The following is a 72,089-nucleotide window of genomic DNA, read 5'->3' on the forward strand; positions in this document are numbered from 1 at the left end:
AAGTAAGCAAAATAAGAGAGAAAGCACCACGACTGGAGCAGATTTCACAGCAAATACATTTTAATGTAAAATTAAGCACTTTCACACCCTAAAGGACACTTCTTCAGACTTCAATACATTCAAAAAAGAGACCCAACACTATAAATATGTTTATGCTTTCGCTCTTATTTGCTTACTTGATGCAAAGGATACCATCATCTGCACATGGTAAGCCAATCATTTTTATGTCAATACTGATGAGCAAGTCAAAGAAATATTTTACTGTGTGATGTTGATATCAAGACTGTTGTGTATATTACTGTACTGTCTAATATTGGCAGCACTGTTATTTTGTTAGTATATATTGGAGTATAGCAGTTTAGGTATTAATTTTTTTTGTGTTTGTTGCTTGTCATCACAGATGATCCTGACAGTGGAAGAGTGAGACTTCTACCACCTGATGTCAGAGTATCAACAGACTCTGATGATGATGGTGGCCAAACAGAAGCACAGTCAGGGGATGCAGAGGTTGAATCTGTCACTGAGGTTGACATACAGCCACTCCCTGAAATTCCATTGGGCACAGCCTATAGGCCTATGCTACCCATTCCAGTAAGTCCACAGATATTGAACAGGTGGAGGGCAAGACAATTGATCAGAAAATTGTGGTTACTGCGGCTTCAGTGCCTGCTGACTCTGGCCATAGCCAAAATGTGGGCAAGGTGCTTTGCAGGAGGGATGTTAGGGGTGCTTGAAGGAGGCCTGCTGTCCATCCTCCACCTGATCAAGGTGTCTCTTCCCATGCCACTCAACGTATGTTTAGGGCCACCACTGAGGGAAAGGCACATTCCCATAGGTGCTCCAGAGAAATGTTTAGTGTTGTAGATCTGGCACAGGTTGACATGCATGAATGCCTCCATCATGCAGCTGATTCCATGGATTGGATTAATGACACACTGGAATGCGCAGTATTTATGATGGAACATCTGCTGGGGGGGTGGCATACTTGTGGAAGTATGTCATCCACATCTGCTGTTAGCCAACATGGCCACTCCCAATCAAGCTCCCATAGTGGCAGTAATTCCACTGCTCCTTCAGTGGGTGAGTTGTCCACACCCAGACATGGTAGGCCATGGGGGTCTTGGTACTAGGCATATGCATAAGAGCAGCTCATCCAGCAGACATCAGTTGCATTCAGGTAGCAGCAGTGCATCTGACCCTGGGTATGGATGCGCCCGTGCAACTCCTGGCAGAGCCAGTTCTTGTGGTTGGGTAAGACAGTGATGAACTACAATGTAGAGCTAGCACAGAGTTTAGCTGTGTTCATGCAGATACTCACACAATAATTTTACCTGGAGGACCCCTACAGACACACACACACAACAGTTACATTGTTCAACCTTCCAGCTTAAAACTCATTTTGTCTCACTGGCCATTTGTTAGTTTATTCAAATGTCTGCCTGTTTCTCCTTTTTACTCACACACACTCACCGACGTTTTGTTTTAACCTAAGCTTCCTGCCCACTCCCCAACACCCTATGCAAGTGATGATAACTGTGCCATATCCCTGTTTTTTTATGTTTTGGATTCAGGGATACATAAGCTTTGTGTATGATGCTCAGGGTGCATAGCTGACTTAGTGCTTAATATATCTGCATTTGTGATGTTGAACTGGTAATTGTACCTTTAACTTATATTGGTCTTAGAAAGTTAGACAGTTGATAGCATCAACATTTTCCGGCGTTATTGTGAATGATCTAGTGAGGGTTGTAAAGTCTGAAACTCCGATCTTTCTAACTTCTCTCTTTAATGATTTTCCAGTACTTGCATATGGTGCTAAACTGAGGGCATGCAGTGACCATCACTACTTTTGAAAGGTATGATTGTGTGAATCTTTTATGTCTGAGGCCTACTACTTAATAATGGACCCATATAATTCAAATAAGTCTCTGCTGTCACATGTTAAGGTCATTTCTGTACAAATCTCCCAACTTTTACTTGCTTACACTACCAAGTAACAAAATGCAAGACTATGCCAATCATTGCAACAGTTTTAGTGCATGGGCTGACTCTGATACAAGCAGTACATAGCCAAAATATGGGAAGGTTAACATTGTAAGAGCTGCCTGTCATCAACGTTACTAAATGTATGTGTGAAAGAGGAAGGTTTTAGGCCGTTGGTGGCAAGTGAGTGTGCTATACATTGTCCCTTAGCCAATGCAATGGCATATTGAGCATGCCTACATGTGCCTACACCCACAGCAGCTGCTGTTTCCCCCTGACTCCTTTCCTGCATGTGGCTGTGGTGACCTTGACACTGGTGGTGGGATGTGTGCTCCTTCCCCTTGTTGATCCTGATGAAGCTGTTTTCTCAGGATGATGTTGTGTAGCATGGCACATGCTGTGAGTATTTCAGTGCATGTCCATGGGTTGTACTGCAAGGGTCCCCAGATGTATCTAGGAACTTGAACTCAGACTTCAGCAGCCCAGACACATGCTCTATGATATTTCTGGTTTGAGCATGTGCCTCATTATGGCATTCTTCAGCGGGTGTGTGCGCATTTCTGATGGGTGTCATCAGCCACAGTTTCAGTGCATAACCTGCATCCCACAGTAAATGACCCTGTGGGATATCCCCCCTAGTCAACATCTGATACAGTTGGGAGGTGTGCCAGATATATGAGTCATGGTAAATGTCAGGGTTGCCAAAACACATGTTCAAGATGATTCCCTTGGCATTACAAATGCCTTGGCAGTGACTACCTTGAAAGCCCTTTCTGTTAATGTAGAGCCTTCCCTATTCCCTGGGTGGTGCCTTAATTTCTACATGTGTGCAATCTATGGCACCCAGTACTTCAGGGTAGTGTGCTACAGGGTAGAACTCCTGCATATTTCTGGCCCTATCCTCAGGAGTATGGGGAAAATATATGTGGTCATGGTCATGTTGGAGCATAGCATTCAAGAATTGATGGAGGATCCTGGATGCTGATGCCTGTGACACCCACAGCATGTCCCCTGTTGGTCTCTGAAAGGTACCTGTAGCTAAGATTCTAAGTGCACATACCTTTGTCTCCACTGAGATGGGTTCTTGGTTTGCCCTGGCTCTGAGTTGAGGATGACAGAAGTTACAGAGTTCCTGTAGTGTGTCTCTATCCACCCAGTAGCGGTCTATAATTTCCACATCATGTATATTGTGATAAGTTAAATGGGGTCTGAAAACTCTTCTCTTTTTTGGCCTTGGTTTATTAACAGTAGCAGCAGCATAGACTTCAGCCTGTTACACATACACATGAATTAAAACAACAGCAGCTCCTAACATTTTTTATGTGTAGACTCCTTTCCATGGCTATATTCCAATAGGTTTTGGAATTACAGGAAAAACCAGCACTGAGTCTACATGGTTACTTTATAGCTTGTTGAATAGCTCCTCCATCTTGGATTGGTTGATTAGCATACAATTCAGCTGCTTATGCTGTAAGTTGCATGCCGTGGTGTTTATCTTGTTTGTGTGGCTGTGTGCATCTCTACACACCATGTAGAGCCACTTATTGAATTCAAAACGGTACGCTACCATGTGCGAGTAGCAGCATTGTGTAAATGGACTGTGTAGGCTTTATTGAATCTGGCTGTATAACTCTAATGCTAATTCTAGCACAAAAGATCATGACCTAGATTCATAAAAATGTCAGGCAAGCAGGGGCATAGCTGGTATTTTTGGAACTGCACACACGCACGCACGCACACACAAACACACAGACACACACACACACACACACACACACACACACACACACACACACACACACACACACACACACATGTCCAGAATGTAGCTCCCTCCCTCCTCCAAGTGTAGTTCACCCCCACCTTAGACAGTGCATGTTTCTGAACAGTATAGTTTTTCAGTACTGACAAAATCCTATTGAAATGAAAGGCTTGAGCAAGAACTCATTTAGCCAACCTGGCTATCTGAAAGAAAAAAAGAAAAGCTGTTAAAAAATCTATAATTGAATAAAACAAAAGAATGATAAATATGCCAGAGCTTTTTTTAATTTAAACTAATGCATCAAAAAGTGTAAATCATGTGTACACAGAACTCATCAACAGAGAGGTAACTATACAAACTCTCTGATGAGCTATGCCTTTCAGGATGATGACAACAAGGGTAGCGCGAAGATTAGTTATAGAGTGGAACATCTTGCTGTGCTGTTTGTGTGAATTCGGCCAGCAGCATGGGTAAGGCAAGAAGTCGTTTCCAGAAAAACTTCTGTGGACAGGAATTACAATGCTGTAGACACTGTGACATGACTTCTGCCACTAATCTCGGTGCAATGCACTATACAAATTAGACAATACTTATTTTTGCAACAGCTGGCAGTTAAAGATGAGGACTAAAGCTTTGAGTTTTTAATGAGCTGTTTTCTGTGCCCAGGGTACAGAATTTAATTCCTTACATCTTCATTTGACAACTGTGTCTGGCGGTTAATACAAAGGGTTAAATTTGTGTGCTATAGTATCTGTGGTACAGGGTTTGATTCCCTCAGGCCTACTTTGTGACCTTGAACAAGTTATTTAGTCAAGCAGCACTTGTGGGCAACTGGGAACTTGGGCTAGGTTCTTCTATGGTCCCCTGGAATGCAAGCCTAGGAACTACCCTTGTGTAACTCTAAGCAAGTAATTTAACCAGTTGTTGTCCCTGAAAAAGGATAATTTGTCCAATGGGCTTACTTATTCAACAAATACTTAAGTTATAATACTGTTGGATTATCCTAGCCCTTCAGATAATTCTGTACTGAATAGCATCCCTACACTACTCAGGAGATATAATGAGGTATTAAAAATTAGTACAAATTGCTTATTTGGGCAAGTTTATGTTTTTGCTGATATGCTTGATACATCATAGAGCAAAGCATTAGGAGTAAATTCATGTATTTGTTTGCAGCCAATTCCTACTTTGGGGTTAGCCAGTGTTTTGATGAAGATGGGATTACTGGTTGAGGGTGTATGTTTTCTTGGAACAGAGTTATTTGGGCTATAGAATATTTTAGTGTGCTGGGAGTCCATTTGCCTGATGAAAGGCCATATTCTATACCAGGAGCAGCTGGTGACTTCAAAGTAAGGGGGTTACATGTAGTAACTAATTATGTGGGGATAAACTTCAGTGTGGTGAGGCTGTATCAGGGGAGGGTCAGCAATGAGCATAGCTATAATTTTATGCAAATAATTTTTCATACAGCCCTGCACATACTCGGTAGCTATTCTGTAGCAGTAGCCTTCATTCTGCATGCCCGAGGATTATGCACTCTGTCTATGATTTCTACCAGGGAGCTAGAGATTCTAAAGAATACATGCAGAAATGTTTAAGATGTACATCAGGAAGCCATAAACTCAGCAAAACCAGTACCTCATGCACACAGCTTATTACACAGACCTCCTACTGGAAAAAGTAAATCATCCAACAAAAATCACATTTATCATTTATCATGCCTTCCACTACACTAAACCTTCTGTACTGCTCACTAACAGCAGTATGTATGTACTTTCCCTGAATTTCATTATGCAAACGCATGCAAGGACCCAGTAAATTAAACAGAATAAGCAACCATGCAAATTCCAAGGTATAGTTCATTTCATTGTTGCAGATCTGGTAGGATAGATAGTGGTGTCTCGATCTTTCTAAAAGAACACAGAAAAGCTAAAAGCCAAGTAATCAACTGAGCATTAGAGATCACTCATACAACGAATAATATCAGTGGTACTGAATATAATATTATAGAAATATACTGTATACCATCTATGCTCCCTACAGAGTTGGGAATTGCTTCACTATACTACAGGATGTAAAAATGAATGAAAACACAGATTTTTAGGGAATTTGAACTGCCAAAACATTGACTGCATCAAGTACTTAACATCAAGCTGCTTATTTAAGAAATTCTGTTTAATGCCAATAAAAATGTGCATGACCTAATTTCCTGTTGTAAAATAAATGCATGTATTGGGCAATCACCTGTAAAGCCTTTCTTTTCAGAACAGTAGGAATCTAGTTGTAAATATATGGAAATGTACCTAGATTGTTTTGTAGTACAGACATCTTCTGATTAAAGGATATCCTGCTCAATGGATCCACATACAAGAATTTTAGGTGGTAGGATCCATACAGAAAGAGGATGTCAAGATGGAATAAGCATTGTATGTCCTAAGGGTTGAAAAGCTCTAGAGGTTGGCATACCCCACTATGAAGAAGTGTACTAGGGACTGAACAGTGTGTGGGAGGGAATGAGCAGTCTCATGATTTTAGTGCGTGTGTGTGTGTGTGTGTGTGTGTGTGTGTGTGTGTGTGTGTGTGTGTGTGTGTGTGTGTGTGTCTGTGTGTGTGTGTGTGTGTAAACAGCACAGTGTGGAAGTCTGGCAAATTGACCTTTGTGCTTGGGCCATGGTGTATGGGTGAGGGAAGTTGATTGCTACATTAATGTTTGAGGAAATGGACAGAATAGAGGTGCAGACTATCAGTCTGCATATGCTGAGAATAAGTGTGCAAACTCTTTCTTTTTTCTCTTCTGGTTTGAATGCCAGCATATCTCTTCAGCCACAGCTGATTCTAGTTTTAATTTCAGCACCCCTGTAATTAATTGACTTACATATTCACTGCATTTGTGTTTTATTTGAATCTTTCTGCCTGCCCTTGTATTTTTTCACCTGATTTTTTTTCTTTATCCTCTTCCCCTGCACTATACTTTTGCATTTATTCTTCTCCCTCTGACTCCTTCCTCATATTTCCCCTCTTCTGTTCCACCTGTTGAGTTTGTTGTCATTTGGTTCTATCATCAGAATTTTTTTTCTCGTAGCTTTCACTATTCATTGCTTCCTGTTTTTCTTCCACTACCATTTATTCCCCACTCTTGATAAGTCCTCCAGAGTTCCCCTTCCAATTTCCTCAGTTTCATACTACCCCATGTACAACTGCCATCTCTAACACATTTCTGTAACCCCATCCCAACTAATTCCTAAGCTAGAGTTCAGACCCATGCCCTGTATATCTCAGCCATTTGTTCTTCCTCCCCATTTCTCCATGCCCTTATTCCTCTCTTGAAATTGTACTCTCCAACTATTTTAATTTTATTTTAAAATTTTATCAGGCAAAGTTTTGCATCAGGTTCAGGGAGGTGAGGATTGGAATGATTTGCAGTATCCAAAATCAAGGACAACCACCCATGGCAGCTGAAGGTCTGAACCACAGGGGGGCCAAAAAAGTGAAAAAGAAGATTTTTTTTTGGATAATACAATTGGACATACTGATTAAGGTACCAATAACCAAATATTCACTTCAGTTGCTGCTCCAGTACCATACTATACGAGGAAGAGTTGTATAGATCAACTGCTTAGAGCATCTGTTGTGGTGCACACTATCCTGCTGTGGCAGGACTAGAAACTCGATTGTCTAATATATGACTCTGGGTAATTCACTGATGTTGACTAATGTCATCAAATGGGCATGGGTATTTGCTGGTGATGGGGATTGAGGACCTAGCCTACTCAGACCTATGCCAGGGACCCATGCTAATGGTGAGAGGGGTGTATGTGCCCCTATTATCTATCCAGTGTATGTCTGCCATAAAGCCCAGCAGCCCTGGGACAATAAGCTACTGGCTGGCTAGTGTCCACTTGCCCAGCCTGGGTTACTTGGGATATCTCTGCTGAGCAAAAGCTGGACATAAAAACAATCAACCTGCCAAACATGAACTAAGAATTGCTACACTCAGTGTAGATTCACTGACAAGGACGGATCTTGGAAGTGGTTGACACAATGGTAAGGAGGAGGCTGGACATCCTATGTATCCAGGAGACAAAATGGAAAGGCAGTGCAACAAAGTCACTTGGCTTGGGATCCAGAGTCTATTACTCAGGAGGAGGACAAGCTAGAAATGGTTTGGGAATTATAGTGAGAGAGCTGCTTCAGAAGGCAGTGAGGGATGTCATCAGAATTAGTGACAGACTCATGGCAGCCAGACTCAGTCTAATGATAGGACAGTATTCATAATCTTAGCCTATGCCCCACAGCAGGATTGTGATAGTGAAGAGAAGAGTACATTCAGACAGCAGTTGCAGGACCTACTAGAAAAAGCAGGACAACAGGAATTGGTGTTGATAATGGGTGACCTGAATGCACATATCAAGACAGACAGAACAGGATATGAGGACTGCCTGGATCCACATGGGTGGAGCAACAGGAATAAAGAAGGAGAGACCATTCTAGACTTCTGTCTGGTAAATGGCTTCATAGTAGCCAACACATAGTTCAGAAAGACAGACAGTCACAAGATCACATACAAGAGTGGTCAACATGCAACTCAGGTAGAATTCCTCCTAGTAAGGAAAGGGTAGAATCACTGATTGCAAGGCCATCCCCAGTGAAACAGTCAGTCCACAACATAAACCACTGGTTGCCAAAATCAACTGCAAGCAGTGGTCAGAGAAGGCTCTAAGGTCAACAATGACCGAGCTGAAGACTCTGGAAGTTGACCGGAAAGAAAGTACAATAGTTCAAGGAATTACTTAGGGCACTAGCACCTCATGAATAAGAGAAAGTAAGTGGAGTTGAAGAAGAATGGCAGTGCCTCAAAACAGCATATGTGAAGACTAGGTATTTTCTCCTGTCTACCTGATGAATCTGGGCATCTTGGGGCAATGCAGCAATTGCCTCATGTACACAGACAACCCTCTCCTCCTACCACCCAACACTACAACCTGTGAGAGATGCACTTATATAGCCAAACTGGAAGCAAAGCTTTCTTCACCCAAGACAGGACTAGACAGTCAAGAGAAGAAGGTAAACACTTGCACCACACCACACTCATTGCATAGTCCCTCAAAACCTACACCACCAAAACACACACATAGAAACACAAAACATGCACCTATGCTCACAATAAAAATCTGCCCAAACAACAGAGACCTCCAAAGCAGAAACGCAAGCAACCTCCACCCCCCAACACAACCCAAATGACACATAGCCACAAACTCAGTGTGCCACTCAACCACAGCCCATAAGGCATAACAACATACCCAACACTCTAGTCATAGGTGACTCTATAGTCAGGCACACTGATGTTCCACTCACCAGGCTAAACAAATAAAAAGTTGCTGTCAGCTGCCTGTCGGGTGCCAGGATCCGCCACATAACACATGCACTCAGGTCACTCCACAACAAAGTACAAATATGACTCTGTCATTGTCCATGTTGGTGTGAATGACCTGAGATGTACCTCCCTGGACTACATGAAAAGAGACACAGAGAAGCTCTCTGATCTTGTAGCCCAGGCAGGTATGACCCTAGCTCTGAGTAACATCCTGCCATCACCCAGAATAATACCACAGTACAAGGACAAAATGACTGACTTCGACAATTGGCTAAGCTTCTGGTCTCATTCTAAGGGGAATCCAGTATCTGTCTGCCTGGGATGACATGATCAACAGACCATGATGCTTTGCCAGAGATGGCCTACACCTGTCACCCTTGGGATTCCGGATACTAGCTAAGGCTCTTGCTACCCCTATAGTGTCTTTTTTAGGCAAGGTTCAAATGACAAATTCACCACCATAACACGTACAAGCAAGCAAAATCTGAGGGTAATGCTACTCAATGCTAGGAGTCTAAACCTCAAAATGCACTCACTCAAGGCACTCCTTAAAATGGAGAACATCAACATCTGTGCAGTGACAGAGACGTGGTTCAAGGCTCCAGAGGGCACCCCTGCATTACCAGGCTATAATTCATACCACACCTTTTGGCCCACATAACTGGACTGAAACTCTAAAGGCGGAGGCGTGTCCATATTCATTAAGGATATCCACACCTCCAGGCTAGTTGCTCAGCATAATGCATCTGAGATTATCCAAGTGCAACTAACTCTGGGCAAGACCGCAATCCAAATTGTAGCTTGCTACAGATCCCCCACCATGCCCCAGGATTCCCACTTCTCATTTCTTCATACAGTGTAAAATATTAGGGTACAACCCAACACCCTAATAATGGGCGATTTCAACTACGCCACCATTAACTGGGAAAACTACTCATGTACCAACTCTTGTGCTCAACGTTTTCTGGGCTCCATAAATTCCAACGCCTTGGATCAATGTATCCACATCCCCACCAGGGGCAGCAATATCCTAGACCTGGTCATTATCAACATGGGCGACCGGTGTTCCACACCAGATGTCAGTTCCTTGTTGGTCAGATCTGACCACAGGCTAATCACCCTAGACCTCCACATCCCATCCCCACCCCACCCCCCATTAGGGAAACCACAGTAAGGAATTTCTCCTAAGTCAACTTCACACTTCTTAAGACAGAAGTGGCAAACTTCACAACACCCATTCAGACAGACATTAAAGGTAGACTGCTTAATCCTACACAACTGCACTTTATAAGCACCCTTACACAAGTGCATGGATCATGCGATCCCTAACAGAACCAAGATGCTGTCCTCCAAAAAAAGGAAGCCAATGTGGTGGTCCCCTGCCATAAATAAACTCTACAACAGAAGAAAGAAACTGTTGCAAAAAAGAGTAAAATCCAATGATTGGAGGAACTCCCTGGTCAGCCTCAGTAAGAAGCTGAGATCCCTCATAAAATCCTCCAAAGATAGTTATGAAAACAAAATCACCACTGATTCTTAAGACAACCACAAAGCATTCTATACCTATGTTAAGAATCTCAATGGCAACACTCAGATCTGCTCTGAGTTACAGCACAATGGCACTAAATAAACAGACCCAACTGATATTGCCAACATCCTGGCAGATAGGTTCAGTGCTAAATTTGCCCCCTCCCCTCACCCCCTAAAGGGCCTATCTTTATACTGGAAGAATGCAGAGTTCCTGTAATCACGGCTGCACAGGTAAAAACCACACTCTCTAAAACCAAGAACGCAGCATCCATGGGACCTGACAACATCCCAGGCTGCGTTCTACACAAACTACAGAACGAACTATCACCCCACCTAAGTACCATGTTCAATCATAGCCTCACCTCAAGCTTTGTGCCCACTGAATGGTGTACAGCGACGGTTATGCCACTCCACAAAGGGGGAGCCACCATGGACCCTGGGAACTACCGCCACATTAGCCTGACAAGCCTGGTCTGTAAGGCCATGGAACTTATCATCATGGAACTTATAAACAAAGACATTGGTAATCTCCAAACTCTGGACCCCACCCAGTTTGGGTTTGTAAAAGGCAGATCATGTCTCCTAAACCTGATATACTTCTTTGAAGCAGTCACCAAAGCCGTAGACGAGGGTAAGGTGGTTTACACAGCCTATCTAGATCTTGCCAAGGCTTTCAACACCATCACCAACTCTGGAATTATAGATAAACTCACTAAACTAGGTATAAATTCCTATGTCACAAGATGGGTTGCCAACTGACTCACTGACAGAACCCACACTGTGAAAGTAGCAGACTCCAAATCCGACTTCAGACGAGTGACAAGTGGAGTACCACAGGGTTCAGTCATGGGTCCTCTCCTGTTTGGTATCTACTTCTCTGAAGTACAGGCTAACACAGAAGGTCTTTGGCTAATGAAGTTCGCAGATGACTGCAAACTAGGAGCCATAATCGAAACTCCTAACAATGTGGACATCCTACAAAAAGGCCTCACTGAGACAGATGCCTGGTGTCAAAGCCATGACCTCAAGCTCAATGCCAAAAAGTGCATTGTCATCCCCTTTGATAAAAATTTTGTACCCATGAACTACCATATAGGTGGTAGTCTACTTAACACCAAAAGTGTGATGAGACCTTGGGACATAGGTGGACTGTAGTCTCTCCTTTGATAATCACATCGTCACAGTAGTCAGGAAATTCTCCTATGTGGCACACCTCATCACAAAAGGTTTCTCATCCAGGAAAAAATAGGTCATTGTTCCCCTTACTCGTCACTCATTAGACCCATTATAGAGTACAACGCCCCTTTTGGTATATACCTCACAAGACATCTACAACAACTGGAAAGGCCGCAGAGATACCTCACAAAGAGGATTACCAGCCTCAAACAGATGCCCTATGCAGACCGTCTCAAAAAACTCCAGCTTTACTTCGTCGCATATCACCTACTCAGAGGCGATCTCTGCCTAACATATAAAGCTATGCCAAACCCAGAGCTGTTGGACATGCTCCACTTAAATAAATCTTAATCCCTCCAAGCTACACACTCTATGGACCTAGACCTCATTACCACAATAAACAGAACATGCTGGAGGGATAGATTTCTGTCCCAGAGACTTCCCATACTCTGGAACAAACTACCTATCTATATCAAACAAAGCTCCTCATTAGCACTCTTCAAGAAAAATCTTGATGATTGGATGGGAAATAGGAAATTCACCCCGGGATCACTTCTGTGGCTCTGCTTGACAGGGGCACAGGAAAATTATTTTCTTGGGTGGCAAAAGCCAGGGTACCTTTTTGGCTAGGCTTATATAGGTCCTAGGGCCAATAGCTAGTACCTACCTATGAACCTATAAGAGCAGATATGTGGCCAAGCCAGGTATGGAAGTAAGGTACATAAGGAAATCTGATGGTGGAATGCAGATATTCAGGAAGTCATTAAAAGAAAGGTGTGCAGGAAAAAATGGGAGCTAGGCTAGAAAGGAATACTGATTGGCTAACAAAGAGACTAAGAAAAGAGTTGCAATAGCAAAGAACAGGGCATTGGAGGCACTCTACCAGCTTCTGGAAAGTGATTCAATAGGTCACACAAAGAAACTATATCAGGTTGCAAGGCAAAGACAGAAAGCTAAAGAAGATAGTCAGACACCCATCATAGGGAATGCCAACAACAACTTGCTCACCATTTCACATCTGTACACTATCAAAGGCAGATGAAAGTAGTACTTCCAGCAGCTTTGAAATGAGGAAAACCCCACAGAAGCTGTACTGCCACAACACAGCCTATGATGAGAGAAGAGGAGCCCACCATAGAAGAAATAAGAACAGCACTAAGGAAAATTAAGTCAGGCAAAGCAGCAGGCTCAGAAGAGGTCACAGCAGATATGATAAAGATACTGGGTGAATGGGGGGAGAACTGTCTCCTGTGGGTACTCATAGCAGTGTGGAGAGAAAGATGTATCCCAGATGTCTGGAAAATAAGCATACTAGTGCCAGTGTACAAGAACAAAGGAGACATCCATAACCATGGGCAGTACAGAGGTATCAAACTCCTGTCACACTGCATGAAAGTTCTGGAGAGACTGACTGATAAACAGATATGTAGAGCAGTAAAAAGTAAGATGGGAGATGAGCAGTTTAGATTTGGTAGCACAACTGACCCAATATTTGCAGTGAGACAGATATTTGAGAAGAAGCTAGAGATGAGGAAAGAGCCCAATTGGGCATTCCTAGACTTGAAGAAAGCATATGAAAAGGTCCCAAAAAAGCTGATTTCAGCAGTCCTGCAGTGGTTAGACGTCCCAGAAGCATTAGTAGAATTAGTGCAGGCTATATACAAGGACCCAATGACTCTAGTACGAACAGTGTTTGGTCTCACAGAGGGGCTCCCAGTGGGAGTGGGTGCACATCAAGGTTCAGCTCTGAGCCCACTGCTGTTCATACTGTTGATGGATTATATTAGCAAACAGGCTGGAGGGGACAGATCAACAAAGTTGCTGTATGCAGATGATGTGGTCCTAAAGGCAGACTCTGAGCAAGAACTTCAGCAAAGAATAGGGAACTGAATTCAAAAGTGAAGCCACATGGGGATAAAAGGGAGCACAGATAAGACTGTGGTGATGACAGCTTGTTGTTGTTGTGTTTTTTGGATTTTCCCGGTTAGGGGTGATGACAGCAAATTGTGAAAATCAGAAGAAGCTAAGAATTGAGATGGAAGAGAAGAGAAGACAGTGGAACAGGTTAATTACTTCAAGTATCTGGGAGGAGTGGTTGAGGAGAAGGGAAGTCTGAATGACGAGGTCAAATATAGATCAGAGGGTCTGCAGCCAACTGGCATAGAGTGTCAGGTGCATACCTATCAAACTGTTAACATCAAAAATCTGGACAAAAGCCCATGAAAAATAGGTACAAATCTGTACACTGATTAACATATAATTTGCATGCATAATTATGTAACCACACCCACTCCAATGGAATTGTGGGATTCCATATTTCAAATGCAAACTAAAGAACAGACAACGAAAATATGGCGTTAAACAAACCACTATAACACAGTAACCACAAAAAGCTGAAGGAGCTACAACAAATAGGTAACAATTTTGTAACCATTTAAACTTTAAATTAACTTTCGACTCCTTTGTGAGATTAAGAGATCTCAAACTATTTACAAAAGCACTTATTAACTTTAAGCTGGTCGAGACCTTGAAATTCTTCCTCAGACTCAAGTTAAATTTTTAGGATATAACCAATACCTCAAAAAATAGCATAGTTAAATTTCCTAATTTACAAACTAATAATTAATATTTACTACAAAAGGTCTACAAACCAAATATACACCAAATTATAAAAAAGGCTACTGGGCTTTAAGGAAGAAAGTCCATTTATTTAAATTTGTTAATATTACTGTTAAAACCAAGCTTTATGTGCAAGGTGTGGAACCTGTAAATTAACTTAGTTTCAAAAACTTTACAAAGAATAAAATATCTCTGTAGTCTAAAATTTAACAATAAAGCTTTACTAAAAACAATGTATGACTTTAAAAAAATAACCATCATAAACTAAATAACCTTTAAATTCCTAAACAAAATAAAAGTTAAAGTGACAAACAAACGTTAACCTTAAAGTTAAGAAATAAAAATAAAAATAAATAAAATAAAATTAAAAATAAAATGAAAATTGTTTTAATTCAAAAATTAAAATATGAATACAAACCGTAACCACTAGAATATTACAATTGAAAATAACCTTAAATTGTTTCAACTATTATAAGAATATTCTTCAAAAAAAACTAAAAAACATAAAAATAAAATTAACATATTAATATAAAATTAAATATTGATTTAAATATTAGGCTATTTCTTAACAAACAACCGTTATTATTTATAAAAAATTAAATATTGTTGAAAAATTATAGTATTTCATTTTAAAAACTCTGTAACTTAATATTAAAAAAAACAAATTCATAAATATTTTTAGTAATTAGACAATAATTATTAAGGGTACATACAACTAGATTCTATGCTTAGCCGTATCCACTATATTAAAATAAAAATTCAAAACAAAAAAATCAATTGTGTTTTAAGTTTAACAATTTTAATAAATGCTTTTAAAACAAAAAAAAAAATTCTTAAACATGATTTAACAAATTTCATAGAACTAACAAACTCACTGGCCATATGTGAAAAATTATGGATAACTCTAAGGTAAATGTTTAAAATTGTTAGTTAAAGCTAAAATTCTACATCTTTTATTAATAATATTGCCATGGGCTTATATAATATGGAATGGTTCCTAATTTGCACATATATAAGCTTTATCTATTCTCAATTGCATTGCCCATAATAATTTTCATATAACTTGAGGGCACTGCATACAGTTTACAAATAACAATATAAATCTAATAAGCCTCTATGGCATAGAACCTCACGTTTTTCCTATATAAAAAGCAGGGCACTGCTCCATGTTTCTATCACACACATCTCTTATTATTTAGCTAGCAGTTTTATCTGGCCTATATAAAAGATTGTCTGTTCATACCAACATCTATGTACTGCTGTCCTAACACTGATAGTCTAACGGGTTTCTAACCTATATATTGGCCTTAGTAAACAATTGCACTTGATTATTTTCAATAAATTAAACCCAATTGCATCCTTTTTTCTGGCCTATCCTATATGAAGCTAGTAACATCAATGGAATGTTGTCTTTAGAATTATGTTAAATCCTTTCATGAAGGCCCTCTGGCAGAACCCTGAAGCCAACAACTTATAAAATGTCAACCCACTTTTTGTAAATGCAACATACTCTACAGATAATCATGAACAAACGACTCACCTCAGAGACGATATAAATCACTCCCTTGCATTAAGTAAGGCCCTCCTCTGTGAATTTAACATGGTTGCACCAACCACATCACTCAAAATAAAAATCCTCATCTGTATATTATGTCTTGTTCTAAAATAATCATCTTTTTATTTCACTACAGTTATCATCTTTCAATCATCCATTAAAGGCCAAACATGGTAGAGATGGGTAACCATCTAGCCTAATTGTCTTTTATTCTTTGTAAAAGAGGCAATTTCTCTAATTATCTGCCCAAACCTAACTGTTCTTTTGTTGGTTTTAAATTACATTTCAAAATTAAAAAATTCTTCTCCATTAAAATATGTTTCTGTAATAACTATCTGCATGCCCTATCATGATTTTTCCCTTGGTTATCATGTCAGTTAAGTCTGGGTGTCATTGTAGAAACAGGCTGGTAAATAGTAAAATAATGTCAGCCTCTAAGGGTCTTTGTCCTGCCATATATTAATGTACAGCAGGCTAATGTTCATAATCTCAACACAGCTATATCTTAAAATCTATCCCATAGGTTTTTAGTTGATAAATTAAAAAATTATAATGTACCATCATTTTTGCCAAAATTAATGTAAAACATCATTTTCCTGGTATCTTGTGAGCCATGCTACATTAAATAACCTTTTCTATATCTAGTTGTCAAAACTAAAAATTATATTTTAACACCATTTCTACCCACACATGTAAACAAAACTCAGATCAGAGATTCACCTCCTATACTGTTTATAAACTAAAAAAATTATATTTTAACACCATTTCTATTGGGTCTCCTTAGTAAAGTATCATTTTGTTTATGTGACTCATTCTCTCAGAAAACCCAAGAAAATCCTCTTTGTTCTGGGATGGGAAATTGTGAGTTCTAGACCACCTCCGTCCACTTTGGGTCTGATGGTTTTAAAACAAGACCTGGCAACTTTGGGTAGAGAAAAGAAGGAATCCTTATGGATCTTGTTTGTGGTCTGAAATATGGAAAGGGGGTGTCTCCATGTGATTTGTGGAGAGAAACCATCCAGTGGTGTCCCTCCACTGTACCAGCTGGGGTGTGGGCTTGTATTTATGGATCCTGGTTCTCAAAAGTCCTCATGTAGCTCCCTCTGTAATGTATTGATACATTATCCTCCTATTGTTTCTGACTCATCTAATTCTACAAACTTGTAATATTCAAATAATGTTGTTGTTATAATCTTAGTTCATATTTAAAATAAGTTATTTATATTGTCTGATAGCGGACTATTGTTCCGTTGTTCACACATAAATAATAGAGTTTATTTCAATTAAGTTGGTTTGTGAAAATGTTTTACTATCCACTTACAATAAATAAAAATCACAAGTCTTTTATAGGAAATGACAATGTTTTAAATTTGTTTACAGCCAGAATTAGGATTTAAAAAAGGAGAGTCCAATTTTAAGGAGAATTTTACCAAACAAAAGTCCCCCTATCAGGAGCGGAGGAAAAAATAGCAAAGAAGAAGAGCAATTAGAGCAAGAAGGTGGTGTAAAGTGTGTAGTTGAAATTTCTAAAGGACAGTTAAATACTATAATAAAAGATGTTAAGGTCAAAATCTTAGTTCTTGTTCTGAATGTGTTGCCAGAGAAAGTGCAGCCACAACAGGGCTCCATCTGACTAGATTCCCTCCCTCAGGATTCTGGTTCTTGTTAATACCCCCTCAGCCACCTCCCCTGTGGTTTACTCACCTCTCAATACTGCCCTTCTTCTCCTCAAACCTATTATGTTCGTCATTAGATATATATTTTGCTCCCTTATGGTTTCCTCTCTGGTTTTCCCCTTTTTATTGTCACTAGAGATATACGTTGATGTATCCTTCTTCTTCCCAAGCTTTATCCCCTTCATTTAGATACATAGTTTTTATATTGAATTCTTCCTATTAATCATGTTTTCCCCCACTCATTACTATATTATTTAAATTATGAATTTTAGTTTTAACATTACATTTGACTTTTTGTATTAATTATTGTCCTATCTTATTTTCTTTCTTTTTTTTCTTTATTGTCAGCATATTTTTTTGTCTCTTTAATGCTTTTCTACCATCAGCATATTGTTTAGTTTGCAAATAAATCATAGTTTTTTAATGATAGAATAATCTAAACCAGCCAAATCGGTCTTGAATACCTCCACTATGTTCTAAATCTAATCAAATTTGCATTGTATTTGTAAAATAATGTTCATCAAAAAAATCCCCAAAATGTGTCCATGAAAGTCACATCCTTCTCAATCCACAACAACTGTCCCACGAAATAATGCCTAAGCTGTCCTGCTTAAGCCTTCTAGTCCAGGGCTTGCTGGGGGATACTACCTAAGCCTTTTTGTCAAGGCAAATTCTTGTCAAAAGATTGGCAAGCTTGTTTTCTCAAGCTTATTGTTGTTAACTAAACATATCCAATCTGTTGCAATATAACTAATGTATGTATTGTTAATATTAACTTCATCCATTGCATTTAAAAACTACTAATGTGTTCGTGGGATTTTTTTCTTATTTTAAATTTAAATAAAATAACACCGTTAGAGCTACTGAGTTTATCCTTAATAAGTGAACTGCGTGGCCCGGCAAGCTACAATCAGAGTTGGATGATTGTTTATTTCTAGTTACCATACGGTAACTGATTTAGTGATGAATAACCCCGTGAATAACAGGGTTAACATCAATTCCCTGAGTTGCTGTTCTTCGTGCTAGTTCTTAATAACTGAAGTTGTCCAACAATAATAGTAAAATTGTAATAAAGTCCATCACATTCCCATAATAAAGTGTATATAAAAATTTATATTAATATAAGCCCCCCTCCACTCTTCCCTTCTTTTCCTTCTCTTTCCTTCTCTCTTACCCCCAGAAGGACCCCGAGCCTCCCCCTTCCGTGGTCCCGTCTTGGACCCGACACTACCAAAACTGCAAATCAACAAAACAAACTGGAAACACAAAAAATTGAGGAGAACAGAGCTGCTGGGCATAATAAGGTAAATCAAAGTGTTAATCCCCAAGTTAGATTTCAAGTGTTTAAAGCGTGAAGAAAAGACTAAGAAATGAAAAACTAAGATCCGTTTTATTTTTTATTTTTAGCACAAGCACTTTCAGAGAGAGAGAGGGTCTCTTTCACTCAGACAGAAGTTAAACAATTAGATATAACAATGTACTCCTTTAAATAGGATACCATCATCAACTAATTTACAGTCAAATTGGCAATTTAACAATTAACAGCTTGTGACTTTGAATGCGTATTACACCAACAGTTAAAAACGAAAATATGGCCTCAGAGTCCCCCTGCAGCCATTCCAATGTCCTATTACTTGCCTGTTTCACCCCATTTACCATAAACACTGTAATGTGCATACTGCTTTACTTCTACAATGATTATTTGGATTTCATTTAAAACTTGTTTTACATTTTGTAGCACAAAAAATAACAGACATCTGCTAAACAAAGCAATACAGTCTCACAATGAAAATAGACTTAGTATTAAAACTATGCTTGAAACTCGCATTCATTGAAACCCACATTCAAAGAAATTGCATCTGGCCAGTGGTGGATAAAGATTACCTTTGGGCTATTTTCAAATCACCGGCCCCTTGCACATGAAAAATGCATGTGTTCTTTGATACACCGTCTCGACTATTAAATTATATTCCTTGTATAATACAACACACTTGTTACAGCATTTTAAATTTATTGTTTTGAACATTTTTCCAGTAAGCAATGAAACAAAATGCATGAACCAATAATGGCAAAACTGCCCAATTCAGAACATTTCCATCATAAAAGTTTACTCAGGCTTCTACAATCCACCAGTATCAGTAAATATATGCACAATCTCTGCAGAAGTAAAAGCCATTTAAATAATTCCAAATAAAGAGATCTGCAGCTAATGAAGAGGCTGCTGCTAGCAACCAACTTTACAGGTCCTTACGTTTCATTTGCATAATGTGAGGAAGCCAGAGCACCCAGAGAAACACAGGGAGGAGATGAAGACTCCACACAGAAAGCACTTCAGCTGAGAATCGAACCAGAGAACCTCTCACTGTGAGGCAACAACACTACCACTGCACCATCCAAATTTTAAGAACAGACCAAAAGTATGAACCAAGCATTCCAAACATACACACACACACACACACACACACACACACACACACACACACACACACACACACACACATATAAATGAAGTGGCAGAAATGGAAATTGGTTCTGTAATTCAAATGCAACGTAACTTACGTAAGGACCTGTTCTTGGTAATCCACTTCATCAATAAATGATGTAAAACGTAACTGGTAACTTCACACACTTCAAATATGCACAGCATGGTCCTGCGAACTGAATGGGACTGCAGCAACAAAAATAAAGCAGTAATGGATGCCTGTTCAACAAAAGTAAACTAGTTTGCAACATACCCCCCCCCCATGAATAAATGAAGTGGCAGAAATGGAAATGGCTCTGTAATTCAAAATGCAACATACAGACCTGTTCTTGGTAATTTATTACCCTAACCCCTCTAATTCATTAATACATGTGCAGCATTCATCAATAAATGTGCGACAGATGGAAAATGTAACTGGTAAATTCACACACTTTACCTGTAAATGGAAGGGGACTGCAGCAAAAGTAAAGCAGTAATGGACATCAATAAAAGTTTTATATAGTATCTGTGCTCCGTTCTCATCACATGGGAAACATAACTGGTAAATTCACACTATGCACAGCATGATGTCTGGGCTCCAGTAGCAAAAGTAGAGCAGTAATGGTTGGATGCCTGCTCAGCAGCAGCAAAAGTAAAGGAGTAATGGACATCAGTAAAAGTTTTCTTACCTATATATAGTATCTGTGTGCTCCGTTTTCATGCACAAAGTGGATGTTTTCTTTACCTAGACATGGTGCACACACACACACACACACACACACACACACACACACACACACACACACACACACACACACACACACACACACACAGTATCCACATCCCGTCTGTGTTCTGCCTGAACAGCAGAAAGTAAATCCACACACCTACCTTAGCCTAAGTCCGACGAAATCCACACACCCTAGTCCCTACCTTATGCTACTGGCTTTGCAAGGCAAAATTGTTCTGCCCAAATGGCAGAAAGTAAAGAATGGCTTCAAGTTCTGCATCGCAAAATTGTTCTGCCCAAATGGCAGAAAGTAAAGTACATCCTGTCCGTGTTCTGCCTGAACGGCAGAAAGTAAAGTACTTCCACAAGCTTCTGCATGGCAATTCTGCCCAAACTACAAAAAGTAAAGTAAATCCCAAATGGCTTCTTCTGCATGGCAAAATTGTTCTGCTTGTATGGCTTCTGCATGGCAAAATTGTTCTGCTTGTTCTTCTGCCCAAACGGCAGAAAGTAAAGTACATCCTGTCTGTGTTGCTTGTACGGCTTCTGCATGGCAAAATTGTTCTGCTTGTTCTGCCCAAATGGCAGAAAGTAAAGTATATCCTGTCTGTGTTCTGTCCGAATGACAGAAAGTAAAGTCCATCCCTGTCTGTGTTCTGCCTGATCAGCAGAAAGTAAAGTAAATCCTGTGAAAGTAAAGTAAGTGTGGTAACTTAGTAAATAACGGCAGTCCTATTCAAAGATGTGCAGCATGCTGACGGAGCTGACGTTATCGCACACGTGATGCTGTCACCTCCGAAAGCATGAAAATTAAAAAAATAGATCGGAAAAATCGGAAATAATGGGGTGCCACTCGGGAATCATGGCACCCCATTATTGGGACCCCAAAACTCGGTAAAAACTGAGTTATTCGGGATGGTTGAGAGGTCTGGTCAGGTGTAGTGTATGACAGAAGAATGCCAAAGAAGCTGAAAAGTAAAGTGTGCAAAACAGTGGTGCAACCAGTGCTACTGTATGGTACAGAAACCTGGGCAGTAAAGGCAGAGCAGATGAGGAAGCTAGAGGTGATGGAAATGGAATGCTTGAGATGGGTGTTAGAATGCACATTGTGAGACAGATGAAGAAATAAGGACATAAGAGCAGAAACCAAAGTAACTTAAATTGCAGGGAAAAAAAATCAAAAAGAACAGATTACTGTAGTTCGGGGAAATGTGCAGAAAAGCAGAATACAATCTGGTGAAGAAGATTTGGGACAGACATGAAGAAGACAAGAGGAAATTAGGGCATCCAGCAAAGAGGTGGATGTATTGTGTGAGAGATGATATGTGACAGTAAGGCATGAGTGTCGAAGAAAGCAGGAGTTTGGCATTGAATCAAGAGAGATGACAAAGGTTAACATAATAACCTGATCTCATGTAGAAAATGGGAAAAGTGGGGGGTTGATGACGATGATGATATATATGCACCCAAAAAGATATTGCGGTATTTCAGTCCAGTATCATACTTGCAGCAATAGGGATTTTTTTGTTTATATTCCTCATACATTCCCTGCCCCTACGGCCAGTATACAATAATGTAAGGCCATAAATATCTTTCTGTGCATGCTCCAGGATTTTGTAAGCATAAGATGCATGCCTCAGTATTACCACCAGGGCTGCTATCTCCTCTTGTGACCCCTCCCCTGGGATAGGCACACTTGTAAAACATCACTGCTTTTCCTCCTTCACCTAGCCAGCTGCACAGGAGCTGGGCTCGCTAGCTGAACCCAGGCTGCCTGGATCACAGTCAGTGCTCCCTCCCTCTGTGCCATGGAGATGATTTGTTAATTTTCCTCTTTATACTTTTACCTTTTTCATACCCTTATGCATTTCCTGTCTGTACAAACTTTCTGTTTTTCTTTCCTTTAGCTCTCTACTTGATGTTGCCATTTATTTTACTTCCGTTTTCATATTTTAACAGATCTACATTGAAAGCAAATAATTATGATGATTAGTTTCCTCCTCAAAATACTGTTCCAGCAGAATAATTATTTTAACTGCACATTTAAGCATTGCACACAAAATATAGTCCTTGTCATAGTCCACGGTAAAGACAATTGCATGAGTAAATGATTACAAATTTTAAAGTGCTATTAGAAGGATATATAAATTAGAAGCTACTAAATAGTAATAATAGCATATTGCATCATATATACAATGGGAGGTTCAATAAATGTCATCACAAAGCCTGACGTGGTAGTAAGAAAAAATGGATCAGCTATCAGCTGCTTTGTCCTCTTATCACATCAGCAATCATTGGGATCAAAACCATTGAAATGGTTTTCTCCATGGTGAGGTAGGACAAAGCTCTGACTATAACCTAGGCAATCAGTGATTGACTATTATAATGGTGGAAGGGAGGGAGTAGGCAGAGCAATATTATCCATTGAGGGGAGAGAGACAGTCCAAACTGTTGCATTGCTGGTACCTGTGGCAGAAAGAGGTACATGGTGTGCAGTGTGACAGGTCAGGGATGTGTGCTGGGTGCCACCAAGCCACATACATAGTAAGTTTCAGGGGCACATTTGCTGAAATGCATGCACTCATGGAAAAGGCATTGTAGGCCTTCAAAATAGTAAGACTCCATGTCAGCCATTAGCTAAGGGGTAAGAGATTTAAAAAGTCGCCTAATTAAGAATGTTGGATGACACAACACCAAGTGATGCAATGTAGGTCTGTAGTCTGGGGACAGTTGATGACTGACATCTGAGCAGGTGGTTTCAGTCTGTGAAGAGGAAGCCAGATCCTCACACTATTTGGAGTAAGAAGCCCCTGAGAACCACTGAAGGACCAAACACCTTTCATAGCTGCCGAGATGATAGCCCTTCTAACTCATCTCTCACCCTTGCCAATGTTGTTGAAAGCAAGTGTGACAGTACAGAATGAATGGGCTTGAGACCTTTAAAAGGTGGATAATAGTCACAAGCATATTGAGCAAATGTCACATAAAATATGGTCAACTTAATGTGATTAATGCAGAGCTTTCCAAACCTTAGCACCTCAACCACATTGTCCTGTCACATCTGATATATGTACTTAAAGATGAAAAACGTTTATTTAAAAGCATTTTGTGGAGAGCTGAAAACCTTCCCATTGCAGCTCCTGTTGTGAGGACTCCTCCACATCCCAGTCTGTATATATATACTACCTTTGAGATCACACCGATTTATAAGAAAGAGAAATACAATTTTTGTCTTTCTTCTGAGTTGTTATGACCTTGGGGTTGCGTATTTACAGAGCAGAGGTATAGGGGGCAGAGCTCTCACATCAGGAGTACAGAATGGTGCAGTTCCTTCTAGCAAAGAATTTATATTAAGGTATAATGTTCTTTAGCATACTGTAACAGAGTTCTACTATATGACAGTAAGATTGTTTGTGATAGACTATGGGCCTTACTTTAAGCATTAGACCTAAAAAAAACACTGAAATAAAGGGTGAACACAGCCAGTACCATTATCTTTCAAATTAACTTGCCAGCTATACAGGAAATGGAGAATGACAGCAGCCATTTTATATGTTTAAAATGCATCTTGAGTACAGCACTGATGATTAGACATAGCATCCAAAAATAGCACTAAGCAATACTTGTCTTTGGCTATAAGAAATCACTGAAGCTTACAAAAATTGACCATTATCTACTTATTATTACTTATTATGACTCACAAACTGATTTTTATTGTAACTGGCAATATTTAAAAAATAGTTTCCCACTTATCCCATTTTCTAGTATGGTAATACAATACACAGTGAGTGGCACAAGTGAATATTAAATCTAGAAGCTGCAAGGCTCTCCACTTGATATGTCAAAAGATTCATTACATTCCTGTCTAATTTATTCTTTCCCATCTGTCAATTTTTTTATGGCTTTCGTAGTACCTGGCTAATGCTTTGAGAATTTAGAAGATTTAAGTTATATGTTGTTGAGTCCTTATGCAAATCTCCCCATCTATAAGTGTCATCTGGATACACATATATGTCTCACATACACATTTAAGTGGGAATGTAGGGCATTTCTGTAAATCCTGCACCATTTACACATTCTAATCATAAAGGCTCTGGACTGCAGAGCTAGAGGCTTGAGGTTAAAACTAATTTCCACAAAAAGTAAGGACTCGTGTCATAACTTGCTATTAAAAGTAATTAATGGCAGATGAACATGACAACGTATGGCGTGCAGGAATTAATAAAGAAAGACTGCAGTGGATAATGTTAGAAAAGAACTGAGAATGCAGAAAAGTAGCACTTCTTCTGGAGATGTAGCTTACCTAATATTAGGTTTTAATAGCTAGCAGAACAACTAATGCAATAACCAGATAGCATGTTCCTAGTTATAAAAAAGCTACCTTACATCTGAATATTAGAACTGATGTGTCTCACTATGCCAAAATCAGATGGGAATGGAAATAATTTATTTATACCTGTCAGCTAGCATTATTAATTAGCTGGCAGTATAGCAGATAAGGTCAGATTAGGAAATGCTAACAATTTTCATTCTGCGTTCCTGTTTCATTTTCTTCGTCATCACCTACTTACAGTATCATTTTGAGAAAGCCTTCCTATGTGACATTTGAGCTACTTTTATGACAAAAGTTAAAAACCTGTTTAGTTTTATCTGGGAAGAAACAAAGCTAAAAATAAGTTGCTGAGAGAGGCAAATATTTTTTTTCAAATATGATTATTTTTCTTCTTCTCTTGTTTTGTTTGCATATTTCAATTCCAGTAAATTTACACACTACACTTCAGTTACAATGCAGAGGAACTACAGTCATATTTAGGTACATCTTGTTGCAAGAGAATTTTCAGTGGTACAACAAAATAGACAATATAGATAATAGTCTATATACAATATATACTAGTGCTACATAAAGTCAACTTCTGATTAATATTTGTGTCACAGTTTACATACTATTAATAACTGCTACATATGAGGTTTAGATTAGACACACACTCACAAAAGAATATGTCTTATGCCCTTTTCAGTTTACATTCACAATAATTTGTCTTTTCTTGTCTATCTATTCCTTTAAAATATGATCCAGGAGAAGACGCCAGTATTTTAGAAAATAGTAAAACCACCAGGTACCACCAATATGGATTGGAAACCAAACGCAGACGTGACAATTCACAATTTTATTGAATGACCGATAAAAAACATATCTTAATGCATCCTATTAAGTCCCAAAGTACGTTTTTGTTTCAAATCACTTCATTAGATGTGAACTGAATGCTAAACAAATGCATTTATACCTCCACTACACTAAAAAGTTTAATTGGTTAACCAATGAAATTGAAAAGAATCTCTATTAATTAATACAAAAAATATGTAAAAAGCATTTTAAAATGTCAGTAAACACAATTCCTACTTTTACACAATAAATATGCATAATCCTAAAATTATGTAAATAATAATAATAATAATACCAATACATTTCAATAAAATATCTTTTAAAATCCAATGCTTAAAACTTTACAAGAAAGGCATAGTACAAAGACCTGAACATTACCCTCCCTCTAGTGTCCTTTCAACAGAAGTACATCCATAACCAATATTTTAAACAGAAAAATGTCTATGCACAACTGTTTCTTTTATTAAGGGGTGACATTTGAAAAACATATATTTGCTTTAAAAATATATTTACTTTAAAAACTAATAATCAGAGGGAAGAAAGCTTGTGTTCAAATGGTTAACAAATGGGCATTTTTTATATTTATATATTTACTTATATGTATATATTTTTCAGTGGATTAAATAGGAAGGAGAAAACTTCAAAGCTTAGCTGATCTTAACTTAAGCACAGGAGCTATCGATATGTGGTAATTTAACCCAGGAACTGTATTAGCTTGAAGGGTAATCTGCCACCATAGCTCCCTGTATTCTATTCTCTCCTCCCATAAACCACCCCTTCCACCCATCTTTACACTTTCAATAACAAAAAACTTATACTGGGCATTGTTACATTTCTGTTTATGCTTATATAAAGCATTAGTATCCTTTTTAGTCTGAATCTCATAAAAATGCTCATAAATCCTCTTTCTGAGCTTGCACTCAGTTTTACCAACATAAAATGCCTGGCATTGCTGACACATGGCTAAATAAACTATCCCGCTAGAGTCACAATTACTATATTCTTTGCCCATAATCCTTGTATTTCTACTTTCCAAATATATACTCTCTTTATTTACAGTATAACCACACTGGGCACAATGATCACATTTAAAGGTTCATTTTCTTTTCCTTACTACCCTATTCTGTGTTGCTTCATTTTCTAACAAAATTTTCAAACTATATGGGTTTTTACAAAACACTTTTAATGTGTCCTTAGATATTTTCTCAAGGTCTGTAAATGCAGTGAACCTATTCCATTCAGTATCCAAAATGTTCCTAATCAAGTTGGAACTTCCACTGTATTCTATTACTAAGACATTTCCATGAGAATTCTGATTGGTCTGTTTCTCATCACCATCATTCTGGAGGATAATATCTAAAATGGGTTTAAATTTATCTACCCATCCTCCTATCACTTACTTCTGTTTCCACCTGGTCGATCAGCCAAACCGGATAGTTTCTAGCTTTAAAAAATTGCCTTAATAAAACCATTTCTTTCAAAAATTCTTCATTGTTCAACATCATCCTGCTTGATCTAATATATTGCCCCTTAACAATATTTTTCTTATAATGCATGGGGTGCGCACTATTAAAGTGTAGATATGAATTTGAGAATGTACTTTATTTTCCTTGTATCTCGACATCTGATTACTGCAGTTTTTCTTGACTTACCTTATGTGTAAATTCTAAAAACTTAATGACTTCAGCAGGCCCAACCCATAAAATACATATGTCATTTAAGAATCTTTTGTATAAAATCCAGTTATCACAGTATAAATAATTTAACACTAACTTCTCCTCCCACCTTGCCAAAACAAGATTGGCGTAAGTGGGGGCACAGCTGTGCCCATGGCTACCCCTTTTATCTGGTGGAACAATTCCCCCTAGAAATTAATATAATTATATTTCAAAACCAAGTCTATTAACTGCATGACCACTATACATTCATCACTCGTAAGGGAGGCATCCTCATAATTAATTTCTTCCAACAAAGAAATTCCCTCCTGATGAGGAATACTAGAAAATAGGTCCACTATGTCTATAGTAAGGAAGAAGATGTTATCACTAAAGAGACCTCTATTTAAGCATCTTAAAAAATCCCATGAATCCCTCAAAATGTTATTCCTTTTTAGCGACAGTGCTTTCAGTTTGCTGTCCACATACTTAGCTAAAGGCAGCATCTTTGAACCATCTGATGAAACTATAGGTCTAAGTGGTGGGTTGCTCTCATTTTATGTATTTTGGGGATACCAAACATTGTGGGGATTCTTGGTTTCTCTACTTTTAAAAAATTTAAAATTTTTTGGTCAATTAAACCTTCTAATAGTAGGTCATCCAATGCCATGTCTATCCTCCTGTAAGCAATATTAATTTCATTCCTTGACACAACAGAATATCTAGTAGAATCTCTTAAAATGTTGTTCATCTTGCCTTCATATGTTAAACAATCCATCATTGGAGGTATACATGCAATTGTTTAGCATTCAGTTCACATCTGATGAAGTGATTTGAAATGAAAACGTACTTTGGGACTTAATAGGAGGCGTTAATGAATGGTTTTATCGGTGATTCAATAAAATTGTGAATTGTCACTTCTGCTTTTGGTCTCCAATCAATATTGGTGGTACCTGGTAATTTTACTAGTGATTTGTGGGGCCCTGGAGAATTAATTGGTGTATTTTAGAAAATAGGAATGCTTACTTTGGTTATTCATTATCAATTTATGTGCTGATATATATTTTATTGCAATACTTCTGATGCCTTCCCATGTGAATTTGATTCAATCCAACCCGTTCTGAGTAATGTACAGTTTTACTAAAGAGAAGAGGGTAATTAGAATATGCACATTAAGACTGGGTCATTTTTAAGAGGGGATATGCAGAATTGCAAATTCCCATGATAATGTGGATTTTTCATCATCTTCTCTAGTCTGACTCTCAGTGAACAGCATAATTTATAAGTACATTTACAGCTCCAGAAGATGTGGAATAGGTCTGCTATTTATGAGTAACAGCACAGACAGTTTGGTGAAACTTCTGGGTTGAAAGTTTTGAGTATTTCTGGGGTAAAGTAAGCACTGTTAGGTATTAGTTGAGTGTACATGAGTTTCTTAAAAGAGATTAATTTTAATGTTGTTTCAATGGATTTGGATTTTTGCTTTTCAGTAATTTCTTTGAGCTTTTCAACCCAGTATTTTGAATACAAAATAGATGGAGAGAGGATAATTTTATTAAAAGAATGGGGGGGGGGGGTATTGTGTTACCTGATCTGGTCCAATACCTCTGGGATTTTGAGTTGAAGCTTTTGTTCCAGTTTCAGTCAGATACCCATGAATCTAGGTGGAAATAAATAGCCTGGCATTTGATGAATTTTGGGAGAGGAGAATTTTTAAATCAGCTTTGGAAAGTGTGGCTAAATAGGACAGGAGGTAGATATCCACTGAAACGACTTGGCTTGATTGTTAGGGGTCTCCTCAAGTTTTAAGGCTTACATTCTTGGAAATACTTTATTTTGCCTATAGGCTTGTCTTTGATTGGGAAAGTAGAGGAGAAATATTTTTGAAATTGCAGAAAAAGGAATTAGCAATAAAGTATTGGGAGCAGATTAGGGTTGGTGCTGAGTGGATGGCATGGGGCAGAGCCAAGGAGGAGTTTTGGCTGTGTAAGAGGCTGAAGCTTGAATATGAAGACCTGATTAGAGCTTCAAAAGAACTGAATATCCACTTCCAAAACTCAGTTTAAACTAGCTCTGTTGAAGCTGTGGTTGTTTACTAGATCTTATGTGCTTCTGCCTAGGCATTTTATAGGTATAACTACAGGAAGATTAAATGAATGTTGGGTCTGGCTAAGATGAGATGGAAAGAGGCATAGAAGCACAGATGCTGTTTACCTCAGAGCAATGGAGGTAGATATGTTGCTTTACTAGACAGTTTAAAAATTAGAAAGTTCAGAACTTTAACATGTACGTGCATCACAAATATTTTTAACCCCCACCCCTTTATTGTTTACATGTTCTCAGGACCCCCTAGGGCCTACTGGTGATGTGGCAGCAGTCAGCATGATAGTTGGAGGAATATATTTCGGTATTGTGATATGCTTCAGAATTTTAAGAAAATCTTCAGGTTTTGATGTCTAGTATCTTCTCCCAGCCCCTCAGTTGATGGAGTCTTTGATCCTTTTGGGCTATTCTCTTGTTATCTCTTTGACCTTAGTGGAAAGGAAGTTTTTTGTTTTTGATATTCCTGGTATCAAAAAAGGGTATTACAATGAAATGGAAGAGGAAAAAACTCCCAACATGGGTCTTGTAATGGAAATCTTAAATATAACAAAGAAATTAGAGGGCAAGGGCTGCAAAAGCAGATATTAACTCATAGTAGGAAGTTGAGATGGAAACATTTTGAATGAAAACTTATGTAAGTAACAGGATGAGTTAATTTGATTCACTTTTATGGATCTTAGAGTCTTTTATAAGTTATTATTAAGTGACTTTTTCATTTCTGTGTTGATGGGTATTCCAAAGCCAATGATTTGTTTCCTTAATGAATAGGCAGCATTATTTTTGAAATTAGGCTTGATATACTCCTGAATTTGCTGGGCTATTAGTCATCTAATGTTATGTTTTATATTGCTAATCTGTGTTTTATTACTTTTTCATTATTGTTTAGTTTTATAACTTAACTGTTTATGAGATCTTTTCTTTAGAATAATGGGATACTGTTACCACTGGTTTATCTCAGCTATCTTGTTTGTATTTTTTTTTGTTTTGCAATAAATAAGCTGCATAAATAATCTTACAGAAAATAGCTGACTTACTGAAAAAAAAAGATTACCAGTATTCTGCATTCTTAAACGTAATATTTATGCAGTGTCTTAGAAATGTAGTATTTATTAACTAAATAACAATAATAAATAATAATAATAATAATAATATCAAAACACTGAAGAGTTAATCTCAAGTTGTTATAGACTATTCTTTACATTTGAAGACAGACTGAACTTTATTGGATACTGTTACCAAAATGTTTATACATTATTCAAACCATGTCTATAATCCCAAATTACCTGAACATCTTTTGGTATCCAAATACATCTTGCATAGCTATTGATCATCATACTAGAACATGTGGAACTCAAGATGTAGAATTGCCAGGCATAGAATTATATACTGTAGTATATAATATTAAAGTTGTTTTCAGCTGGATGAGTCTTAATCTGTAAACTAAAAAGGAATGCACAAAGCAATTGTAATTAAAAATATTTTAAAATAATACATTAATCCTTAAGTATTAATTATAAAATGAAATGGGTATTGACTTGAACTTTTATATTTCTACCCCACATATTTCAATTATATAGATATACTATTGAAAAGAATTATACATTTCACATGTAAGTACCTAGTCATAAAATTGTCTTTTCAACATATCTCCTATTTATTTTATACAAGGTTTTTTTGACAGTGCTAATTCGATAAAACGATAAAGATAGGAAGAAAGGGCTAAATATACTAGTTTAATTGTCTAAAAAGGGTGGCCACGGTGGTGCAGTGGTTAGCATTGTCGCCTCACAGCAAGAGGTTCTCCGGTTCGATCCTCGGCTGAGGTGCCTTCTGTGCGGAGTCTGCATGTCCTTTCTGTGGTCGCGTGGGTTTCCTCCAGGTGCTCCAGTTTCCTCCCACATCCCAAAGACATGCAGTAGGTGGATTGGACACTCTAAATTAGCCCTAGTGTGAGTGTGTGCTTGTGTGTGCCTTCTGTAGAAGGTTGGACACCGGGCTGACAACTCGACACTGTAAAACTCCATTGCCAATCATGAGCGGACGGGTGATTCGCTGTGGCGACCCCTAACTGGGAAAAGCCAGAAGAAGAATTGTCTAAAAGGAACAACTGTTTAAACAGACAAAATCATGCACAAATATGACTTAGAGGATCGGTTGATGGTTCAAAGTATTAAACAGTTAATACCCAATAAACTACATAAAAGAAATATAAACTGAAGAATGTTCAGTTTATTTGAAATATATTCTACCATTTCTAAATAGTGAGCAATATCTAACTCATTTTTTCTAAATTACATAAAATAGAATTAGCTCATAAATCAGATATACCAAAAACTTAATGGAACTCTTTAAACCAAACTGACTATCCATATTTTTTTATGAAAATGCTAAGGCATTAATATTAATACTGTCTAAACTAAACTTCATCTTCTTCTCTATGCTAGAAGATATACGCATGCAAATGTTTACATGGAATATACCTTATTTAGAAATTATACATGTGCAAATGTTTACAATAAGTATACCTCACTCTGTAAAACTGGAATGATATACAACAAAGAACATATTTTTTGTTGGAGATGTAATATGACAGTCAAAGCTGATTGTGAACAGATGTTTTTTGTATAATATTTTAAAAGATTTTTAAATATATTCTAAACAATCACTCTAGCATTGTGGACAGATAATTTCAAGTTAATCACTTAGTCTTGTTTAATGCTTCAATTCCCTCTTGTATTAAAACAGATCAGCATTGTCTCCTTTGGTGTTTATTTGCCACTGCAATGAAGTCATAGGTTCATAGGTTAGTACTAAGCTAACTGCCCTTGCAAGCCATTTTAAGCCTAGCCAGTGAGACTCAAACCATGCACCTTGTGTGTGTAAGGCAAACACCTTAACCATTAGGTCACCCTCCCAACCCCAAGTCAAGGAAAGTAGCAGACTCAGATGAGGTAATGGCAGATATGATCAAAATGTTGTGTGAGTTAGGGTAGAAATGGCCTCTCAGGGTACTCATAACAGTATGGAGAGAAAAGAGTATTCCAGATGACTGGAGAAGAAGCATACTAGTGCTAATGTACAAGAATAAAGGGCACATTCACAACTGTGGGCAGTATAGAGGTATCAAACTCCTGTCACACTGCACAGAAGTTCTGGAGAGTGTGACTGATAATGAATTTGCATAGTAATAAAAAGTAAGAAGATCATGGTTCTGAAGAAGTTTGTACTTTTTTGTGAAAGATTAAACCACTTACCATAAAAAGTATTTATATTGCTATCACTGTGGTTGCTTACTCTAGGGTGTGCTGACAACTGATTCTGAATTTTGCAGAATATAAAAAAAAAACACTGATAATCCATACAAAAAGCAACTTGACTTTACTTATAATTTAGATTAACTTTATTGCTAGATAACATACCTTATATATAGCCTACAGAGTTAATTTAATTTAGTCTTAGCAGAGTTTTTTTTTGTTAGTAAAGATGTTAAAATTATATGTGGTTATTTTTATTTTTATCAAAATATTTTTTTAAATATTTTGAAAAAAATGGGCCTGCCAAATTTTGTGTCATCTTAAATGACAGTGCCAATAATCATTATATGAGAAAACACTGCATTTAATATAAAATATGATATAGAATAACACTAGTGGCCTACTTTGAATTAGTAACGTACATAGCTCTTATCAGAATAATTGTTTTAAAGGCAGTTAGTGGCTTGATTTTGCTTGCATGGCATATTTTCACACACTCTGAAAAGAAATAACAAAGTCAGTGAGCCTAGGGATTTCATTTTATACACACACACACACACACACACACACACACACACACACACACACACACACACTACACATTTATACAGACCACCCAAAGCATAAGGCCCTACTGATATCCTATAGAGTATTAATACTGTTTCCCTCCATTGTATGTCTCAGAGGGAGACAATGTACTCACATTTTTCACTTTGTAGTGCTACCGTGCATCAAAATATTTGACAGTTATCAGCTCTGTAAATTATGCCAGAAAGCTCAGTGGAGAATTATAGTTGATACAGGTAGGTTCCCTTCCTTTAGAGAATCTGTTTTTCTTTCTACAATAAGTGATCTACTTCAAAATATGAGCAATTATGGTTTCATTTAGACTGTTTTACTTTACAGTAGCGATGTTACAAATGTCTTGTGTCATTTTAGGTTGAGGTCAGGAAGGTACTTTATCAGTTACCAACAGTCTTAGCTGCCATCATTAACTACCTACGATATATTGTCAATGCACTATCTGAAGTATGATATTCTGAAACGTGAATCCCTAAACTCAAAAAGAATGGTGTAACTTGTTGTTATATACTGAAACAATTTTTTGAAGGGGAAAGATTCTTCACCTCACAATGTAAGGGGCTGCATCCCCACACCACTGATACTTGTATATACTAACTCTGAAAGGGGTTTCTTTGAGATACAGCAATTTTGGACATAGCATACATTCCTCCATAGCTGGTTTCAATTTGCAGAGTTTTGAGACTCACATTATTGGATCTCACTCATAAAATTGAAACCCCGTTTTGTCATTTGCTGTCATTGCTAGCTTTTGTCCAAAGGACAAGCTTGATCTTAAACTTAAAGTCTTATAGCCATATAGAAGGACAGTGGCACTATACAGAGAAGGGAGTCTTGGCCAGTTTGTTTTGAATTGTGCATCATCTTCCAGAATGCAATCCCTTCCTACTCTGTGTGTAGCCAACCTCCACCCCTACCTGCAAGAAAGCACATATTTCTGGGCAATGTATATGTTAGATTCCAAAAAAAGTCTTGTGAGATGACTGGCTTCAGTAAGGACTCTCATTTAGCCAGCCTGGAATTGGTACAAAAAAGCCATTTCACAATATGTATAACTTAATGAAATGCGGCATTATGCCAAAGATGTTTCCAAAATTTAAATACAAACACATCTCATTCAATAAAACAAGAAATGTTTCCAAAAAATAAATTGTTTTGGAACTTGCTCCTTTTGTAGTGTTGTCCTTAAAAATAATTATTTTTGTTTTTCACGTACTGCTAACTTTTTCAGATACTTCAACTTATGACATGTAGAAGTGAGCAGGTTATTTATTTGGCTAGAAGTTTACACTCATCATTTTATGTGAGGCAGACTCCCAGAATTTTGCACCGCAGGGCATCTTAATGATATACAATGCATTAATGTTCTTCTTGAATCTTATAAGCATATAATTAAACACCCACAGTGCTCTTACCTTTTTGGTATTGGTAGAATTGTTAGTTCCTGTCTCAATAACCTTTGGATGATAATATTTTCTTACTAAAAAGAACAACAATGGATTGTGATGTGTTACAGATAAGGCATGTCTGCAAAATAACTTGACTAAATTGACCATTTGGGCACAGGAGAATAATATGCTGATAAATACATAAAAAAAACTAAGCATATGAGATTAGGGAGACATAACTTGAAAGGTGAATATTTAATACAGCACACAGTGATTGAAACTGTAGACTAATTTAATGACCTGGGTATATGGGTAGATTCAGCTATGAGTTTTTTCTAATCATGTCAACCAATTGGTTAATGATACTTATAGAACTATAGGTTGTATAAAAGATTTATAATGTCGAGGAAATCAAAAATAATGAAGTCTTATTTTGTTAATTACATTAGACCCAAACTAGAGTATGGAATATCAATGTGGAAACCCTATAAGAAAACAAGTATGAATAAACTGGAAAAAGTACAGCAGAAATTTACCAAGGGCATCCATGGATGTGAAATTTTAAGTTATTATGAAAGACTAAAATATCTGAACTTGTAGAGTGTCTCTTACAGATATGTAAGAGATCTTATTCAGGTATATAGGGCGTTTAGAGACAGCTACCTCTGGGAATGTCTGGAGTTATCAAAAAGTACCAGAGGATCATCAGACAACCTATGTAGAAGAGCCATGTGGAAGAAAGATACCCAGACAGTTCCAGTAGTAGTAGGAGCAACTGGTCTTATAAAAAATAATTTACAGTCATATTTAGATATGTTGCCAATTCATGTAACACCGTACGAATTGCAGAAGGAGTCATTACTCGACACATTGCGGGTGCTCCGAAGAGCACTTTTGGCTAACGTCAAAGAGTGAAACAACACTAATTTCATGAACTTTAATCATACTTTGTCTTAGGAATGGGGTCCATTCCCGTCATGGTATTAGAAACCCAAAAGACTTAAGAGAAATTTAAAAATGATTCTATAGGAATGAGAAGTGTACTAACTGATTCTCTGACAGAGTAGCCGATGCATGGAACAGACTACCTAATTACATTAAAGCAAGTACTAGTTTACATATTTTTAAGAACAGCCTGGACACTTATTATGGGAACAAGTGTTTTGGTATATTGGCAAGCTAGAAGGGCATTAATGCCCGTGCTTGAAATATTTGTATAAATGTATGTATGTAAGGAAGATAGAGAACAATTTAAAAACTGGAGACCAGTGGTATTGAATAATAATGATTATAAGACCTTTATTAAAATAATACAAAAGAGATTTGAAACTAAAATGGAAAATATTATGGAAGATACTATTTATTTTATTTATTTATTTTACATTTGTTGACCGGGCTAGTCTAACTGGATATATGTCCATTTTCAGTAGAGGCCCGGGGAGAAAAGCTCCAAACACCACAGTTATAACAAGGTTAAAGATTACATTAAATAGCTAACAAAATAGTAAGTAACTAGATAGTAGATTACAATAAAATAATAAATAGCAGTTATATATAATACATTGTATTGATCATAAAATGACAAAAAACAAAAATAGGACATCTTCAGAGGAGTAAAATGCTTAAATGTTACAGTAGTTTTACTGTTCTCTTTTCATTTCTGCTAAACAATATTGTCTAGATTTGAGTAGAAACTGGGAAGTGGTAGAAACAGAGGTGAAATTCTAGTCAGGGTTATTACAAGGGCATAGCCAGTGTGTTCTAAGGAATAATTTGAGTTTTTGTTTGAAGAGGGGTAGAGAAGGAAGTAATGTAAGTTCATTAGGTAGAAGGTTCCAGTTTTTGCCAGCTGTGTTTGAAAAGAGACAGTCACCTGCCATGTTGTTGGACTTGTTTATGCTAACTAATAGTTTATTAGAGGAACGTAAGGTATTGAGATTTTTATAGGGGATTATAAGGTTGGAGAGTATTGGAGTTTTGTTAGGGTCATTGAAGACTTTATGGGCTATGGTAAGTTGGTTAAATTGAAGCTGATTCTGTAGTTCAAGCCAACCAAGTTGTTTTAGATTGTGACGGTGATGGGTTCTGAAGGGGTTACCAGTGACAAATCAGGCAAGATTATTATAGGAGCTGGCTAGTTTGAGAATGTTGCTTTTAGTTAGGTTAGTGTAAATTGGTGAGGCATAGAGCAGTATAGAGATTAGAAGTGATTGGGCAATAGTGGTTCTAGTTGTAGAGGTAAGGAAGGGTCTAATCCCATATAGGGAGCCCATTCTTCTGTTAACTTTTTTTTTGTTGTTGTTAATATGAAGGTCAAAGTTAAGGTTGTTATCTATTGTAATTCCAAGGAGTTTAGTGTTGGAGTCAAGAGAAATGAGGATCCCATTATTAGAGATGACTGAGAATGGTGTGGTAGATATAGTATAAAGGGGAGGGGTTGTCAAGAATTATTAATGATAGAGAAGTTGTAGATGATATTATGAATAAAAAAAGAAGTGAAAATCATGATAGGAGACCTTAATAAGGCATTTGACACAACGTGACATGAAATCTTATAGATAATAGTTAAAGAATATTATATAAATGAGAAAGTTAGGAAATTATGCATGTCAGCGTATAGTAATAAAGTAAAAGATACTTCTAAATGGCTGCTTAAACCAAGAGGTACATATGAAGAGTGATGTAAGACAGGGATGTTGAATGAGTTGTATATTCTTTTCATTAATTATGAATGAGATAGTATGTGAACTAAATTATAAAATGAAGGAGGTAGTGTATATAACACCAGTTATGTTAACATATGCAGATGGTATAATAATTGCAAAAAAAAAAAACTTGGATAAAAGAAGTAATAATTTGCACAAATGAGTGTCTAGAGGTGAAAGGAATGGCTTTAAATAAAGATAGGGACCGAAACCTTGTCACCACAATAAATAGAACATGCTGGAGGGATAGATTCCTGTCCCAGAGACTTCCCATACTCTGGAACAAACTACCTATCTATATCAAACAAAGCTCCTCATTAGCACTCTTCAAGAAAAATCTTGATGATTGGATGGTAAATAGGAAATTCACCCTGGGAATCACCTCTGCGGCTCTGTTCGACAAGGGCACAGGAAAATAATTTTCTTGGGTGGCGAAAGCCAGAGTACCTTCTAGCTAGGCTTATATAGGCCTTAGGGCCAATAGCCTAGTACCTACCTATGAACCTAAGAACCTATAAAAGTAAAGGTTTAAGTGATATAGTAAAGACAGGGGTATATATATATATATATATATATAGCAATTAATGAAATTTCTGTGTCAGGTATAACATTTGTTAATAAAGATGTAAGTAGAATTCAATGGGGAAAATAACAGAAGAAATGAAACAAATCAATCTTTTCTGGAGAACATATAAATTATTCAGAAAAAAAGGCTTACTTGATAAATTCAATACTGCTGGGGGAAAATAGCATACTTGACAAGTGTATTTATGTTGCCAACAATATTTCCAAAGGATGGGATGATATGGTCGACAGACCTTGCTCAATGCTTTGGCAGAGATGGTCTTCATCTGTCACTCCTCGGATTTCAGTTACTGGCTAAGGCTCTTGCCACCCCCATACTGCTTTTTTTAGGCAATGTCACAAGAACAAAATTCCCGACGTAAAAAGACCCTCTAAAAATAAACTCAAGGTTATGCTGCTAAAAGCTAAGAGTCTAAACCAGAAACTGCATTCAGTGGATGCACTCCTCACCTTGGAAGAGGCTGACATTTGTGCAGTCACTGAGACCTAATTTAAGGCTTTGGAGAGCACTCCAGCTATATCAGGTTACATTTCCTTCCACACATTCAGACCACAAACTGGAGGAGTGAGAACTAAAGGAGGTGGTGTATTCATTAAAGATAAACACACCTCTAGATTGGTTAAACAGCATGATTCCCTTGAATTACTTCAGGTGCAATTGACTGTAGGTAAGACCCCTCTTCTGGTCATTGCCTGCTACTGGACCCCCTCCATGAATCAGGACATCTACTCAGCCTACTTGGATCTACTTCAATCAAGATACAACCAAACACCCTGCTTTTGGGCGACTTTAATTACCCATCCATTGACTGGGTAAATTATATGTGTTCTAACTCACTTGCTCAAAGGTTCCTTTGTGGCCATCCCTGGTGAGATCTGACCACAAATCAGTCTCGCTAGAAGTAACTATAACACAAAACCCCCCTTACCAGAGCTAGACTAAAAAGTTTCTCCAAGGCCAATTACAACCTCTTACATGACAGCCTAAGTAGCTTCATAGCCCCTCACCCCACTGATGGAACAGACGTGTGCTGAGTTATACACCAATGCTTTATACTAGCACCTGTATAATTGTATTGACTCTGCTGTATCTAATAGAACCAAAGCAAGATCTTCAAGGAAAAATAAACCTGCCTGGTAGACAACTGCCACTAATAGGCTATACAATAAGAGATAGGAATTGCTGTCTAAGAGTAGGAAGGAACAGTCTCAAAACTAGAAACACTCCGTCCTCAACTTAAACAAGCAAATAAGACTCCTAGTGAAGTCTTCCAAAGTTTATAACACTGCTTTTTAATATTCGGCATTTATGATGGGATATTATACACTTTGTTTTAAACAATAATATTTTTAAAACAATGCCATTTTAATATTTTGGATCTAGATGACAAATTATATACTTTACAATTTAATTTTAACACATAGTGATTTTAGAGGTGAATTGAACAATTGAAGACATGCTATTATCGGTTAATTACATGAGTAGTAAGTTTAAATATGAACATCAAAAATGTACACATCTGATGAGGTCTGTGGAGACAGGACAAAAATGCGACAACTAAGTTAAGCATTAATATGTTTTACTTTTTGTGGACTTAATAAAGTGTGGTGTTTTGACATTGGGTCATCAGCTTGCTTTGGTTAGCGGTGCCTAAATTTGGATTTTTGGTTTGAGTTCTTACTTGGCATGCTTTCTCCCTTGATTTTTCTTACTTGTACTTGGTTTTGGGGACATGGAGAGCAACACCTCCTCACCACAAACTGAGAGAGTGAGGAATGATGAAATTGGGGAAACCCGTAAACTGATTAGCCAGCTTACACAGCTGGTCGACTTGCTAACCCCCATTGGACATTCCTTGGCATCCATTGTTCCTATGGTACCCATTCAGTGTAGCCGGCTGGAAATAATGGAAGGAGTGGTTTTGCGACAAGAGAGGGGCTTTGTGCCCAAGAACATGGATGAACGCTTATGGAAAGAGGTTCGAATTTCAAGAATGGACCAGTACCTGACACTATAGGGATCCTGAGGATTTTTTCAACATCAGAGGAACCAGAATGACTAAGAGAGCAACAAACACTCAACAACCCAGCGGGTGAGGTGCAACAAGGTGACTGTTTAAACCAATAATTAGGTTTACAAACTGGTATAAATTTTAATGTTTGGTTAATGGAGAAACATAAACTTAATTTCAAGGCAAATAATGTAGAACTGGATACAGTCAACAATAGTTTAAATAAATTACAAGATCTAATGGCAAGGTGCAAGTTCTTGAACATAGACAACCAGTACCTGAATGAATGTCTTAGTTTGGGAATTGTACCAAAAGGTTTGAAGGTTTGGAAATACCCAAATAATATTGAAGCAGGTTCTGATTTCCGCAATGACCTACTGGAAGTATTCAACCATTGTGGTTTAGACATTGTGAGAATTATTATTAGACAAAACAAAAGGTGTATGGCTGGTTTGTTTAATGAAATTGAAGAGTTGAATAAACATATAACCAATGATCTTTTATTTGCTGTTGATAAAGAAAAGGAAAAATATTTTAAGACAAGGTAGATGAAGAATGTCCACTTATAGTCAAACAGAAAATTAAAAAGTTGGAAAGGGACATCTTGGAGTATAAAGAGAAAAGATGTTGCCCTCAGCCAAAACTTCACAAAAAAGATAGGGTAGACTTTAGAAATGAATGGAGACAAGAGATTGGAGAACAACTAGATTTACCACCTAAAGAAAGGACGGGGAGAATTTTAATAATGCAAGTTACCCTTTAGAATGCACCCTCTCTGCAGATCAGAGAGAATTATGAACAGAATGCCCCCACAACACAATCAGGAGTATTACTTCAGAGGAGGCAGGCGAGGGGGAATGTAGGGGAGGGGGAGGAATTCATATTACATGAGGACATGATTATTAGGGATGAACATACATATTCATATTCATATAGTCATATACTTACAACATTTTAACTATAGCGGAATTGAATTGACAAAGGAACACTATAAGTTATTTTCGAAGGGTTTTAAATTTATACCCAACAGGAAATGTGATTAGACCAAGCTTATACTTGACCTTAAAATGTTTGTGTGGAAATTGAATTTAGATTTGATGTTTCAAGGAAACCAAATGAAAAATAATAATAAAGTTACAGACAGGAGAAGTGTATTTAACCCTCCCCTTCACCCCCAACTAAAAAAAATTTGAATGTGTAGTGGAAAAAGAATTTAGTAAAACCATTCCTAAAAATAGATGTGGTTTCAACCTTAATAAAAATGAAAGGAAAATACTTGAAGGTTTTAGGTTCAATAAAAATTTAAGAGTGATGAAACCCGATAAGGGAGGGGCGGTTATTATGGACACAATGGTATACGAGGCCAAAATGTTAGCTATCTTAGGCGATACAAACACACTCGCATTTTAAAATGAAGTTAATGTACCCTATAGGAAAATTGACTTGGCTTGAGTGATTTATTTACTGATGATCTTATAGATTTGGACACCTCTAAACATCTGAGGAATAACAGGCCTAATGTACCTACTATATTTGGTATTTCCAAGGTACACAAAGACAAGGTAGACCCACCTTTAAGGCTCATAGTGTCAGCAGAGGGGTCAAAAACTGCCCCACTCGCTACGTTATTGAACAACAAACTAAAGGCCATATGGGTAAATGAAAAAGAGATTTTAAAGGACACCTGGGACTTTTTAGCAAGTATTAAACCAGAACATTTAATGAACAATTACTCTTTGTAACAGTTTATATAAAGGATTTATTTTCCATAATTCCACATAATAAAGGTCTGAATTAGTTGGAGGAAGCTCTTGTCCTGAAGGGGAATATTAACCCGACTGATGTCCATGTTTGATTAGAATTGATGGAGCTTGTGTTAAAAAATAACTACATCTTTTTTGGAGGTGAATTTTTCCATCAGCTTAAGGGTGTAGCAATGGAGGCTAATTGTGCCCCCATATATGCAAATATTGTTTTGGCTCTTTGGGAGAAAAGGTTTGTTTTTGATTCTAAATATAAGAGATGTTGGTCTTTTTATAAAAGTTTTTTTAGATTATATTTGTATGTTTTGGGTTGACACAGAGAATAAATTTAAAGAATGTATTGAGTACTTTGAAAACATAACAGCATTTTTTTAATTTGCCTATAATATTACCTAAGATAAAATGAATTATCTTGATGTGACCATTCATAAAACTCATTTTGGTTTTAAATCTACAGTTTATAGGAAGGAGACTTTTTTGAATTTGTACTTGCACTAGAAAAGTATGCACCCCCTATATCAGAAAAAAGTATAACTAAAGGTCAGTATATTAAGGCGAGTAGGATGACTTTGAATAACGATGACTTTAACAGGGAATGTGACATATTGAAAAACCTATTTTTGGAAAGAGGTTACCCTACTAACCTAATTGATGAAGTAAAGTCCAAGGTAATAGTACAAAGAACTGATAGATTTTCATTTCATTTCAATATCTGTGGATGTCAGGGGAGGACCATGGGATGCAAGATTAGAGTATAGGCAATTATTTTGGCAAATTAGCCTTGATGCTAGCAGACTCACTGACCTAAACGAAAACATCAGTTTAGCCACTGTTCTTAAAATGAGGGCAGCAAAGTTATAATGTCACAAAAGTTTTATTTATTTATTTACATTTGTTTACTGGGAAATTCCAAATGGACACAGGTCCTTTTTCAGTGGAGGCCCAGGGAGAAAAGCTCCACAGAACAATAAATGAGCAGCACAGTACATGAAGAACAATTGAATATACATACAATAGCAAATAATACATACTACAGCAAACATTTGCTATACATACAATGTGAAACAGTAATGAACAGATATACCAATATCTAGCTAAAGGCTAGGAATAAAGGTAGGATGTATATACAGATAGTACAAAGCTCAAGCAGATACTGTTCTAAGCTCATATACCTAAACTTTTTATATACAAATATTGCACTAAACTCAAGCAGATATAGAACAGAAGCTCCACACAAAGGTGAAACAAGCTAGAAGAGGTAATGGGATGGAAGGGGAAGATAGAGGAGTAAGAGAGGAGACTGAGTGAGTAGTATATGTAGTAGTGAGAGGAAGCTAGGTGTAAGTCAGTTGGATATGTATTTGGAGTTGAGATGAAGTGGGGTAGTTAAGCATGTTATAACAGGTCTGAGAGAGTGAGTGAGGAGGGCAGAGGAGGGTAAAGGGTGAGCCAGAGTCTGTAGAGGAAGGAATGCAATGATCAAACGGTGTGAGGCATGGTGACTAGGGGAGGGGAGAGGAAGGCGAGGTAAAAGGAGGGTTACTAGTCGAGATTGGTGCATGGGCATAACCAGAAACTTTTTAAGTGAGTTTTTAGTGCAGTTTTGAAGTGATTACAAGAAGGTAGTGTGGTTATAGAGGGGGGTGAGATTGTTCCATAATCTGGATATGACGTAGGAGAATAGTCCTTCTCCCACTGAGTTCTTGGGTTTAGTCACTAGAAGTAGATTTTTGCTGCTGCTGCATAAAGGTCTAGTGGAGCAGTAGGGTTGGAGAAGGTTTTGAAGGGATGAGACTTTAAGAGGATGGTTTACTAACTTGTGGGCAAGGGAGAGTTGATTCAGGTGAAGTTGAGGGAGTTCAAGCCAGTCAAGTTCTAAGTGAGATGCAGTGGTGGCTGCGATAAGATGCACCAGTGGCAAACCTAGCAATTTTATTGCAGCAAGCCTTGAGCTTGTTTAGGTCTGTTTGTCTAAGGTAGGTAAGTATAGGAGAGGCATAGAGTAAAGTAGAGATTACGTGGTAATTGGCAGGAGAAATTCTGGCTATCTTGGTGAGGAATTGTTTGTTTCTGTACAATGCACCTAGTTTTTTGTGAACCTTTTTATGGTAAGAGAAATGTGAGTGTCAAATATGAGATTGTTATCAATCTCAACACCAAGTAGTTTGGTGTGTTCTGTTGGGGAGATGACGGTATTGTCTTTGGCTAGAATATTAAAGTGGGGGATAATTGGGTTAGATTTATTGGGTTGGAAGATAAGGAGTCTAGTCTTGCTCGGGTTGAGTAATAACTGGGTATTAGATAGCCAGTTTTCTACAGATGAAAAGGCTTCCTGTGTGATCTTGTGAAGTTCAGGTATAGTAGGGGCTGAGCAGATGAGGGTGGAGTCATCTGCAAACTGTATAAGAGAAGCATGCTTGGTGGCTGTGAATAGATAGTTGGTGAAGAGGGAGAATAGTAGGGGACCAAGGATGGAGACTTGGGGAACACTAAGTGTTACAGGAAGTCGAGGAGATAGGTCATTATGCCAAACAACTGATTGTTGGCGGCCAGTAAGATAGCTGTGAAAGCAATCAATAGCTGATTGGGAAAAGGATAGGTTAGTGAGAACAGAGGTTAGTAGTTTGTGTGAGACCATGTCAAAAGCCTTGGATAGATATAGAAATATTGTAGAGGAGAATCGACCATTATTTTTATGATGAAGTATAGGATTAGTGAAAGAGAGCAAGGTGGTAGTAGTGCTGTAGTATGGCCTGAAGCCATGCTGGATGCTGGAGAGGAGGTTATTAGCTAAGAGGTAGTCTAAGACTTGAGAATGGATGCATTTCTCAAGTATCTTGGAAAGTGGAGAAAGGATGGCTATGGGGCGATAATTGGAAAGTTCAGTGGAGGAGCCACCTTTATGGAGGGGAAAGATGTGGGATATTTTCCACAGTGTGGGGACAGAGCTTTCTGATAAGGATCGATTAATTAAGACAGAGACTGGATAAGCTAGGGCTTCTGCTGCTATTTTTAGGTATTCGGAGGGGAGATTGTCAGCTGCAAGTTTTGTAGGCTTAAGTTTCAATAGAAGTTTTTTTATATAGGAGGCAGGCACTGATAAAAAAGAAAAGACTGTGGGCAGAGTATTTGGTTTTGATGTAGGCAGGGTGGGTAGAGGGTTGTGTTGTTTAGTCAAAGACAATGGGTTCAGTAAAGTGTTTATTGAATGAGTCAGCAATACTGCTGGTTCTTAAAACTCTTTTAAAAATTTTTATGGGCCAAGTCATTAGTTTTTATTTCATTTTTTTCTATGTTGTAAATTTATTATGAATCATATAATACACGTGTTGAGAATATTTTATCATACATAAAAATAAACAGATTCTTATAAGTGGTAATACTGATGTTTTGCATTATTTACTTGACTTAATTTGGAAGGCTTCCACTAGATGGTGCTATAGACCACAAAATAATTCTTGTTTAAATATTTTTGTAACACTGCTTTTTAATATTCAGTATTTATGATTGGATATTATACACTTTGTTTTAAACAATAATATTTTTTAAAACAATGTCATTTTAATATTTTGGATCTAAATGATTGATTATATACCTTACAATTTCATTTTAACACATAGTGATTTTAAGACATGCTTCTATGGGTTAATTACACATGAATAATAAGTTTAAATACGAACATCAAAAATGTTGCATACATCTGATGATATCTGTGGAGATAGGACGAAAATGCAGTGACTAAGTTAAGCGTTAATGTGCTTTTACTTTTTGTGGACTTAATAAAGTATGGTATTTTGACATTGGGTCATCAGTTTGCTTTGGTTAGCGGTGCTAAATTTGGATTTTTGGTTTGAAGTCTTCCAAAGCTAAGTGCGAATCCAAATTAGCTGCCCTAACTAAGGATAACCACAAGGCATTCTTTAGTTACATCCATAACCTTAAAGGCAAGGCCCAGATTTGCACCGAACTTGTAGTTAATGGTACTACATATACAGAACCTGTGGATATAGTAAACCTGCTGGCTGACAGGTTCAGTGAAAACTTCACTCCCTTGTCCCCACCACATATACCCTAAAGCATCTCTAACACCTGTCCCCACCTAGTATCTCTGAAGAGCAGGTCTTAAATGCTCTCTTCAAGGCCAAAAATACAGCCTCTATTGGAACAGATAACATCCTGGGCTGTGTTAAAACAGGAATTAGCATCACCATTGGGCATGTTTTGCAATCTCAGCCTAAGCACTGGTTTCATCCCAGCAGAATGGAAAACAGCTTCTGTCATCCCTTTGCACAAAAGTGGTGCATCAACGGACCCCGGGAACTATAGCTCCATTAGCCTGACCAGCCTTATCTGCAAGACCATGGAATGAATCATCATAGACCTTATTAAGAAAAATATAGGTCATCTCCAAACAGTCAACCCCACCCAGTTTGGCTTTGTCAAGTTCATGCCTGTTAAACTTGGTGGATTTATTCAAGATAGTCACCAAAGCCCTAGACAAGGGTAAATCTGTGCTTAAGGCCTACCTAGACTTAGCCAAGGCATTTGACACAACCCCCCACTCAGGAATCATTGATAAACTCACCCAGCTGGGTATCAACCAATATATTGTCAGGTGGGTTGCAATACAGATCACTGATAGAACTCATATGATCAAAATAGAGGACTCCCACCTCCTCCAGCAGACCCGTAACCAGTGGTGTTCCACAGGGATTGGTTCTGAGATCCCTACTATTTGGAATCTACTTCTCTGAAGTGGAGGCTAAAATTAAAGGACTGTGGCTGACAAATTTTGCAGATGACTGCAAACTGGGAGTAATGATTGAAACCTCTAGTGATATCAGCATCCTTCAATAAGGTCTCATTCAGACTAATGACTGGTGCCAAAGTCATGGTCTTAAACTTAATGCAAAAAATGCATTATCATCCCCTTCAGCAAGGATGATGTTCCTGAAAACTACCACATCAATAGCAATGCCCTAAACACACAGTCAGTTGTGAGATATCTGGGCACACAGGTCGACAGAAACCTTAACTTTGATCACCATGTCTCCACAATGGTAAGAAGGGCATTTTATATTGCTCATCTCATAAGTAAGGGCATTGCCTCCAGAAAAAAAGAGGTTATAACCCTGTTGTACTCTTCCTTCATCAGGCCAATAATACAGTACAATGTTCCCTTTGGTATGTTCCTTTTCCAAACACCTGCCGAAAATGGAGAGACCACAAAGGTTCCTTACAAATAAAATTCATGGTCTTTGAGATTTGTCATTTGCAGACAGACTGAAATCATTAACACTTTACTCTGCGTCATACAGACTGCTCGAAGGTGACCTGTGTCTTGCATATAGACCAATCTCTGACCCAGCTTTAACAGAAATTCTGCACATTTGCAAGTTAAATGGCACAGGGATCACTTGCTCAAAGGACCTTAACTTGGTATGTGACAAAAACAGAACTTGCTGGAGAGACAGATTTGTCTCACAAAGGTTCCCCCAGCTTTGGAACAAGCTCCCTATCCATGTTAAAAAAAGCCCCTCTTTGGCCCTATTTAAACATAATGTGGACGATTTGATGAGTAACCAGAAATTCACCCTGTGGGGGTCCACCTGTGTCCCTCTTGGACAGGGGGCAATAGGTGCCAATTTTAGTGTCTGCTTGAACCAGACACCCTTGGGAACATGGGTTGAACTTGGCTAGGTTTGTAAGGGCCCTGGAGCCATTAGCCTATTAACCTGCTATTATCCTACAATCCATAATTGGTTTCATTTATACAGGATTCTAGATTAAACCCAGTAAAAAGAGGAGTTTTGATGTAAATAAAGAAGGGGAGGTTTAGGGTTAATTTAGATGCTGCTTCATTAAATTTGTAAAAAGTGTTAAAGAGGATAAATGAAAAAGATGAGAGATTAGTAGTAAAACTGTATAAATATAAATATGATAAATTTTGGGTATGGTAAAAAAGTAAAAGTGAAAAAGCATACATAAATGAAGAAATAAAATGTTACCAAGAAAAAAATATTTTTGTGGAAAATAAAATTTGAATGATATAGAAATGTAATGATAAAACATTACTAGGTAAACCATGGGAAAATCTAACAGATGAAAAAAATAAAGCTATAAAAATAAGAAGCAAATGATATAATCAGAAAGTAGAATGTCAAGTTTTTTCGTGGAGACTGGTAATAGATTAAATTGCCAGTAAAAGGAAATATGCCATATAAAAAGAAAAGTGACGGAATATGTTTACATTGTCAAGAAGAAGAATTTATAGAACATGTGTTTTTGAAAAGTAAAAGAATAAAAAAGTCATGAGGAAAACTATGCAAAGAAGATTTTATTAAAAAATATAAAATAAGTGGATAAAATAAACATGGGTATGATTAAATATGAATATTATAAGAAGAGAAGTAAAGAATATCATAAATGAATAGATAAAGATTATTTATGTTATATGGGTTATATGGAATGAAAGATTACATTAAATTATGTTTAATAGTAAATGGGTTTTAGCAACAATATTAAGTAAAATCAGATGGTGGTTATGGAAAAAGGAGTGGGGGCCTAATAAGATTGAAAATTTAGTGTGATTGTAAAGGAAATTATGAATATGAGTAAACTGCTGAGAGACTTAGAAGAAGGAATAAATAAGATATGGAAGTAAAACTCTTACAAAAATAGAAAAGGACGGTACAGAATTTTAGTATTAAATGTGAATAGCATTCAAAATGATATAAGATGTTTGGTGGTGGTGGAATGGTGTAAAAATAAAAATGGACATTTTGCTTGCCTGATACCAGATTTAACAAAGAAGAAAAAAGGAAAGAATTCAGGCAGTATGTGGGGAAGATGGGAATTGTTAGGTCAGTAGGAAATGAGATATGGTCTGGAATAGGAATTCTTATAAAAATAGAAAAAAAGAAAAAGAAAGAATTATTTTAGGTGTAACAATAGTAGTGCCAAGAAGACTAGTTATATCTAATATGAGAATGAAACAAAAATGTATAAGATTAATAGTGATTTACACATTTACTAATATGATAGAGAGAAAACAGTTATTTGAATAAATAAAAAAAAAAACTGTGTCAATAAACATGCCAGTAGTGTTGGTAGGATATTTTAACTGTAACCTAAGGAAAGAAAAGGGAAAATAACACAGGCTGTTAAGATGTTAAATAATTGAACAAAATATGAAGATTTAAAAGTAGGAAAGAATAGAGAATGAACACATAAAGGGTGATTTTTTTAAGACTGAAATTGATTATATAATTTATTCTAAAGACATTAAAGAAATAACAGGGGTAAAGATGGCAGAGTTAAATCATAGAGCAGTTTGGACTAGAACAGGGGAAGACAAAATAATAAAGGAGGGAAAGGGATAAAGCCAACTGCAAAGTTTAAAAAGGAAAAACAAATGGTAAGTGAGAAAGAAATATCATGGAAAGATCATATGGTAAAGAGATAATTTTATAAAAAATGGACACAGCACTGGGTAGTACATAAGCAGAAGTATAAAAATATATATTTAGAAGTGGAACGAAGAATAGAAGAAAAATAAGATACAATTTAAAGAAACTGTACATAATTATGAGAAAGAAAAAAATAAGAAAGTGACAAAAAAGGAAACTAGAAAAACAGATATATGAAAGGACTAGAAAAAGGAAAAAAATGATGCAACATAGGTATGGATTTTTTTTTCTGAAAGGAAATAAAGAGGTTTCCTCTTATTAAGGAAAAGAATTACAAATGAGAAAAGAAAGATGGCAAAGGAAATATAAAATACAAATAAGAAGATATTGTGGATGTGATAGAAAGTTTTGTAGAGGAAATGGATGAACAAAAAGAATGGAAGGTGAAAAAATATCTAAAAAGTAAGGATTTTTTTAGAAAATTATATAAAATAGAAGAAATGGAGAAGGTGTTAAAAGAAGGTAAGAATTAATCAGTGTCAGGATTACATGGCATGTTATGAGTATTATAAGGAAATTAATAAAGATGATAGAGCAGTTATTTTTAAATTATTAAATAAATGGATGAAGGAATGTATAATGGAAGAAGGCATATATGATGGAGTAATAAACTCTATATGGAAAAGGGTGAAAGAAAAGATATAAAAATTGGAGGCCCATAACACTAGAGAATATTCACTATAATGTATTTATGAAAATATTATAAAAAGAATGGAGAAAGTATTGGAGGAGGTAGTAGGAGAATGGATTTATTGTATAAAAGGAAGAGAGGTGAAAAAATGTTATAGTGAAAGAAATCGTAGAAATGATACTAAAATAAATTAAAGAAGTAAGACTGATAGGATGTGACATAGCTAAAGCATTTGATAAAGTGAGCCATGAAGCAATGTGGCAGATTTTAGAGGCATATGGCATAGGAGAAAAAAATATTAATGTAATAAAAAAGTTATGAGAATTCATCAGTGCAAGTTATGATAAATGGTTAGATGGGAAAAAAATAAGTACTACAATCGGAGTAAAACAGGGATGTCTGATGAGTATGTGCTTATCTGTATCAGTAATGAAGAGGGATAATTTATAATAAAGAAGTGAAAGATGGTTTGAATTTAAAAAAAAAGAGTATCAATACCTTTATTTTAGGTAATGAGAAAGGCAAAAGAAAAACAAAAAGAAATGATCGGAAGATGCTATATGACAATTATAAAAATGTATGGGAAAAAAATTTGGGAAAAGATAAGACAAGAAAAAAAGGTAAAGGATGGAAGAAGAAGACTATGACAAAATGAAATTATGGAAGTTAAAGGTAAATGAATTTATTAATTTGATGGGAAAATAATGGTATTATATGATTTTAGATTTTTTTCTATGGAAGAAATTAAAAAAGATGAAAGAACATTAAAAGAGAGAAGAAAAGGGTCTGAAAATGTTTGTGAAGCAGATGATTTTTTTGAGGAGAATTTTATTAGACAAGTTACTGGTGAAAGGAAATATGAAATATTAGGTGATGGAGGCAAGAAAATATGTTGACTGTAGTAAAGAAGAAATAGCAAGTACTGTTTGGATTGCAAAAAGAATAAAGTATTCTGAGAAAAGTTTAAAAATGAATATGAAGGGTTTAAATGTAAAATATGAATATGATATGATATTATAAGGGAAGTATGATAAAGTAATGAAATGTGATATTGATAAATGTGATAAAGTACTGCTTGTGACAATGTGGGTGCTGTAGAAAAAAGATGTGACAATGTGTTATAAAACAAGGAAATGGAAGAGAATAATGTATTAGCAGAAATAAGAAGATGGGTGTGGAAGAAAGGGTGGGGGGTAGAAGGTAATTATAAAAGAAAAAAATAATGAAAGAAATAGAACTGTTCAGTTAAGTTCTCTTGTGTTGATAACATATAAAAAGCTTTAATTAAGAATGTAAAAAAGTTGAGTGTATAAATAATTGATTTAATTTTTATATGATATAAAATGAATGTAAATGTTAATAAAGCACCCCACTCTTTTCTATAGGTGATGTGGGAACTTTTACATCCACCTGAGCTACCACCAACTCAGTCAGATAGGACCTTTGTTTAACATGTCACCTCAAAGGACAATACCCTCTGCAGTGCAATAGCCCTGTTATGCTGCACTACAGTGTTAGCAGTTAATCTACCTAGTGTGGGAATAGAACCTACAGCCTTCTGCGCCAAAGCTAAATGGGCTACCTGTTGTACCACTGACACTGCAATTTATCAAATACAGGAATTAAAAGTTTAATTTCTCTCATGTTAGCACTATCACATCAGCTCTTGAATATGGTTGCCCATTTTGGTACCCCATGAAAAGTTAGAGTTTAGAATTGGAGTAGCTGCATCACGTGACAGCTGAAAAAATTCTTAGTATTAAAACCTCACCATGTGTGGAAAGACTAAAGACTCATGCCATATACTCTCCATCATATTGAAGACTGACGGGTAATTTAATAATTGTATCCAAAGCATATATGAATCATTTCCTGTTTGTAAGTGTAGAGCTGAAGGAGTATATACTCAGGGCAAACTTTAAATTACATTACAGTGCACCAGCTCTGTGACAGTTATTACACAGTACAATTGATTACCAAATATACTAAAACTTTGTGAGAATATTGAATCCCCCAGAAAGGCCTTTGGATGAGTTTTATGGAGCTCAAAAATACAGGTTTTAGTGGCAGGCATTGGACTAATGTCCTTGCCTGTATTGATGGAGGTGATGTGATGATGATGATAATTCCTGTATATAAGATGTATGCTTTTTCATCGGTACTTTACATTTAGTTTACATCTTCTTTATTTCAGACAATTCAAACACAGTGCTTTGAGTATACATTTTACCTGACTAGGCCTCCTATTTCCCTCCTGCTACATTGTTCTCCTTAACTGTTTCTTCAATTTCTATGTTACAAAGATTGTTTTATTAAAAAAGATAAAACAAAGAAATGTTTACTTTCATATCAGATAAGAATTCTGTGATCCATCAAATCTTCCCCTGCCTACTGTACTATTTTGGGCCACTTAAATATTTCTTTATGTCAACATTTGTTGCTCTTCTAGTTTCTGGAAATCAAAATATTTTCCAGATACCATCATTTTAAAACATATTAAAAGGAATCTAGTGAGGAAAAATGAAATATAATTTGTTATAAAAATAAATGCATTTGTAATCCCTATGCATTTAGTCTTGGAAGATATCCAAGAAGTTATGTATTTCTATATTTGAAAGTCAGTTTTTCTTCTGTTTTATTTTTGAAGCTTTTGTTTTATTTCTGGAGGTTATATACTCTCAACCTGGACTTATTTACCTGTCAGCAGTCCACATAATGATTTAGAGCTCTCCACATGGGTCCTTTCACCTTTCCAGACAAGAATGACATTTAAGCACTGAAACGTTATAGTCCCAAATATGTCATTAGTCAAGGGACAATGCAGGGCTACCACAGGACCAGGAAGAAGTTTGTATGTGGCCCAGATCTTGGAAGCAATAAAGGTGTGTAAAGTCACTTTTAACTTTGGAGGAATTTAAGGCTGTTCTGCTGATTCTCAAAAGCAATTATACTTCATATCATTCAGAAAAAAAGAGTTGTCTGCAGTGAACTGAAAAATATAGTCACAGATAAACGAGTGGGTGTTATTGTGTAGACCCTGGTTTGTTTCATTGCCCTCTCTTACATAATGCATAGGTCTGCACAAATCAGTCAAAATGAACAAAGCTCCTGTGTGACCTTGAAAACAATAAGATGTACCTCATTTTAAACTGTATGACAAAAAAGTGCCACACCAGGTATTTACATGCCCCTCATAATAGTTCCACATAGTAAGAAAGTCTGACACCAGGAGTACATTTGGTAGAAAGTGTATGGTTTGTACTTTTATTTCTTACACTACTGTTTTGGATACTGTTCCATTTTAATACTATGGTAACAGCATGTAAAAATACCACTAATGAATTCACTGCTGATCATTGATGACATTATGTGCACCAATTGTTAATTTTTAAGTAAAAATTACAAGTACTTATGTTAGAACACACTATTCAGCAGCCAGAAAGCTATGATTCACTTTATTTAAACCATTTTGACCATATGAACAGTGGAAACAGTGGGTAAACACTGACAAAGGAACACAGAGGGTGGAAAAAGTACATGTAAGTTTTTGTTACTTAAAGACTGACTTTATATGTAAGATATGACAGATATAAGAGATGGAATATAAAATGGCTGTTAACTTCTGAGAGAAGTTTCTGTGAAGCACATTACTGTCAGTGCGCATCACATCAAATAGCAAGTATAATACTGCAGGTTTATTTTATATTTATGGAAATATCTGTGAATCCATGCAAATGCAGAATAAAACATATACTTCACACTGCCCAGTCAGTGAAGCTTCTGTCAAGTATGACTGTGGCATTTAACCATCAAGGGTGAGGGTGGGCAAGTATTACAACCAACTGTCTTTTTCATGAATAATGCTCTGAAACCAAAGACTTCAACTATTGTATGTTATGAAGTGCTTCTATTTTTTAATCTTTATTTTTAGTAAAATACATTCATTACCATTTTGTCGTTAAAAGTTCTTGGAATGTATAATGGAAGAAGGCATATATGATGGAGTAATAAACTCTATATGGAAAAGGGTGAAAGAAAAGATATAATAAAAATTGGAGGCCCATAACACTAGAGAATATTCATTATTCACTATAACATATTTATGAAAATATTACAAAAAGAATGGAGAAAGTATTGGAGGAGGTAGTAGGAGAATGGATTTATTGTATAAAAGAAAGAGAGGTGAAAAAAATGTTATAGTGAAAGAAATCGTAGAAATGATACTAAAATAAATTAAAGAAGTAAGACTGATAGGATGTGACATAGCTAAAGCATTTGATAAAGTGAGCCATGAAGCAATGTGGCAGATTTTAGAGGCATATGGCATAGGAGAAAAAAATATTAATGTAATAAAAAAAGTTATGAAAATTCATCAGTGCAAGTTATGATAAATGGTTGGATGGGAAAAAAATAAGTACTACAATCGGAGTAAAGCAGGGATGTCTGATGAGTATGTGCTTATCTGTATCAGTAATGAAGAGGGATAATTTATAATAAAGAAGTGGAAGATGGTTTGAATTTAAAAAAAAAAGAGTATCAATACCTTTATTTTGGGTAATGAGAAAGGCAAAAGAAAAACAAAAAGAAATGATCGGAAGATGCTATATGAAAATAATAAAATGTATGGGAAAAAAATTTGGGAAAAGAAAAGAAAGGACAAGAAAAAAAGGTAAAGGATGGAAGAAGAAGACTATGACAAAATGAAATTATGGAAGTTAAAGGTAAATGAATTTATAAATTTGATGGGAAAATAATGGTATTATATGATTTTAGATTTTTTTCTATGGAAGAAATTAAAAAAGATGAAAGAACAGTAAAAGAGAGAAGAAAAGGGTTTGAAAATGTTTGTGAAGCAGATGCTTTTTTTGTGGAGAATTTTATTAGACAAGTTACTGGTGAAAGGAAATATGAAATATTAGGTGATAGAGGCAAGAAAATATGTTGACTGTAGTAAAGAAGAAATAGCAAATACTGTTTGGATTGCAAAAAGAATAAAGAATTTCGAGAAAAGTTTAAAAATGAATATAGATGGGAAGGGTTTAAATGTATAAATATGAATATGATATGATATTATATGGGAAGTATGATAATGTAATGAAATGTGATATTGATAAATGGGATAAAGTACTGCTTGTGACAATGTGGGTGCTGTAGAAAAAAGATGTGATAATGTGTTACAAAACAAGGAAATGGAAGAGAATAATGTATTAGCTGAAATAAGAAGATGGGTGTGGAAGAAAGGGTGGGGGGTAGAAGGTAATTATAAAAGAAACAAAATAATAAAAGAAATAGAACTGTTCAGTTAAGTTCTCTTGTGTTGATAACTTATAAACAGTTTTAATTAAGAATGTAAAAAAGTTGAGTGTATAAATAATTGATTTAATTTTTATATGATATAAAATGAATGTAAATGTTAATAAAGCACCCCACTCTTTTCTATAGGTGATGTGGGAATTTTTACATCCACCTGAGCTACCACCAACTCAGTCAGATAGGACCTTTGTTTAACATATCACCTCAAAGGACAGTGCCCTCTGCAGTGCAATAGCCCTGTTATGCTGCACTACAGTGTTAGCAATCAATCTACCTAGTGTGGGAATAGAACCTACAGCCTTCTGCACCAAAGCTGAATGGGCTGCCTGTTGTACCACTGACACTGCAATTTATCAAATACAAGAATTAAAAGTTTAATTTCTCTCATGTTAGCACTATCACATCAGCTCTTGAATATGGTTGCCCATTTTGGTACCCCATGAAAAGTTAGAGTTTAGAATTGGAGTAGCTGCATCACGTGACAGCTGAAAAAATTCTTAGTATTAAAACCTCACCATGTGTGGAAAGACTAAAGACTCATGCCATATACTCTCCATCATATTGAAGACTGACGGGTAATTTAATAATTTTATCCAAAGCATATATGGAACATTTCCTGTTTGTAAGTGTAGAGCTGAAGGAGTTTATACTCAGGGCAAACTTTAAATTACATTACAGTGCACCAGCTCTGTGAAAGTTATTACACAGTACAACTGACTACCAAATATATTAAAACTTTGTGAGAATACTGAATCCCCCAGAAAGGCCTTTGGATGAGTTTTATGGAGCTCAAAAATACAGGTTTTAGTGGCAGGCATTGGACTAATGTCCTTGCCTGTATTGATGGAGGTGATGATGATGATAATTCCTGTATAGAAGATGTATGCTTTTTCATCAGTACTTTACATTTATTTTACATCTTCTTTATTTCAGACAATTCAAACACGGTGCTTTGAGTATACATTTTACCTGACTAGGCCTCCTATTTCCCTCCTGCTACATTGTTCTCCTTAACTGTTTCTTCAATTTCTATGGTACAAAGATTGTTTAAATAAAAAAGATAAAACAAAGAAATGTAAACTTTCATATCAGATAAGAATTCTGTGATCTATCAAATCTTCCCCTGCCTACTGTATTGACTATTTTGGGCCACTTAAATATTTCTTTATGTCAACATTTGTTGCTCTTCTAGTTTCTGGAAATCAAAATATTTTCCAGATGCCATCATTTTAAAACATATTAAAAGGACTCTAATGAGGAAGAATGAAATATAATTTGTTATAAAAATAAATGTATTTGTAATCCCTATGCATTTAGTCTTGGAAGATATTCAAGAAGTTATGTATTTCTATTTTTGGAAGACAGTTTTTCTTGTTTTATTTTTGAAGCTTTTGCTTTATTTCTGGAGGTTAAATACTCTCAACCTGGACTTAATCAAATATTTACCTGTCAGCAGTCCACATAATGATTTAAAGCTCTCCACATGGGTCCTTTCACCTTTCCAGACAAGAATGACATTTAAGCACTGTAGCATTATAGTCCCAAATATGTCATTAGTCAAGGGACAATGCAGGGCTACCACAGGACCAGGAAGAAGTTTGTTTGTGGCCCAGATCTTGGAAGCAATTAAGGTGTGTAAAGTCACTTTCAACTTTGGAGGAATTTAAGGCTGTTCTGCTGATTTTCAAAAGCAATTATACTTTATATCATTCAGAAAAAAAGAGTTGTCTGCAGTGAACTGAAAAATATAGTCACAGATAAACGAGTGGGTGTTATTGTGTAGACCCTGGTTTGACTGTCATTGCCCTCTCTTATATAATGCATAGGTCTGCACAAATCAGTCCAAATGAACAAAGCTCCTGTGTGACCCATGAAAACAATAAGATGTACCTCATTTTAAACTGGATGACAAAAAAGTGCCACACCAGGTATTTACATGCCCCTCATAATAGTTCCACATAGTAAGAAAATGTGACACCAGGAGTACATTTGGTAGAAAGCGTATGGTTTGTGCTTTTATTTCTTACACTACTGTTTTGGATACTGTTCCATTTTAATACTATGGTAACAGCATGTAAAAATACCACTAATGAATTCACTGCTGATCATTGATGACATTATGTGCACCAATTGTTACTTTTTTAAGTAAAAATTACAAGTACTTATGCTAGAACACACTATTCAGTAGCCAGAAAGCTATGATTCACTTTATTTAAACCATTTTGACCATATGAACAGTGGAAACAGTGGGTAAACACTGACAAAGGAACACAGAGGGAGGAAAAAGTACATGTAAGTTTTTGTTACTTACAGACTGACTTTATATGTAAGATATGACAGATATAAGAGATGGAATATAAAACGGGTGTTAACTTCTGAGAGAAGTTTCTGTGAAGCACATTACTGTCAGTGCGCATCACATCAAATAGCAAGTATAATACTGCAGGTTTATTTTATATTTATGGAAATATCTGTGAATCCATGCAAATGCAGAATAAAACATATACTTCACACTGCCCAGTCAGTGAAGCTTCTGTCAAGTATGACTGTGGCATTTAACCATCAAGGGTGAGGGTGGGCAAGTATTACAACCAACTGTCTTTTTCATGAATAATGCTTTGAAACCAAAGACTTCAACTATTGTATGTTATGAAGTGCTTCTATTTTTTAAACTTTATTTTTAGTAAACTACATTCATTACCATTTTGCCGTTAAAGTTCTTGCAAAAAAAAATTCTACTATCATGAAATGTTCAATCAACAAACTGTTGAGAGACAGTAAGAGTTTATAGCACTGTTTTTGTTTTTATTACTTCTTCCTAAACACAATCCTTTGCAGAAACATTGTCCAGTTGATGGTTAAATTATTCAGATGCTCAAAAGGCTCCTTCTTGATAGCCACAGTATTGTACATTCGTCTGACGTGAGTCAACCAATGATGCCAGACTGCTTGTCTCAAATGACTGTTCAGTTAATGAGAAGCACACTGAATTGTGTCCCGTATACAGAATAACAAAATCAATTATAAATTATTGCAGACGTGTACATGTCTAAGTACTCTAGACATTCCATTGCATATTTGGTTCTGATAACATAACAAATCACTTGCTATATTTAATCCCCAGACTGAAAAGCACCAGAAAAATAATCTGTTTACAAACGCTCCTTTTCTTTCTATATGCTATTAAGCATGTTATTATATTGTAAATGAAGTAACATGTCTTTTTCAAGCTACTAATGTACTATGTTTTCGCTACTTCATGCTATAGTTTTCTATCACATTTCTGCTAAATGATGTGCTGTGGGAATATCTTATGTTGAGAAATGATGTACATAATTTCCCAAACAACACCCATACACTCTAAAGACTCAAATGGAGTGCCAAGTTACACAGCCAGAGGTACCAATACAGTTGCTTAAGAACAGAACCAAAAACTTGTATTTATTTCCATGTCATAATTAGGCTGTCTTAACTAAGATTAAATCAGTACTGCAAATTTCAAGGAATCTTTGTTCTCATTCCCCATGGCTTCATTTGGCAGTTTGCATAAGCACTGGGTAATGGCAGAGGCAAGATGCATTATTAGCAAATTCACCACATGTCAGTTTGAGACCATTATGGAATCTTAACCCTTAAGATGCAAGAAATTTCTAACAACTGCTCAGCAGGACTGCTGTAGTCATAATACATTATATGCCAAATGGAGTGCCTTAAGTTTATTACATCACTGAACGTTAAGTGAGTTTGTGACATCAGATAAAAGCATCTGGAAGACCAGGTCAGATGTCATGCAGCAAGTTCTTAAGAAACACACAGTTTCTTTGCACTGAAGGCTTGTTTGTGGGTATAAGATATATTTGTGTAATATACTCCAAATACAGAGGGTATCTAAAACAGTACCAAATGCAAAGAAAAACTTGTGACCAAAAATACAGAAATACAATCCATTCTAGGCTCAACAAGTAGAAGCCATCAAATAACACTGGATACAAGTAGAACATTAAGCACCTTCATCCTTTTGTACAAGGACTTCTTCAGGATTGATTCACATTTTCAAAGAGGTCAAATAGTACCCCGGTAGAAACTAAGTATAATGCCAGACTGTGACAACAAAAGACCTCTGAAACACAAGATTCACTAACTAGATACAGCAACCCATATGCCATCTCCCTGAAGACAGTTCATAATCGAATATTCAAGGAATTCTAATATGGTACCTGGAGACAAAACATACTCAAGAATGCCATTCTGTTTTCAAGCATGTCACTGCATTTCCATCCTGACTTGCATTACAATACAAGGACTGTATGTCTCACTTTACAAGCAGTAACAAAACTGCTGCCTTAGCTAGAGAAATACATTTTTACTTTTGGTCTAATGAGGAGCTAATGCACATATACTCTGGACATCCATTTCACCTGACCTTGTGAGTGGAGGTCAGATAGCCGCCTGGTGTAGTGCCAGACTATGACAGCAAAAGCCCTCTGAAATGCTAGATTTGCTAGCTGTATGTAAGTGCCCACAACTCAGTTCCAACAAGATAGACTGGTATAAAACACACTGAAAAATGTCATTCTAACCTCAAGGAATTCACTGCATCTCATTATTTTACTTGGCATTGCCCGCATTTATAAGTATACAGAATGTAGTCTTTATTCTATATGCAGCAACAGAAATGTTACCATGGCTGGTAAAATTGCTTCTGGTTGAATGAGGACTTAAATGCCATCAGGTAAAAACTGGGTATAGTACCAGTCTCTGAAACCCAATTTGTTAGCAGTATATAAGAGGCTATTGTCAGTCGCCCTAAGACAGTTTACAATAAAAAAAAAATCAAAGATTTCTAATAAGATGCTTTTGTATAAAATACAGTCAAGATTGACATTCTAACACCAATGCATCTCAGTTCTGATTTACATGCCATCACAATATCTTTGTTAGTAGACAGAATCTGGACCTCCCCTGTATGCTGTAATAGAAATGTTGCCTTAGCTGGTAAAATATAATTTATTATTTACCTCTGGTGTAATGAAGACTTAAGTGCAAATGTATTTAGTTTCACTTGGCCTTGAAAGCAATAGTCACATAGTCCCCAGGTGGAAACTGGGTGTAATGCCAGAATATATTAACAAAAGCCTCTGAAATACTTGCTACATTAGGTGTATATTAGTTGACATATATCACTTCCTCCAAGGTACTTTACAATAAAAAAAATTCAGCAACTTATAATAAGGATACAAAAACACATTCAAGAATGCCATTCTAACCCTACATCAGTCTCAAGGCACAGAAGAATAAAGCCCTGACTACAGCCCAGATGAACCATGTTAAATTTGCGGTAGGACTGAGGGAAGGATGAGCTTCAGTGGCTGATGCCGGCTTCCTCATCCATGGGGAAAGGGAGGCTGCTAGGATTTATACATTGGTGATACCTTCTGAAGCTGGGTGTATCACTTACCTGTAGTGGTCGTATTGACTCATTCAGCATTGGGTGGGGGTCTCCTTGTTGAATCATTCCCCAACTTGACAGCCACTGCAATGCTATATGCAGCCCAGAGGTAGACTTTTGCAAGGAAATGGCTAGCCAATGCACTTGCTACCACTGATTCTCACTGTTGGAGGAATGGATGGGACAACTGAGCTTAAAAGGAAGAAACAATTGTGTCTTGGTGCAGAGGAATGGAAACCTCACTGTGACCCATGTGACTAGTATTTGATTATTGGCCTGGGCACAGGAGGAGGCAGGGAGGGAAGAAGAAGATGAGTAAAGAGTCATACTCCACTCACCTCTCCAAGGGAGGTAGGGAGGGTTCTGTGGGAGTACAAAGAGCTGGTGTGTTTTCCCTGGTGAAGACTAGATAAACCTCAACTGTGCTTCTGGGGGGGGGGGGTGTACAGGACAGGGAACGCTCCTTCAGAAAGTAAAGGGATAGTCTTTATGGTCAGCTTATTTTCTGACCTCCCATGTGCTTTGATGAGTGCTGTGGAGATTATGGTTAGTAAGTTAACAGCTGAACCACTCTGAAAGCTGACTGCATTTTGGCCCCTCCTGGACTCTTATCCTTGTGATAGGAAACAAATAGTTGATGCTTTTAAAAGTGTATTAAAATCGTAAGGAATATGTACATAAATTAAATGTAAGTTATATTCTAAGTGATGTACATATTAGAGAAACATCACACTTTGTAAAGCCATCTACATTTAATCTGCCCTTAAATTTTATTTTAAAAATGTTTGAAATATCATGTGAAGATGCTATCAGGGACTTGTTAAAAAGCAATAAAACTGAGAACATTTTTTTTTATTTATCTTAAGAAGAAAAATCAGCATTAAAAGAAATTTTTGATAATAAAAAACTGAGAATTATTAAGGCCGATAAGGGAGGTGCATTAGTTTTAATGAACCAAAAGCAGTGCATTGAAAAATGGAGTTAATGCTTAGGAATGAAGTTGAATATATAAAAGTTGATGGTGAAAGTATAAATAAATGCTATAAATATGTACATGCTTTATTATTAGATAGCCTTTTAGAAGGCAGCATTAATGAGGAAATGTTTAACTTTTGTAACATTGAAAACCCTGGAGTTGGGGTTTTATTTGGTATTCCGAAATTACACAAGTGTTCTAAGAATCCCCCCTTTTGGCCAATAGTGTCAGCACCTAATTACATTACAGAGGGAATTTCCTTATTATTAGATAGTGGTACTAAAACTGATTGTCAGAGCCTTTTGAATGAAATGAATGAAAAATCTGACTTTTTAAAGTTTACAATGGGGATGTCGGTCACAGATTTAGTTTTCTTGATGTTACATTGCAGTAGAATGATGTTAAAAAGCAATTTGAAAGTAGTATATATAGAAAGAACATGTTTACCAATAGTTATTTGCATAATAACAGTAATCATCCAGTTTTTATGAAAAAGAATTTACCCAGAGGGCAATATATCAGGGCTAGTCATATGACTACAGATGATTATAAACTAGAGGATGAATTTAATTTTATTACTAATTTGTTTAAGAACAAAGGATATAATGAAATCTTTTTGAAACAACTAGAAAACAAAATAAGAACTAAAAGGTATTCTTTTTTTCCACCCATTTTGAAATTTCCTTTGTTAGCAACAAAGAGAGATCAAGTATTAATGGGGAAAATAGTGAAGATAGAAGGATGACCTTTGCCTTGGATATGACAGAAGACAGTAATAATATTCGTTCGATTATAAATAATTGGAAAATTCTAGAAGGCAACGGAGAATTGACCAATATAGTGGGAGATGAGCCCAAGTTTGTATACAAGAATAATTATAACTTGAAAAATTTGTTACAGAAAAGCAATATTAAAGAGGAGATGTATAATCAAGTTCCCCCAGATATTCAAATGTGGACAGTATAATATTTGTTGCTTCATTCATGAAGGACGTTCTGTTATGTTATTAAATCCTTTATATACTATTACTCTGAATGGAAGGTACAATTGTTCAACAAAGTCGGTGGTTTATATTTGCTTATGTTCAGGCTGTCCAGCTTTTTATATTGGAATGACTAGTAGGAAGTTGTTTCAAAGAATAAAAGAACATAAATATTACATTAAAAAGAAAGATATGGAAAGTGCTTTATATAAGCACACTTTAAAGTGTTCCAATTATAAAAAGTTTATTTTCTCAGTTATTGAAAAGGGACAGATTGATTTAAGAAGTGGGGACTTAAAAAAAAAGAGGCTTATTGGCAAATTAAACTGGTAGCAGACAACCCCCCAGGGCTCAATGACACAGGGAATATAAAATGTTTTTGAAATATAGGAGGGCATATGTTAACAATGGACATTAACAGAGATGCTTAATGAATTTTACTGGATTAACTGAATAATTGTTTTATAATTGGCTGTAATTAGGATGTAACCATTTAAGTATTCTGATGAAGTATTTTTGACGAAAGCGGCTAATTAACTGAGTGGATGCTATTTCAGTGGTGAAGCTTCCTTGTTGGTTATTATATGAGGTGTTGTCACTTCTAATATAATACTTGCATACAGAACACCCATAAACTATTCCAGTGAAATGTGCCCCTTATGATATGGCGTGCCCTCTCTGACTCTGAAGTCATCACATAAATATAATGACCACATTGCTCTTTGACAAATATTGTCCCAAACAAACATATCAGGAATTGTTCTGAAGTGATCCTATATTCTTTATTTTCATATATTACCTGTCCACAGAAAGTGATTGTCACATTCTGCACACTTCTGATGTTTTCCTCAGAAGAATATGAAAAAGATAACATAGTAACAAATTTCAATTTGCTCTTGCTAGACACATATACTTTCACAAGCCATACCATTTTATTTGACATCAGTCATATAACTACACATCATGCCTCCTCACCCCTACCCCAAAACATAGACACTTTCTGTTTACAATTATGGTATTTTATTGTGAGGAAAGTGAAGGAAAAAATGACCACAGAAATATATTCAAACTGTTGCTTTCAGGCACATATGCACACCCCTTCTTCTCAAAATTCCTGTATCAATGGTTGTTTTGCAATTATCATACTTCTACCCTCTGCTTTCATACAAAGCCTGCCTCCCAAAAAAGATGGTGACTTTCGGTGTGTATTTCTGATATGTGATTGTAAAGAAAGTGAAAGCCATAATGGCCTCAATAATGAATTTCAACTTGTAGTTCACAGACAGCTATACTGCCCTAGGTAAAACAGATCACCAGTTCTGTGCTTTCACACAAAACAAGTCTTCCTATTTGTCCCTAAAAGACAGCCACCTTCTCTATGCCCCTCTGATATTAGGATACTATGAAAGTAAAAGCAAAATGTGATCATAATAATTAATTTCAACTTGGATCTCTCTCTAACACTATTTTGTCTCTATCCCCGCCAAACTACACCAATGACCACTTTATTGTGATCACCCTGCCTGTTGCTTTCATCAACACACTACCTCTATAAATAGATACCCACTTTTAGTGATTATCTTGACATACAGTCATCAAAAGTGGTGTACAAATGGCCAGAGTAATGTATTTTAACTCGCTGTTATAAGTTAGCTGACCTTCACCCTGATTGCAGTAAAAATAAAAAATGAAATAAGTCTGCATTATGCCCTGGGATTATTACTACTGACCATAGATCTATCTGATTTCCTCACAGAAAGTAAAGAAAAACACACACCTGCAAGAGAAAACCATCCCAGAAAACTGACATGTCTTCTGCTCTTAGTTGGCTTTAGTCAGATGAGCAGGGATTGCCAAGAAAGCACTGAAATTAGTTGCTTATTGAGCATTGTAATATGATATACATAGCTATCCATGTCTGTTTATTATGTCTGTGCAATATGTGTGACAAATGGTGTGCTTATCATGGCTTCAAATAAATACCAAGAAATGCAGCATCATGTCCTTTGACAAACCAGGGTACCCTTGCTCCTATTATGTAACTGACACTCTCAACAAAAAAACTTGGTCATTAGGGATCTAGGCACTTTCACTGACAATGAATTTCCTTTAACCACTATGTAGCCACTGTAATTAGAAAGTACTTGTATATATCCAGGTTAATCGCCAAAGGTATATTGTCTAGATCCAAGGAAGTTATCATCAGCCTAGTCTATAATACCCTCTTTGATAGGTACTTATCTAAGCACATGACCCAGCTAAAAGAAGACAGTGCTTCCTTATTAAGATAAGAAAGGGCATGTCTGCCCTGAGCAACAATGACCACCTTAAATCACACTCACCCTTTTCCATCTCCTATCCCCTGCTGAAAGAGGATCTCTGTCTAGCCTACAGAGCTTCTAAGGATCCAGTCCATTGTATTTCTTACACATCCACAAAACTAATAACACACTGAACATCTGATATAGAGATCTGAATTTTTACTGCTACATATTTAGGACCTGTCAATGTGATAGATGTCAGAAAATACCCCTCTTATGGAATAGTCTTCTCCTGCATGTGAAGAGTAGTGCCTCGTTAACTCTCTTAAAGTACATCTGGGATGACTGGATGGGTGATCATAAGTACATAACTCAAACCCTTATGGAAAGGGGTTGTAACTATGCACACAATACCCCTCCCTGTTGAGGCCTGTTATTAATTCATGCCTTGGTTATTCATTTGGGGATTGTGTGGCAAGACTAAAAATGATCTACATGATCAATAGTCTAATATTATCCTAAGAAACTATGAACCTAATAACTACCATTATCTCTCATTGTCTAGGTTAGATTTACCATTGATATTAATGGGAAGCTGTGAGGTAATTATTTGACTAGTACAGTTTCTATACTAGTCAAATAATTAACTATTTGACATCAAGAAGAGAAAAAAAAAGTATTTTTATTACAAAATCCGTTTCATGCTGATTTTAAAATAAGAAAGGTTAAAAATGAGACTGATTGGCACACACACCAATGGTACATTTATGTGGAACTAAGTATTCTTGTTTCTCATAGGTAAGTGGTTAATGTTAATTATTACATCTTTATAGACATTGTATCAAATTTAGTGTATGCATCTGTATCATGAATGGAGAATAGAGTGTAGCAGTACATACCCTCTGATCTAAATACCTCCAGTACTGAGCATACAGACAAATTTTACCAGCCCTGTTTTCCTATGATAAATGTATTACTGAGTTCCCATCTCATATCCCAGCTACCCATAACCATAAAATAAATACTCCAGAAATAGTCGCTCAAGCATAGCAATACTATATTCTTGGCAAAGTCTAATAATCAAATTTACATTTTGCAAATGTAACTATTTAGTCTTAGAAAACTGCAAAACAGTCTTAAAAGACAACATAATACAATTTCCACTCTACATGAAATGACTTTGCACATTCAAAGGTTTCATATAGTTGTAATGAAAAGAGAATTAATATAATGTTCTCCATTGACTAGCTGACACTGTTATTTAACACATCACATAGGTACCTCCATAGCTTTATGATCAGTACTTACTGGCATTATGCTCATCAATAAGGCTTTATCCCTAAACCCTTATGTAACATTACTAAACATGTAATAATGTCTTGAGTATTATACTCCTCTAACCCATTTCCATCAACAAAGCATAATGTACCATGAATATTAAAGCCCATTCCAATCAATAAACCTTTCATAGGTTCATAGGTAGGTACTAGGCTATTGGACCAAGGGCCTAAGTAAGACTAGCCAACAAGATTCCCTGGCTTACGCCATCCAAGAAAGTTATTTTCCTGTGCCCCTGTCCTGCAAAGCCACAAAAGTGATCCCCGGGGTGTATTTCCTATTTCTTCAAAGATGCTTAACTATTTATAAAAAAAAGTCTAGTAATTTCAATTGTAACCAAGAGAAACCAAACCAGACATGAGAATCTCAATTACTCAAGACACAAATTCCTTTTCCACTGAAAAAGAAGCCACCATTTCAGTACCATTTTCATTCTGTCTCTTGAAAATTATTTTAAACATCATGCTGGCAGGTTTTAGTGGTATTATATTTGAATGGCAAACACAGCTGGGTTACCCTTTTAAATTTCAGCAAACTTCATAATAATACAATCAGTTGTCCCATTAAAATAATTCATTATTGGAAAATAATATTTTATTTTAATAAATTTGTTAGATGCCACCTTCTAAAGTAGAACCACATACAAAATAGGAGACCCAAATTGCAGTTATAATTATACGTGTGTTCTCCTACAGTTCACTCTCAAGAATCCTGTAAGTCAGTTAATAATGCCAAAATGATAAATCCTGGCTTACCAGTAAGTAACTCTCAACAGTTCCATTTTTTCAACATCCATTCAGTCAAGGCCTCTATTCCAAGCTGACCCATCATTCATCTTACTTTTCATAAATCACTCACTATCTTGTATAAAACATCAAGCTCAGCCTTCATTGCCCCTAGCTATGGCTAAACAAATTATCTGCTAAAGTTAGTGAAATAAACATTATTATATAACTTTTGATTGCTTGTAATATACACTTTACTAAACTAGCAAATCAGTATATAGATCTGGAAAAACAAAAATTACTGTTTACCAGAGTTTAACCATGGATCAAAAAATAATAACTCCATCCACTCAAGCAACACCTTCCAAATAAGCCCTGGTACTATCATATTTTAAGATGAATCTTAATTTCTACTGAGTAACAACAAAATCTCATAATAATGGATTTGTGTGCATAGAGTTGCTCAGTGAGTGAACCCGCTTAGTTATTTATGTACAGGCTAATTCCTAACATTCCTTGTACTAATGTAAGGATTAGAATAAGAATGTAGATCTATTATCTAGATTATAAACAGATTATAATAAACCATAAAATAACTTGATGAATGAAAGCTCACAAACAAGCAGATTTGAGTATTCATAGTATAAACCAAGTCTTACAGACCAAAGAGGTCCATACACATCAGTCATGATGAGTCTTGTTGATGCATCAGTCTACAGCTAAAATGAAAGCATGTCCTTGAGAGCTCTCTTCAGACTGCAGCTGTACAAACTGCTAATAATCTTTTTAACAGCCGTATACTACATTGACTAGGTCACCAACTCTTCACATGTAGCTGACTCCTGAATATCTGGTACTTCTTTAAATCTGACATTGCAAACACTTTTCCATAAAGTGCTTGGATCTACTAGTCTCACCTCATCAAAGAAAAAAAAAACTTTCAAGGTGGCTGGCTATGAAACTTTGATCATAAGTCTTTTGAATTACACTTCCCAATGTCATCAAAAATGTATTTTTTACACCCGTGCATTGTTTTACTGTGCTGTAGCAGATAACTTTCATTATCTGTACCACAACAGAATTTCTAACACTTGAGCACATAAACAAATTCTTTAGGAGTACTGATTTTACCTGTTAATAAAAAAACATCTACCGCATAAATTTATTTTATCACACTAAGAATTTTGTTACATACAGTTTCATTCAAAAATACATATTTTTTTCACTTGAAAATGCTCTAAACTCAATTTTTTTTGTTATGGGAAAAGTTTCTTCGGTGCTTCAGTCAACATGGTGTCCATCTAATTACCAATTATTTTCAAGGTGTAGGATAACCTATTTGAGCTGTATCTCACTGTGGATGGCTTTTTGGATAAGCTAGAAAATGTCAACTGTGCCACATTTCTTTATATCACAGGCAAGGAAACCATCAACATATTTAATACAATGTCTTGGAAGGAAGAAGTGGGAGACAATCTGGCCACAATGAAAAGTAAATTGTAGGTAGTCAAATAATTTAACTTAGTAGCCAAGGATGAACACAGGATAGCAGCAGATTTCTTCAGCTCCACCAATTTCATTACATTGACAGGAATTAATTACTTAAAAATTAATTCTTGAAGTAATTTTCTTTCTAAATATGTTTGTTTTATATAGTTCTTGAACTATATCTAAAAAAGAAAGGAAATCTTAATAATATTCCTGTCAGAAATTACTTTGGAAATTTTCCTGTCAGTTTATCAGTCTGAAATGAGTTCCAGTAAGACAAATTCTCAAGACTCCAGCATCAAGAAAGAACTTCAGTCTCTGATAATTATAGTCCAGCAACTTACTGCTAAGATGGATAAAATGGATACTAAAATAGACACTTTCATAGAAAAACTACAAAACAAATAGACTTGTTACATATGGACCTGCAACAACAGAAGATCCAGATGACAGGCATAGAAGAAGCTGTGAATGACATGGAAAATAAAATACAAGAAGAGGAAATCAACATTGAGTTTCTGCTGAAACAAAATACACATTTACAAACAAAGCTGGATGACCTGGAAAATAGATCTAGGCAATAACATTAGGATTTTTGGACTGCCAGAAAATATTGAAGGTAACAATATTACTTCTTTTTAACAACATGGCTCCCTAAAACTTTAGATTTACCAGAAGCATTCTCTGTTGGTATCGAATGAGCACATAGATCTGTAGCTAATACTAACTCTAACAAAAACTATCCTAGATCAGTTATAGTTAGATTTCTATCATCTTTTGATAAAGAGATGGTTCTTAAATCTGCTTGGGCTAAAGCTCCTGTTAAGTTTAATGAGACAACTGTGCGTTTTGACAATGACTATTCTTCCATGGTAATTGCTAAAAGAAAAGTTTTCTGCCACTAATAAGGGAGCTTAAAAAGCACAGTTTAAAACATACCTTCTGTTTCCTGCCAAGCTTAAAATCTTCCTTCCTGATGGTCCTAAGGTCTTGATGATTTAGACTCTGCTTTACTGTTTGTCAAAGAAAAAAGGATTTTGGATAAAATAGAAGAAATGGAATGGGCTAGTTCTTCATTAAAGAGATTGGCAACTGAAGCTTCCTGGAAGACTTCAGAGAAGAAGAGACTAAAAAACAAATGATTTGTTATATGTTTTTCTCTCTCATCATTTTAGTTCATTATTAATCTTTTGAATATAGTTCCTGCATTTCCAGAAAGCCACAAATATTTTGGAAAAGATTTAATCAAAGTTATTCTCTATGTGCAAAGAAATGTTTTGTTTCATAACCAGTCAAAATGCCTGAGGATTTAATGGCAGGCTGTGACTCGATATGTTTTCTTTCTGAAAAAGTAAGGTTAGTAATTTGATACATTTTTTATCTTTATCTTTTTTTTCCTTCTTCTTTTATTATTTTCTTTGTTTAAACAATGACATTCTATTTAGATTATGTAGTGGGTAAAAGGTGGGGAGGGCAGCCAGAGAACAGTAATGAAAATATCATTAATAGAATAATAACATATTTATTTCTTGTAAAAGTTTATAAGTTCTTCAAATGCTATTTCTAATTATACTTTCTTGATTATACTGCTTATGCTTGTTTGTAAATAATCTGTCATGCTTTAACTAATAATAATCAGAACTAAATAAGAGTAAATAATATGTTTTATTTTTAACTCTATTAATATAAACAGTAAGTAACATTCCATTGTATATACTTCTTACAGCTTTCTCTTACATTTTTTTATTTCTGCCTCACTCCCTTTTATTTTCTACTCTCTTTTCTTTTCTTTATTAATATATAGAAATGCTTTTGACTGTGTGGGCACAGTGAATAATAGGATTTGTATGAAAATTGAGTTGGGAGAAGAATGCTGAGTTTTATTGCTTGTTGGTAATTTTGAGTTTAATTTCACTTGCATAGAGGCTGTGATGATCTGTGGAATACATTGTGGAGGTTCTGTCATGTTTAGATGCATTTACACTGCTAAATGAATGTTTGTCACGAGTTTTAATAAGTTTCCGCCAAAATGTTAAGAGAGACAATCTGGGATGTGGGCTGTCTTATGCACAATGTCCTTGAGTTACCTCAGAATCTTCAAATCACAGAATTCTCACAGAGAAACTGAAAGCAGTTAGTATAAACATTGACAAGGTTATCACACTGACACACCACAGATTCAGGAAAAATACTCTGTTCATAAAATATGTCAGTTATAATGAGTTTAAATGATGTAGTTTCTTGTAGTAAGTAAATGTCTTATTTTAGAAGGCATAAAAATGAAACATTTATTTAAATGTTTTTGAAAATCTACTTAACAGCAGCATAATAATCTGTGTTAAAATTTGTGTTCCAAACATATACTTTACTATAACTCATTTAATTCATCTGATTGACAAACATAAATAATCGTATAACTCTATTCTGGAAGAAATGTCATGTGATATATTTTAAAGCAGTAGGTTAGCATGATTGTGAAATCTGGTTACCAATATGTGTTTGCTGTGCATTATTTTGTATAAAGCAGACAGATTTATTCTAGGGACAGCAAGTAGGATAGTGCTCTACAAAGACACAACTCAGTGAGATCATATATATATATATATATATGTGTGTGTGTGTGTGTGTGTGTGTGTGTGTGTGTGTGTGTGTATGTATGTGTGTGTATGTGTGAGTGTGATGGCTTTTTTTCTGAGAATCTGCATAACTATCCAATATGATTTATAATAATTTCTATGAATACAATATTTTACTCTATTGACAAAATTAATGTTTGCCACAAGTTTTAATAAGTTTCCCGCCAAAATGTTAAGGGAGACAATCTGGGATGTGGGCTGTCTCATGCACAGTGTCCATGAGTTTTCTCAGAAGCTTCACTCACAGAATTTTCACAGAGAAACTGAAAGCAGTTAGTATAAACATTGACAAGGTTATCACACTGACACACCACAGATTCAGGAAAATACTCTATTCATAAAATGTGTCAGTTATGATGAGTTTAGATGATGTAGTTTCTTGTAGCAAGTAAATATCTTATTTTAGAAGGCATAGAAAATGAAATATTTATTTAAATGTTTTTGAAAATCTACTTAACAGTAGCATAATAATCTGTGTTAAAAACTTGTGTCCCAAACATATACTTTACTATAACTCATTTAATTCATCTGATTGACAAGCATAAATAATCTTATAACTCTATTCTGGAAGAAATGTCATGTGATATATTTTAAAGCAGTAGGTTAGCATGATTGTAAAATCTGGTTACTAATATGTGTTTGCTGTGCATTATTTTGTATAAAGCAGACAGATTTATTCTAGGGACAGCAAGTAGGATAGTGCTCTACAATGACACAACTCAGTGAGATCAGATATATATATAT

The sequence above is a fragment of the Protopterus annectens genome, chromosome 4.part0, assembly GCF_019279795.1.
Source record: "Protopterus annectens isolate FY-2018-M chromosome 4.part0, PAN1.0, whole genome shotgun sequence".
Taxonomy (NCBI): domain Eukaryota; kingdom Metazoa; phylum Chordata; order Ceratodontiformes; family Protopteridae; genus Protopterus; species Protopterus annectens.